A 72089-nucleotide genomic window follows, 5' to 3' on the forward strand; every position below is an offset into this window, starting at 1 on the left:
ACTTTACAAGCTTGGGGTCATCAACAGTTGCACAGCACAGCGGCCCTGGATCGGGGAATGTTTGCTTGTGTTATGAAATGTGGTGGAGGCAGAATGCACACCGGGGATTAGTTCATTTTAGCAAACTTGGCAGAACCTCCCTGTGACCTAAATAGAATACCTTGCTCTACATAAAGCATGCATCAGGGTATTTCCTGATTTATTCATGAAAGGTTTGCTTTACAAAGGCATTTGGAGCAGTGTAATCTCAAAGTACATGATACATAGAGCTGGTTCTCAGGTGGGGTTGGCACACTCTGCTGTGATGTATGGACTCTTTACGGCTTGAGCCATTCAAATACCAGATGTCAAGGGTTACCTAGTTTAGGAGAAGAAATGAGCCTGAATCCTTAGAGCCTTTGGCAATGGCAGAGAGACACTGTGTCCCTCTGAGGTGAATAATTGATAAAGGAATGGAAAGGGAAGCCTGCTGAATGAATTAAATCCTCATACATTAAAGGGTTTCGTGGATTCTTTGTGGGTCCTCCTAGAGAAATCTACCTGACAGCAACTAGGGGGTCTGGGCTCTCTGTTGCCCCTTTCTCTGAAAGAAGGGGAAATGCACTCATTCCACTCTGATGGAAGCAAGGGAATGGAACAGTGACCAGCATGCAATGCCTCTCATTATGTGTTTATCTAATGCTTTATGTGCATTTCATGTTGGGGTATTTTTAACAACAGAGCAGATGGGGCTGGTTGTTTGCAAAGAAGTTTTATTTTGGAGCTTTGGGAAGAGATTGGGGTTAATTTACAATAAAATGAAAGTGACATTTGTAAAGATGGTCAGAGTGGAATGCCAGGATCCATTACACTGATAACCTCACAAGTACCCAGGCTTTCTACACTGGTGAGTTAATGTTCAAATCCCATCAACATCACTCGCTGGATGGATTGCCACTTTATGGCAACTTCCCAGGGGTTTCAGCATGCCAAGTATCTTCTAATAAGTAGGGCAAGGAGAGATGGCATAAAAACTTTGCTTTGTTGCCTAGAAGTTTGAGAAAAGCAAGCACTGATCCATCTCTACATTTTTGTAACTGGCGATGCTCATTGTTTGTGACTTAACTGAAAGTCCAAGTTGGGATTCTTCATGTATTTTAAGTTAAAGCCACAGAGAAAAATCATCAGAGAAAGCAATTGGGATTGGAATAGCCTATTCAATGAATGACTAAGCTATAATGGGACAGTTGTTTCTTCTTAGTTTCTAAAGTCTATCAGGATTGTTTTTCAAACTTTTTGGAAAACTCAGCAGGTTCTATGAGAAGAGGTCACCAAGATAGAAGAACAGAAGAAATTCTTGGAATGACTTTCCACCAGGATAGTGCCTCACTCATCTGGTCACCTCCATGTGCCAAGATAGGGGAAAACCTAGAGGGTTCTTTCATGGGCCCCAGTTTGGAAAACCTTTGATGAGGATTGGGGATGGGGGAACTAGATTGAATAGTTAATTCCAGAATGGTCTTAAATTAACTTTTAGTCAGTTAGAACTTCCTTAGTCTTCCCAGAACTTAATCCTTTATGGATCTGCAATCTAAGCAGTGACTAGAGGTCAGAAAGGTCTTTAAGAGACTGTTTCTTGAAGAGAGGGAGAAAAGGAATGAGGAAGGAAGGAATTCCTCCTAGAATAGATACATTCTTATCCCAAAGCCAGTTCCTTATGAAGCAGCCTTGAAATACTTTCTGAAGGTAGTGATCCTGAAACTAACCATTTTGATTTCAGAAGAGCTAGAACAAATGTTCAGCACCATGAAGGTAGACTGAATATTTCTATGGAGTTTGATCACAGATCTGGCTCCCATGACAGTGCTATTCTACTATACCAAAATACCTAAAGAGAAGGACTTCAAAGTGCTGATTTTTGAGCTTCCTTCTACCTGAAAATCCTTTGATTTTACAATATGCCCAGCAGAGCATGAAAAACCCATGTAGCCATTGGAAATCCCGTACCCATGGTGATCTTAAGTTTCTATCCCTACTCATTTTCTCCTGTGGAACTGAAACCTCAAGAGGTTAGTACTGTCTCATGGCATTCTAGGAAAGGAAAGATTGAAGGCAAGTTAACAATATCCCTCCCACCAACCCCTCTATTTTCCAGGGTAAAAATCTCGAGTTTCTTCCATTGACCCTTATTGAACATAGTTATTCATCCCCTTGTGGTACTTTCATCTTTCTCTGAAATTCCTCTAGCTCAAAATTGTTCTATTTAAAACATAACATCGGGAAGACAATAATTTGGATGTGGTCTGACCATGGTGGAGTACAATGTGTCTGTAACCTCCCTCATTCTGGATGCTGTGCTGGTATCAATACAAGATCTTATTAGTTTTTTTGGCTTTCATATTCCACGTTTGAATCATATTGAACTGAATTCACTAAAATCCAAGTTTCTTTTCATATAAATTGTTGCTTAGTCATTTCTCCTCCATCATACATGTTCCATGTTTGGGATATTTTATTTATTCTGTTGAATTTCTTTTTAATAGGTTCAGTCCATTATTCCGGCCTGTTGAAATTTTTTTGAATGATGATTTTCTGATCTAACATATGAGCTATCACTTCAGTTATCCATAACTAGATAACTATACCTTATTTACTTTCATTAAAATCATTGAGAAAAATAACTGAACAGGACAGAGCCCTGAGGCACTCCAATTGAGAACTTCCAGTAAGTTGTTTGAATCTGATCATTCAACAAATTCCTAACATATAAACTTAACAAAGCTATCATTTAATCCGTATTTCTCTGACTTGAACTTTGTCAAATATCTCACAAATATTCAGTTCTTACAGTGTATCTTTCATCTGCCAAGCTAGCAATGATATTCTCCCTTAAAAAGCAGAGGTGAGTCTGACATGACACATTCTTGAAGAACTCATGGTGGCAACTAGTGATCACCATATAATTCTCTGGGTTTTGAAAAAGCTATCCCATTAATGATGCATCTAAGCCCACAAGAATTATATTTGCCCACCTTTCCAAGTACTGTCTACTATGAATTTCTCTGTCTCATATTACTATTCTTCTGTCCATGTCTCTGGCATGTTTTAAATAGATGTAATTTGCATTCTCTTTTTTTTTCTCATTTTTAGACTAACACTTGATTCTTCTGCTATCAGATCTTCATCAGTGTGACCCAAGGAACATTCTAATTTCTGGAGGAATTACAATCATAGGCAACAGAATGTATATTTCTTAAACAATGACATTTGACCTCCCTATGGTTATTTTGATATCTGTAAAATGAGAATGGTGGGATGATAAGGACCCTACCAGTCCTATGACCTCTTTCCTATGGTTTTCCTTTTTTTGGGGAAGGGAGTCCTAACATAAAAAAGTGACAGTATTCAGTCCTAAGGAGTGATTTTCTAGGTTACTCCCATAAAGAAATATACAAAATTCCTTAAACTCTTTGATGTTTTGAGGGGCTGGGGAAACCTGTAGACCTTTCCTCAGAATGTTTTTAAATTCATAAAATATAATACATAGGATTACAAAGGGACATTGGAGTACATATTCTATGTTAAGAAAACTTGAAGAATGTAAAACTCAAATCCATCTCAAACTCAGGTTAGGGGATAATAAGGGAGATTTGATACAAATTAAAGTGTGTCTTCCTCCAAAACAACAGTTTTATATTGATAAAATCAAGTTAAAAATCAATATCAAGGAAAGTCTCTAAGGGACAAAGCAATGAAAATAAGAGGGGACTGGGGAGGGGGGAGATTCCAAGTGGCAATTCCAAACATATGACTTGGTGATGACATAAGGAAAATGTTTTAGGACATTAGAACTGGAAGGATCTTAGAGATTATCTCTTCCAAAGTCCCCCTTTTATAAAATGGACTAAATGTATGTGGGTTAATAAACTTCAGGTTTTTATTAGTACCATCTGACAGAGCCAACACCTTCTCCTTGCCTCCCTTCTCTCTCCCAGTCACTGCCCAGGAGGCTAGTGGCTGCAATGCTGGAGGGCCTCAATTCATGGGACCCAAGGGATGGCTCTAGTTTCATATGGAGGGTGTCTTAGACCATTATGTGGAATCTCACCATTAGTTCAGCCTGCACCATTCATGCCTTTATCATTAACCACCCCCATGACAACTTCCTTCAGCACATGGGGCAGCTGGGACAGTGTCTAACTGTCTGAGAAGGCCAGTTTTCTTCCCCTGAAAAGGATTTTCCCCTTGGCCTTTCTCTCAAACTTGGGCAGTCAAGAGTTAACCACACCCCTGCTAAGAGCAGGAGAACATGAGGTTTCCATTAACCAGTGGTATGTGGACAAGTGGTATAAGCATGGATTATGTGGTAATAAAAACATACTGGGCAGTATTTATGTCAGAGGCCTCACTTCACTCCTTCCCTGCCTCCCCAACACATAGGAATCAGGATCTAATGACTCTCTAGGTTGTGATTGCTGAAGCAGCTTAGGCTAGACTTTCCTCCCCAAATTTGCTCATCCAACCATGCTATCCTCATTTCATATAATAAACCCCCCCACCAAAGCATTCTTCATAAAAGACTATATCTAGCAATGTTTCTGGACATTTTGAACAGCCTAGTCCTTCCGTTTGGACTAGCTCCAGAGAAGACCAGCTTAGAGTTTGATAGCAGAGAGGACCAGCTTAGAAAGACAATGCATGGAGATAAGCAAGGAATGGACTCTGGAGGAGGAGAAATTCAGTTAGGGAATGGGGAAGAGTAGAGTGAAGTATTTTTGAATGCCTTCTATTGAAAGTCTCATAGATGTACCATTAGGAGAGACTTGGTTTGAATTATGAATTTTTTATTTATTAATTGGTTCCTCTGAACTTCATTTTCTTCATCTGAGAAATGGAGATGTTAGTATTTGTGCAAGTTGTAAGAAAAATATTTCATAAAACTGAAAGAAACAGTTACTGGAACTGTGATTTTATTGATATAGGAACTCCAAGGAAAGAAAAATTCCTCTATCAAGACAAACTTGTATCTTCTCTACACTTTATAATCATAGAGAGTTACTTAGTTACTTTGATGATTCTGAAGGTAGATCTGTGTCCGGGAACCCTACAGTTGGAACTCTATGCATCTTAAAGCACAATTATAAATGTGATCTATTGTAAACCCTTCTAACAAACTGGGATGGAAGGAGAAGAGATACCACCATATTCTCTTCACTGTGCTCCTTCCAGTATAGCTCAGAACACCTCTCTAGTGCCCAAAGTCAAACTACACAAAAGGACACATGGACCTCTGGCCAAGAACCATCAGGTTAATTCATTCTTTTCAGTTGCAAGCTAGACAGGAGAGAGGTTGTTGATTATTGACCTCTGCCTTCAAACCATTTCCCCAGTAATGTAACATGAGGAGTGTCCTGCAAACTCAGCCTGAAGCATCTCACCTTTCAGAAGCTCTTCCCAGGGATGCAGCATCCTAGGAATGTGGATAGCTTTTTGAACAGAAGTAGTCCAACTCCAGGGAGACACTAATTTAAAAGGGAAGGTCACAGAGGCCCTTCTTCTCCAATCTGTCAATCAGACTATGACCTGGGACAATGGTGGAACTCTGAAGGTGGAGCCTTGGGCAAAATTACATGGTTTGGATTTTCTTACTCAACTAAGCCTTACCTCCAGTCTTTTGTCGGTCTGTTCAGCTCTAATGTTTATGCCCATTACTAGAAAATAATGGACTGAATGAAGGTGAAACCCTTTCCTTTATTCATTCTCTGGGATCCATTAGGATCATAGATATAATCTTGGTGGTTGTTCCTCATACAGTGGAAAGAGCTTTGGTTGAGCTCCTCTCAGAATCAGTTTCCAGAGAACTAGCAGAGATGGTTAATTCTCCCATAAGTTTGAAAGAGATGGAACATAGTAAAAATTGAGTTTTAAGAGACTTGATCAAGCATACCCTTACTCTTGCCTCCAATCTATTGAATCATAAGGCTCTAGGTAAGAATTCTGGCTCTTATCTATGGTTAATGTCAGTCCTGTTATATAGCTATAGCAATCAGAAAACATGGAGGTTGGGAAAAATCCAGAGTGACTTGCATCCTTGAGGTCTCCAAATCCTAGAATGTTCCCACTGGAAGGGAGCTCAGTGTCCTCCCATCAAATCCAACCTCCGTATTTGAGTAATGGAAGGAGAAACTGAGGCTTTGAGAAGAGAAAGAATGTGTAGAGCTCCTGAAAAAACTGCAGCAGGTCAAGAGTTTCCCAAACATCAGCTGAAAGGGAGCACTCCAACTTGCTGTAACTCTATCTACTGAGTGCACAAGAGACTTCTTTGTATGGCAGAGCACTCTGCCTGAAAACAGAGGCCTCCACAAGGCAGGGGAAGCAGGTGCTGCCCTGACGTCCTCTCCCTGGAATCTGATTACCAGTTGGGTTACTTTTTCTTCTGTCTATTTGATATGGCTGTCCAGGAAGACAGTGCTGATGATGCATTCTTAAGCCAAGCACTGACAGAAATCAGGTGTCCTCACTTCATAAAAGAAACATTAACCCATCAAATGGGAGTTGGCTGCAGTAACGCTGACAAAGATGTAGCTAGCAAGCATTCCACAGGGCCCCAATATGGGCAGTGTTTTTCCTGATTTAAGGGCTTTTCCGGGCTTTCAGATCTTAGAGATAGGAGTTAAAGAGGCAGGAGCTGAAGAAGACTGGGAGGTGGGAGGGCCTATGGTGGGGGGGGGGGTGGAATGAGAAAGGGAGCGGGGATGAAAAGAAAGGGATTTGAGAAGGAAAGATCATCCAAAATGGAGGGGAGGGGTGAGTGAAGAAAAGGGGATGGGAACATAGATAAAGAAGGACTGGAAGAATAGATGGGTTAAAAAGATGCAGAGAAAATCAGTATGCACAAAAGTCCACCAAACAGCCCAGGACTCTGAGGATAATTAAAACTTAAATTAATATCTGAGGACAAGTAAAACCTAAAGCCAAAGGAACCCATTTTGCCAATGATGCTTCTTTTGAACTAAAAAAGGGGTTTGGGGAAGCCACAAATTCCTCCCTCTTCACAACAAAGCTTTCAGAGCCTTAGGTTTATGTGGCCCACATGCCTGCAGGCAAAAGCAGAATGGAGAGTCTAAACCCATCTCAAAAGCTGTTGCCCTGTGAGTGAAGGAGGTCAGAGTTTGACCTTAGAATAGTGCTTTAATGACCCTTTTGTCACACTCAAGAGACCATTGTAGTTTGTTCTTTATAAAACTTTTGGGGATGTTGACAGGCTACTAGCCTACCTAGGAATGAAAGGCCCAGGATTTACTCCTTGAACCTTGAAGTGGCCAAGTGCATTGCACATTCCTCGCCACCACTCTGCTCATCTAATAATATCTAATGTAGGTAGAAGAGAAAGAGTCCTAAAGATTGGAAGTCAGAGAACTTGCATTCAAGTTCTGGATCTGCAATTTACTAGGTGGCCTTGAATAAATCACTTAACACCTGCTTCCTCCTCTCTAAAAGTAGTTCTGGATGTCCTGGACAAGACAGTATTTACTGCTCTTTTCTAGTTGAATCTACCATCCTTTAATCTTTAATTCCAGTCCATTTACTCCAAGAAATCATCCCCAATAGTCTCAGCCGACAATGAGCTGTTCCTCTGAACATCTGAAAGGATTTGTTTAGGTTCCTTGAATTATTTACCTTTTTTATGTATCTGTTTTGGCTCCCAGTTGGATAGTAAGCTAGTTGAGGGGAGAAAGAGTTATAAGATACATACAGACAAACAACCATATAAGCATACATGCATTCATATATATATATATATATATATGAATATATGTATATGTGTATGTGCATATATATATATATGTATATATATATATATATATATATATATATATATATATATATATATATATATATATATAATATGTGCATGATGTGCATGTGTGTGTGCACATACAGGTACAATGGAACCAAACTGTTTTTCCAAACCGCATAGATGACAAATGAGATCACAGGTTAGTGAAGAAATTGAGGTAGTGTTCTGGGGAACATAGACATAGATAAGATAAAGGAGTTTTGAAAACAGAGAATGTCATATGGACCCTGGGCGCTAAAAAGACAAGTGAGAGGAAAAGAAAGTTGGAAAGAGATAAAAATAAAAAAAAAAACAACAGGGAAGAATATTCATTGAACCATAGAGTCACAGTATTCTAATGTACCTTGAAGGTCATTTAACCTAATGATCATCCATCTGTTACACCTTGAACACCTTTAGTGGTAGGGGATTCTTTATGATGTGATAGCTTATTCCATTATGGGACAGTTATAATTGCTAGGAAATTCTTTCTTTTATTAAGTCAAAATAGGTTTCCTTCTAACACCCTATCAACTCATCCTAGGTCTGCCCTCTAAAATCAAAAAAATAAATTCAATCCTTCATTCCAATGATAATTCTTCAAACTTAACGTTATAGTTTTGCTTGGATGATGATGATAGCATTTATGTAGAACTTTAAGGTTTCAGCCCATTCCTTAACTTAAGGGTGAGCCCCTGAATAGGGGGATACAGCTTTTTATATATTAAAAACAATCAAATAAGACCAATTATCTAAAAAGAAACAATATAGTAATGTCAGGCAATATGGTTTCTAATCAGAGGAAAGATTAGGGACTTTCCAAGTTGGAAGGGGGAAAATAGATACAATTCCCTGAAATCAGAAAAAGGAAGTGTCTAAATCCCCCCATTATCTATAATTCTGATTATGTATATAGGAAAATCCTAAAGATTTGACTTAGATAATTGATCCATGGTAGAGAGTGGTCTGCCCACTCTCCCACAAATCAGAAAGGAGACATTGAGAAAACTGAAGGAATTGTGATAGCAAGTGATTAATTGTGTGAACCACATTGACTTCATCTTTGATTCAGTTCTGGAGTTCACTCAGTTCCCTTTCTATTCAATTATGGATCTAGTTCAACTTCTATAAGAAAAGTTTATTCAGTTGTGTAAATTAGGAAAAAAGTTTATTGTATTATTTGAATCTGTTCCTCGGTGGCTGGGAAGATGGATCACCTCTACATGGTGGTTAGAGACCTTTATCTAAGACCTAGGTAATGCTCATCAGAAACTCAGATCCAAAAGATTGATGCAAGGAGTCAAGCAACCCCAAGAAACCAAGATATGTATTATCTGAAAATTAGCCACATACTCAACAGTTATTGTTTCCATGTTCCTTTGATTGTATACAGACATGTGGGAGGAGTAGGACACCTCTCTTTTTTCCTGATTTCAGGGAATTATATCTGTTTGTTTCCCCCTCCCAACTTGGAAAGTCCTTAATCTTTCCTTCAAATAGAAAACGTACGACTTAATGTTGTATTGTTTCCTTTTAATTATTGGACTTTTCTGATTAATTATTTTTAAAGTATAAAAATATTTTCCTGTTTGGAATCCAACCCCAGTTGAGGAAGTGGTCTTGAAATTACCTTGTTAATAACTGGTATGCACTGCTTAATAAATTGAAATTCTGGGAAACCTGAACCTCTGTTTCCTCAGTTGTTTCCTCTTTTACACATCACACCATTGAGAGAGAGAGAGAGAGAGAGAGAGAGAGAGAGAGAGAGAGAGAGAGAGAGAGAGAAAATAAGAAAATGAGAGAGGGTGAGAGGGGGGAAAGAGAAAGAGAGAGAGAGAGAGAGAGAGAGAGAGAGAGAGAGAGAGAGAGAGAGAGAGAGAGAGATCAAGAAGTAGGAAATTAGACTGCATTTCGAGTCAGAAAACCTGGGTTCAAGTTCTAACCCAAACATGTATTAGATTGCATCTTTTAGTGATTCAGTTTCCTTATCCATAAAGATAACAAAAATTTAATACCAACATCAGAAATTATATGAATGTGGATTTTTTTATTGTATTAGAATCAGGTCATCCTCAAGTCTCTTGAGTGAATATTCTACCATACCTGACTGCTTCCTGAAATATTTTCTATACTGCCATTGAAAGTGCCAATTCTCAAATGTTCCCCCTCATCAGCTCAGCCTACTGATGTCTCTAACTTCTAAGTCCCAACTAAAATTCTTAGCCCTGCTCCCTATTCATTATTTCCTATCTAATGTATATATAAACACGTGTGTGTATATGTATGTGTGTGCTTGCATGATAATCTACCATTAGTTTTATAAGCTTTTTGAAGGCAAGGACTGTCTTTTGCCCCTTTTTGTTTCCCCAGCCTTGGCACAAATGGAGGTTGATTGTTTGCCAAAGTATGAGATGGGAGAGAAGATTTTTACAGAAAGATATGAACTTCAGCTTATCCTAAGTGAATCCAGTCTCTCCATCCAGATAGACGGATCTCTTCCAATCCAATTTGTGCAGGGCAGCTGAGTCTTTTTCAGTTTAGCTCTTCTTTATTCTCTAAGAAGGAAAAAGAATGAGGAAGGAAAAAGAAAAAGAAAGTATATGGTCTAAAAGTCTTTTGCTTGAAGAACATAGATTTAAACTCCTGCTTTTGGACCTTCTCCCTATATTAACTTCTCTAGTCATCAATAGTTGATGGAACTTTAAAATTATCAATGTGGGTCTTCTTGCTATTGGTACAGATCACATCAACCTCACATCCTTTTTCAGTGCTTAGCATTTCCTTGCACAAATCCTCAATTGAGGACTGACCAAATGCTCTGGAGGTCTTTAACTCATTCTTTTGAATATTTCATGAAAGCTAGTACAGCTTCCAAACATTTGGCACATCTGTTATCCCTTAATTCTCCCCTAAATGACGGTTCCTATTTTTCCTTTCATGAACACCCCTGATGATGTCTTTTACACTGGCCTTCATGTGTAAGCTTGAAGTTGCAGCCTATTGGCACCTACCAAATGTCTCTCTGTTGGGTCATGTGTAATTTTGATCCCTCTGACCTCATGTTGTTCCATGCTGTGTAGTCATCTACCATTATACAGGGAATATTGTGTTAATAATGTGGGCTTTTGGTAGCAAGTTGTCTCAGACATCCTGAGAAGCCCACATATTCTCCATCTTTATTTAGTGTGGCACAGTGGAAAGAATGCTGGAGAGGGATAAGGGAGAAACTGGCTTTCAGATACTCAATTTATTTTGTGACCTTAGGAAGGTTATCATATTTCTCTAGACATTAGTTTTCTCATCTATTAAATGAAGCAATTGGATTAATGATCTCTTTCTGGATTCGATGATTGGGATAAGAGGTATCAAACGTGCAGCCCCTCTCCTGCCCCCCACCCCCAAGTGCTAACAGAACTGGATTAAAATGCAACTGGGAAATAGTTAACAAAATAAATAAAAATGCAAAAAATCATAGATTATGTTAATATGTGTTTTTATAATCCTCATCTTTATAATTTAGTCCTGGTGGTACGGATAGTGATGGTTAGATGCAAAATTTAAGGGGAGGAGGGAATAATGGAAACTACTCCATACAAATAAGGAAGAGAGAACAGAATGTGGAAATCTAACAACTTCTTCAGTGTTGGAGGAGTTAAGTCGAGGGAATGTCCATCTTTGGAGGAATATGGGAAGGAAATAGGAAGAAGTTAATAGAATGTTTAAAGTGTGTGCAGCTGCAGTGGGGCCTAGAGACAATGAGCTCTCTGCAAAGAAAATTCAGCTTGCATCTCATGCTGAAGGAAAAAATAAAACAACTTGATTTGGCACCACTGTTGATAGCAAAGATGCAGTTCAAGCACAGTCCCTTTCATTTGCAGGTGAGGAGAAGACAACTATAACAATCTAGTTGGCATTACAATCTTTTCTATACCTGCTTGGTCTTATTTTACAAAACTCTATTTATTGCATTGCTGCAGTGGCTTTGATTATTAACCAAAGAAATTTAACCAGTTCAGAAGATATGGAGCTGCTTAAGAGGCCACACAGATAAGGCTCCAAAACAAACAAATAAATACATAAAGGTTGAACCCTCCAGCCCTCCAAATTTAACCATCTCCTCCTTTCTCTTTGGGCAAGAATAAAGATGGATCTGAAAGGTAGTAGGACATTTAGAATTTTGCATTCCGTTCGAATGCCACCCACAGCTTCTAGTGGAAGGTCTCTTACTTAAAGTCATGCTCTTTTTTGTTTTCAAGGGATTGGGGATTGGTGGAAGCAGTACTTTTTAATTAACTCCTAGGTCAGCCAATCCAGAGGTCTCAAGCTCTTGAGATAATTTCAAACAGGTCAAACCTTTGACTTAATTCCAAAAGCATTTAAATTATCTTACCTAGGTTGGTTTTATTCCCTCAATTGTTCTCAGTGCACAATTGACCTTGGGCTGGCCTTCTCCTCAAAATAGATCAAACAAATGTGTCTCATTCAACCATAATACCTGGTTCTTTTTAAAATAGGTTTTTGCTGGAACAAGGCTGGTGGGTTCTTGTGACACTGATATTTTATTAACATACTCTGAGGCCATTGAAAATTGCATATATGAAAGGGGGAATCTGACTAAATTTTAGTAAGATTTGTCATCTTAAAGGGAGGCCTGCTGAATTGCACATCAGTTCATATGTAGGTTAACTATAGATAAGACATTATGAATTGTTTCATATATCAGATTTTTACGGGCCATTGAGCAGATTCTTCCTTGAAATTCTTGGTCTTGACAAGATTGTTGGTATCAAGGAGATCATTCAAAGTCTCTGCCACCAAACAGTCAAAAGACAGTTTCAGGGATAGACTTTTATGCAGGGATCTGTTCCTAAGAAATAAGGAAGCACATCATATCAGCAGGGATTGCTATTTATGTATGGTTGTTCAATATAGGACTTCTCAAACTGAGGAAACCTTTTTTTTTTTTAGTGAGCATATTTTCATGGATCTTGTCTTTAGTCTAAGAAAGGGAAAGAGATGAGGATGATGAGATGACTCAAAACCATAGGCATGAGGGATCAGTTGAGAGAATCAGGGAAGAAAAGATTTGGGAGAGGCTTGATTGTCATCTACATATGACTTTCAGCTATATATATATATATATATATATATATTATATGTAATATATAATATATATATATATATATATATATATATATGTACAGTGTATTCTTTATGGCCCCAGAGGGTAGAATTAGGAACAATGGTCAGGATAGAAGGGAAGTGGAAGAAGTGGAAGAATAATCAACTCAGTGAAGGAAGTACTTAGTGCTTAGCAACTTCCCAAAATAAATGGGTTACTTTGGGAGGAGTGAGTTTCCCTTCATGGGAAGTGTTCAAGCAAAGATTGAATGACCACTTTGCTGGGATGTAACAGGGAGATTCATGCTTCAGCAGGGGGTTGCATTAGAAACACTATAATCCTAGGTTTCTTTGATATTCTGGGTCCTGCTTATTTCCAACCCCCTGCCTTCACTGTTGGACAAAACCAATTCTTGTTGGCTAAGGCAAAATATATGTGCTGATATGACTCAAATGATAAGGTCTTGTCACTTAAACTACAGCCAAAGTCTTCAGAAGAAGGAAGTCAAATGGGGATTGCCGGAGTCAAATGAACTCGACTTTTCTTTGGCATTCATTGCTTCCTCTTTTTTTTCCCCTCACCAAGCTTAAAAGAAAGAACAAAACACCCTCCAACCAAATGGAAGGAGAAAAATGCAACTCCTATGGAAGGATAGTGCTTAGACATAGAGGATGGCTTGTGATTGCTCAAGGTGCCAAAAAGAGGATTTTTGATTCATAATGTATCCAAATAACTCCTGAAATGCATAGCAGCTGTTTGAATTAGCTCAGCTGTGAAAAGTATTCCCAGACACAGGAGCCTCAAGTCCAATTTCTAGTGTCTAGTTCCTAGTTGTTGTTTTTTTGCTCAGTTTTCTGGCTAGTATAAATTTTGAGAAAACTGGAAAGTATTCATTTCAAATAAATGTAACTCAAAAAGCCTAGAATGTACAAGGAACATACTCAAAATAGAGCAGTCCCTGACCTCAAGATGCTTCAAGCATTTATTCATGATTCCAAAGTATGTTGGTTCTGGGGATTATCCTGGAATGGATAGGAGAATATAAAATTTTTTGAAAGAGATCAGGGCACTTAAGGACAAGGGAGCAAAGCTAGTTTAGGCCAACACAACACATGCTACAGATAATGAGAAATTATACTTCTATAGCAGTTTACCATATTTGTAACCCAAATCACCATTAAATCTTCATTTCAGTCCCATTTCCACTGCCATTCAGTCAATTATTAAATCTTGGCTTTTTAGACTTTACTGAAATATTTCTCTCTCCCCCATGAACTCTAGCCAAATTGTCTACCTTAAAGCTCCTTATGCATGGAATCTCATCTCTTTTCTCTGTGCCTTTTCATAGATTGAACCTTATTACCTAGAAAGTACTTTTTCCTTTCTTCTGCCTCTTAGAATCCTCAATGAGAAGGAGAAGGCAAGGGAATTAAAATTATTAAGCAACTACTTCATGCTGGATACTGGGTTAAGAATTTTTAAAATATCTTTCTTTGAAATTCCCTTCACATTATAGCTCAGATCCTACCTCCTATTTAAGGTCTTTGCTGACTTTCTGTACTTTTATTAGGACCTCTTCCCCTTGAAATTATTTTGTATTTTCTCTCAGCATTCTATTTTTCTCTCTCTGACAATAGATGAAAGATAGATAGATAGATAGATAGATAGATAGATAGATAGAAAGATAGATAGATAGACAGATGATGGTGGATGGATAGATGGATGAAGTATGGGTGGATGAATGGATGAATGCATAGATGGAGAGATTGTTGGATAAATAGCTACTGGCATAATATATTATATATGTATATATAAAATACATCTCTGTATGTATACACACACACACACATTTATTTATATGTATATATTGTTCTTTCTAGGAAAATATGTTCCTTAGAAGCCAAGAATCCTTTCCTATTTTTGTCTTTGTATCGCAATTCCTAGAACAGTGCTTCATACATAACAGTTCCTTTATACAAGATTGTTGGTTGTTTAATTGATAACTCATTTGATCCACACAACAATCCAATTAGATAGGAAAGTAAGGTAGTAGGACCATCCATTTTCATATTGATCGTAAATAAGGGAAAGCACAACCCAAACCTAAATCTTTTGTCAGGGAGTACAGAAATTCTTCCAGGACATACAGGGGTGCAATGGGCTCAATTTATTTTTATTTTTAATTTATTTTTAATCATTCTAATCATGTGCTCTTAGATGATTATATTTGTGATATTTCTTTAAATTGTGAAGTGTCCCTGAGAAGAATAAACTTTTAGCCTATTATCAGACCAGGCTTTGGTAGAATCCAATGTAATTCACTCAATACTTATTAAACACCAGCTATATTTTAGCCTTGTTGGTGATGTTTGTCTTTCATTCTCATAGAAGACCATGACATCAGGGAGGTGACATTGTGACAAACACATGAATTGGAATTTGAGTGGGGGGGTGCTATGCTCAGTCACCAACCTCAATTTCTCCTGCAGGGCCATCTGGGTCCAGTAGCCAGATATGAATCAGGAGAAGTAGAGATACCCAGGAGGGGAGGCAATCAGGATTAAGTGACTTGCCCAAGGTCACATAGCTAGTAAGTATCAGTTGTTTGAGGCTGGATTCAAAATCCCATCCTCCTGACTCCAAGGTCAGTGTTCCATTCACTGTACCACTTAGCTGCCCTATAAGGCTTTATATAAATGCTAGTGATACCAAAAATTTTTTAAAAGAAATAGTTCCTGTCTTCTTGGAGTTTAAATTCTACCAAAAGGAAGAAGAAACAACATTTCCATAAATAATTACATAGCATCTTAAGTAATCCAAAGTTATTTCAAGAAAAAAATAACAGTTCATAACTGTGTGGGGGCATAGTTCAGGAAAGAGAAAAGCTCTCAAACAACCCCAAAATGTTGAGTAGGCATAGTAAGGACTGAGTGGGGGGAAACAGTTGACTAGAAGTGAGAAATATACATTTCTGAGGATGATGGAAAGATGGAAATAAGAGAAGGAAAGGTACCAAGGCAAAATCTCATTCATTTATTTTCCTAAAGGGTGGGACACAGGTGGGTGAAGAGGGGGAGATTCTAGTCTAGATGGATTATTCAAGTGTCAATGCAGGTTCTTCCTGGGAGCATCTTATTGCACAATGAGATAAGTTGTGATAGGATCTTCACAATATGATAAGAAGACACTCAGAAATATGTAAATAAGTAACTTTTAAATCATAGAATTTTCAGGAAGGAAATGACCTTAACCATCACCTAGCAGGATGCTCTAAATTTCCAAATGATAAAACTGAAAGGGAAGTGACTTGGCCAAAATCAAGCTATGAGTCAGTGTCAGCATCAGGATTCAAACATAATTTCCTCATTTGTAAAAGGAAGGAGGTTCATCTAGATGGTTCTAAGACACTTTTCAACAATAAAAGTCTATAACCTAGGGAGGCAAACTGATTATTCCAGGGTCATGCAGTCAATTAGTGCCAAACCCAGGAACTTCTACCTAGATTTCTGAATTTTCAGACCACAGCTCTCCTTGTTTCCATTGACATTACAAAATGAAAATGATATAGATCCCAAGGTGATTTTACAATCTAGAGCACAGCTTTTGTTCCAGATAATAGATATTTTGTTAGCAGAAAATAGATACTCAGAGGGGAAACAATTCTCAGGAGATAAGAAGTAAATTGAGAATATGAATTTACTTGGAGGTAGCTGATATATTATAAAATACTCTGACCTAGGAGCAAAGAGCCTTGGATTCAAATCTCACTTCTGTCACTAAAAGTTGGAAGACTTCTCTGTCTCTGACTCTTAGAATCTCTGTTTCTGTCTCTCTCTCTCCATCTTTTTTTTCTCTTCCTACACACACACACACACACACACACACACACACACACAAACACAAAACACAAACACACACACAGACAAACCCCCACCCCACCCATGACCACCATTTCCTCACTTTTTCAAGTTTTTTTTTTTAATTTATTTAAGGCAATGGGATTAAATGACTTGCCCGAGATCACACAGCTAGGCAATTATTAAGTGTCTGAGGCTGGTATTTCCTCATTTTTGAGGAAACTGTGGTCTGGTCCCACTTGTATGGTCTTGGGCAAGCCCTTTTCCCTCTTCTAGACTCAATTTTCTCCTCTGTAAAATAAGATCAGAACTGCCGCTATGTTCCCACTAGTTTAAGTTTTGACAAGAGTTGACCTGAATTTAATCAGTTTTAAAATAGTAGGAAATAGAATCATGCCAATTCCAACCTCCCATAAAGTAAACTAACATTGCTCTTCTAGTATACTATTTAGGAAATTTATGCTTCTAATAAGCAGGATGGCCCTTGAAAACACTCAGCAGGAAAAAAAAGTAAGAGTTATTATAAGAATTATCGCACAGAAATATTGAAACTTACAAGGTAGGAGCTGAACCTTTTGAGATGATCTCTTCCAATAACTTCATTTTACAGATGAGAAAACTGAGACCCAGGCAAAGGAAGTGACTTGTTCAAGGATATACAGCTAATTGTGACAGAAAGGAACAGCACCTAGGCCTCCTGTCTCCCTATGTAAATAAATTTTATACTATATCAAAATACCAATTCTCATTTTAGAACAACTCTATCAATGTCACTTGTGAAACTTATTTAATTGCAGATGACAGGAACTCATTCAAACTTTGGTCCTAGGCATAGCCGAGAAGTTGGTACAAATTGTCTATAAACTGTAAAGAGATGGTAACTGTACAACCACAGCTGGCAATTCCACACATCAAACCCCTACAGCTTACCTTCTCCAAATATTCCTACTTTCCTTGAAGGGATCTCTCATTCAGATTCTCAAACTTTCTCCTCAACTGTTCCTGTTCTTTCAGTTCCCATAGCCCTTCATTTGTCAAATATTATTAATTCTACTTCCACATCAGTCCCTTTTATCACACTCTTAAGGCTACCTCTTGGTTCAGCCATAACCACATGTGACCTAAACTATGGCATCATTCTCCTAAGTAATTGGCCTTTGTGACTAGTATTCTCTTCCCTCTCCAATTTATATTGCCCAAATTGTTATTACTGCTTTTTTCTATAGTAGAGGTCTGATAAATCATTCTTTCTAACTCAAGACCTGTTGGTGGTTCAATGCCTACAGAGATAACACACAAATTCTTCATTTTGAAATTCAAAGCACTTCCCAATGTAGCTCCAGCATGCCTCAGTAGAATCTATAATCTTTAAATACAGGAGTTATAAAACAAAACAAAAAAAAAAACTTTCTTTGTATACTCAGTTCCTAGCAGAGTCCCTTGAGTACACTAGTTGCCACTTCTGTGACTGTTGACAATTTCTTGTTCAATTGAATTTAATTGGAACACAACAAATACATATTAAGCAGCTACTTATTATATACAAAACCCTATGTTGGGTACTGGGAATGTAAAGATACACATCTCTCTAGAAAGTTAGAATCTAACAAGGAGATACATGTACACAAGTAAATATGGAACCAAGGAGTAAAAAGGAGAAGTCCGGATAAAGAGTAAAGAGAAATTTAAAGGAAGAGAAATTATTTTGCCCTAAAGGAAGAGGAGGAAGAATCAGGGGAGCTTCCTGGAAAAGACAGTGACCTTTGAAAGAAGACCTAGACTTCACTGTGGAGAAAGTCCAAAGTGGAATCCATTTCAAGACTTGGGAAGAATGGGAAGGAAAGGCATCAGTGCCACTAACCTAGCCCAGTTCAGTCATAATGTGCAATTTATTCAATACTAAGACACATCACACCCCACATAACTAATGAGGTTCCTCTGAGGGCCCAAACAAGAACAGGCTTTGCAAACTACGGCCATAGCTTCTTACCAAAGGATGGGCATACACATAAGTTAAGTGGTTCTGTTTATCACTGCATCACATAGTAATGTTGCTACCAAATACAAAGAATATGTTTTATAGATACATATGCAAACATGTGTGTCACATGCCATATATGTCATCTGCATGATGTGTGATTCATGCCAAATCTACATATATAGATATATACAAATGTGCCTATACTCATGTATGTATGGAGGAGGGGGAAACAACTAATGGCAGAGAGGATAAAAGAATGCCAGACATACAGTCAGTTCCTGAATTCAAATCTGACTTCTTATACTTACTAGCTATATGACTCTGAACAAGTTATTTATCCATTTGCCTTGGTTTCCTTATCTGTAAAATGAACTGGAAAAAGAAATGACAAACCACTTCAGTATCTTTTCCAGGAAAACCCAAATATAGTCACAGAGAATTAGAAACAACTAAAACAACTAAATAATAAAAATGTATATGAACAAATGAATACACACTTATACATGCACACATAAACAAGGTGTTCTAAAAGTAATAGTAATTTTAGAACTTTAAAGCTTAAAACTGTAGTAAGACTTTGGGTAAATTGTGTGTATGTGCATATGAACACACCAATAAATACCCACACAGACCCTCTTTTCATATGAATAAGAACACAAAGGTCTAAAAATATCTGATGTGGTTTTATGAGGTCAGCGATCTAGAAACATTTCATCTGGTTTCACAAACCATGAGTCTTTAGGTAAAGGCCCAAAGCTCTGAGGCTAGTTAAAAAAAAGAGGAAGGAACCCAAATATATAATCCAGTGTATGGTCAAGACAGGACTTTTAAAAGCTTAAAGAATTTTAATATTAGTACATGAGATTTAAGAGAGGAAGGAGAACATTTACAAGTCTATCAAAATAGCAGGAAAGGGATTTCCTGCATAAATGAGGGGAGGAAAAAAATGACAATTTGAAAGACTCTTTCCTTTATAAGAAAAGTGAGGAGAAAATAGTCTTATGGGGGGAAAATGATATGGAACAAATCTTGCTAATGTTGGTCTATCTATGGTTTCCAAAGCACAACTAAAATAGAACCAGTCTAAGGATATAAAATCAAAGAATCCTAAAAAGACTCAGGTCATGTCAACCAACTACCATTGGAAGCATCTATTTGATGGGCCATGAAGGAACAAAAAGATTCTTTGGGACTTAAAGAGTCTAATAAAAGTCAATTGTGAACCAGGAAGCAAATATGCCTACCAAGGTAGAAAACAAAATAAATGGAGAAAGGGAGAATATTTTCAGAGGACAGGAGAATAAGTACACATGCTTTAAGGACCACTGAACAATACTTGAGAAAACCCAAACTGAATGAAGAATATACATAACCCAGGTTCTAACTTTCTATCAGAAAGACCTGGTTTCAAGGCCCACTGGACCAGTCTCTCAGTGATCAAGGAAACTAAGATTTTCGACTTTAGAGAAGAGTCTAATTGCATTGACAGAAAGAGTTTCCTCAATGGGAGCTCCTTATTGCATTGAAATCATGAGCATACTCCCTCTCATCTCTAAGGGACCTTGGAGAAGCAACCTGGAGAGAGTCAATCTGGGAGTCAGATAAGCTTCCCTTTCAGATATGAAAACAGTGGCATGGAAAAAATATTGACTTTGGAATCATAGAACCATGGAACCAGAGAGTACTTTGGAGATCACCTCATCTGGACATCATTTAATCTGATTTCTATATTTTGTAAATGAAGAAACTGAAGCCCAGCAAGAACAAATGTATGGGTGACTTAAAATGGGAGACTGATATCCTCATATATGTTTTTACAAAATTGGACTATATTAGGGATTCTTAAATTGAGGTCCTGTGAGGAAGAGATTTCTTTTATAATGCAGTATATTTTATTTCATGCATATAAAAACATTATTCTAAAAATGGGTTCCTAAACTTTTCTAGATTTCCAGAGGGGTTAATGACTCAAGAATATTAAGAATCCCCAGATGAGATGTTTCCTAAGGTTCTTTCTAGTCTTAGAGAGTTTTTGCTAGTCTTAGAGAGAGCTGATGCACCTTGTCCAAGATCAAAAAGGAAATAAACTGCATGACCAGGATTTGAGGACAAGTCTTCTCACTCCATATCCAGCACTTTTCCCATTACAGCACAGTATCAGAATACCTAAATGAAAATCACCTTGTAGTTGATGCCTGACTTCTCTGTTTCCTTTTTCTACAAAATGAGGCAGCACTTGGACTAGGTGACTTTTTAAAGCACTTTCAAGTTCCAAAGATCTTATGATATCCATGAAGATCATCATGGAATAAAAGAAGATAAATATTATTAGTTGAGTATTATTGGATTTGCTAGGACAAGTTGAGAGAAGGATGTCAATAGACTGAATATGTCTTATGATATTTGTAAGTACCCCATTTGAATTTCAGAATCATTGAGTTTGGGGATTTTAGGATTAAAGTATTTTGTAGAGATGGAAGAGAACTTTAAACTCAACCCTTCATTTTTATGAGGAAATTGAGATGGGGAGAGGGAAAATGATGGACACATAATATGCACACAATATGTGATTGTTGGAGAACTGATTCATCACAAACACTACAAAGATAAATAAGAGTGGTTCAAGTTGGAAAAGGGCAAGCTGAGAAGAAGAAAAAGAGAATTATCAGCATCATAAGTGGAATGATCTAACAGATGTTTCTAAGCCATAAGGATGTTTGGTGGCAGCAGATCAGATAGAAGTTCAATTTGAAAGCAAAAAAAAATTAGTCCAATATGGAATGGACTGTATACTGGTCACTGAGGGAGGAATTGAATTTCTTGCCCCTTCAGGGAACATAAAGCTCTTAATAGAGGTTGGTTACCTTATTCTCTGAAAAATGTGAATCAATTAAAAAGACTTTAGAGAAAGATGATTAAATTTCAGAACTATAACAAGGACTGGTCTGATGGGGCTATGTCCTAGGGTAGAAAATGTAGAAGGTATCCCCTAAACCTTAATAGTTAATAATGACAATAATATGTAATGTTTGTATAGTACACTAAAGATTGCATAGCACTCTAAAGACTTTTCATATATCATTTGAGTTGTACATACCTATAAGTTAGGTGTTATTACTATCTTCATTTTATAGATAAGAACAGTAAGACTAAAAGAGGTAAAAATGACTTGTCTAGGGTCACATAGTAAACATCTGAAGAAAGGTCTTCCCAAATTCAAGTTTATCCCCCTTTCCACTTTGCTTTTTAACTGCATCTCTGCCTCCAAGGGTTACTTCCTTCTTTGTCTATAAGCCTTGTCTCTGGGGCCACTTCCTCCCACTTCAGTAAACTTGAAACTACCTTGAGGCACCTTTCTGACACCTCATGCGAACTGACTCCCCCTCCTATGTTCTACCACTTGCCCCAAGAGCAGAAACTGCTAAGTATGGTTTTGTTAAAGTGGTCAAAATAACAAGAGAATGAATACCAGGAAAGAGAGGAAACTAGATGGTACAGTGTCTAAGACCATTGACTTGGAGTGAAGAAAATCTAAATCTCACCTCAGATGCTTACGAAGTTTGTGACCCTAGGCAAATCACTTAACCTCTGACAGCTGTGATCTCCTCTTCTGTAAAATGGGGTAATAATAATAACATCTACCTCACAGAAATATTATTACAATCAAATGAGAGAATAAATGAATAGTGCTTTGCAAACCTTACAAACACTAACATGCAGAAAGTAGTGGTAGAAATAGTGGTAGTGGTAGTCATAGTGGTAGTGGTAGTAGGGGCATTATTATTTATCTAATTTCATAAGAAAATGTATTCCTAGGTCTAAGAGTGACTTATAGATGACACCTAATCAGTCTCACATATACAAGTGTTCTAGGATCCTAGAATCCTATGGATGGGTTGAGTCAGTTCCTTCTGTTTATCTCTACTCCATTTTTCCTCTCCTTATAAAACAGGGTGAGCCATTGATAATGGGAGAATCCATAACAGTCATAGTATCTATTACTGGTATATAATAACAGTATCTTACATTTAGATAATATCTTCTTCATTCAAGTTGTTTTTTTGTTACAACAATCAGTCACCACCAGTTATATCACTCTAAGGCACAATTTAGAGCTGTTTGAAATTAAGAGAAAAACTTGGGATTATAAACAGATCAATCATCATCGTCAACACCATCATCATCATTGTTGGCAGCAGCAGCAGCAACAGCAGCCACAACATCTTCTCCACTGCTCCTTCTTCCCAAGGGCACTGACTATTCTAAGTACTATTCAGGCACCTCCCCAAATTCCAATGTAGCAGCTCTCCTAGAGGATACATAATTTTGGAAGTTTTCCAGAAGAAATGATAGAAACCCTCTGCATTCTTAATGCAGAGGGAACCAGTAATTACTTGTTGTATATAGGGCACTGACTTGACAAAGATAGTGGAACAGCTCAACAGAACACCAGGTTCTTTTCTGCCCTCCCTCCTAAACACTATATTGGGCATCCAATACCTGCAGTGTGCTTGATGTGTTAATTGATTCCACCATTATAGAATTTATACAGAAGATACCATTTTTTATTAATGAGTGCAATTTTGATGGGTGGGGAAAGAAGGCAGAATAATAGACTTGAAATGATAAGATTCAAAGAATCACAGAATCATCAGATTTCAGCTTTGGGGGGGATCTCAGTGGCATCTAAAACAATCTTGAAGTGACAAAGCTCCAACTGTAGATTACCCAATAAATGGTGATCCAGGATTTATCTAAAGATCTTCTAAGAGGAAAATGCACCACTTCCCAAAGGAGTCATTCTATTTTCAATCAGCTCTGATTTTTAAGGATTTTTTAAACTTAAACTAACCTAAATTTGCCCCTTTGCTTCTTCTACTACTGCCCTAATGCTGGCCTTCCAGAACTGGGCTTGTACTACCACATAGTATCTCTCTGAATAAAAGGGCAAATTATATAATAGCTTAAAACAGTGCTAAGATTTGTGGGATATCTTGTATTATAAAAAAGAATGAATCCACAACCCTAAAAAGGAAAAGATCTTGGCATGCCTCATGAAATCCAGGTAAGTAGAGGGAGAATTTCTGTCAGGGAATATTGTTCTTTTTTACATTCTCATAGTATGCCATATTCACAAAATTATTTTTTAAAATTTATTGAACACTCACTACCAAAACAAGCATAGGTAAACAAAACAGCATTTGCGGGAGTAAAATAGTTCAGCGGGAAGAGATTGGCCTTGGAGTCAAAGGATTAAGGGTTAAATCTTGACTCTGCCTATTTCTTGGTGACCTTTGCTAGTTGTTCAGTCAATAAGCATTTATTTAGCATTGATTCTGTTCCAAGAGGCAGCTGGTGACTCAGTGGATAGAGTACTAGGTCTAGAGTTAGGAAGACCTAAGTTTAAATGCAGTCTCAGACACTTCTTAGCTGAGTGACCCTAGGCAAGTCATTTAACTGGATTTGCCTAATAAAATGGGTCCACTGGAAAAGAAATTAGTGAACCACTCCAGCATCTTTGGCAACATAGCCCCAAATGGAGCCATTGAAGGGTCAGACATGACTGAAACAAATGAACAACATTCCAAGAATTGTGCAGAGCTGAATATACTATGGTTCCTGCCCTCAAAAAGCTGAGATTCTAATGGGATTGCAAACAACCATGTATATACAAGTCATTTAACTTCTCTGGGTCTCAGTTTTCTTACTTGAAAAAATGAATGATTTGTAGTCAATGTTGATCACAATAGAGAGGAAATTTGGTGGTATGCTATATAAGATGCTGACACTGAAGTTAGAAGTCATGAGTTCTAATCCGGGGCTAGAAATGTTCTAATTATGTGAAGCTGGACAAATCATTTAAACCTTGTCTATTTTAGCTTCCTCAATTGTAAAGTGGAAAATAGAATATTAGCACCTACTTCCTAGGGTTTTGGGGGTTCAAATAAAATGATATTCACAAAGTGCTTACCAGAGTACTAAGCATTTAACAAATGCTAATTTCCTTTCTTCCATCTCATAATATTTTTCCCACTTTACATAGGGCAAATTACCATTGAAATTGTCACTTATCTGGAAGAGTTAAGATTGGTGATGATGAAGAGGAGAAGAATGATAAAAGTAGCTCACATTTCTATAACACTTTAAGGTTTACAAAGTGCTATTTTGTAAAACAGGTCTGTAAGGGAAATTATCATCATTTACTATAACATTAGGCCTGGAGAAATCATGGTGATTGAAGTCACAGTATACAGTCAAGCATCAGATACTTGCATCAGATTAGGCATCAAATACACCAAAGAGGAGAATAACAAAACATTTTGACAAAAAAAAGAGGGCAGAGTGGTATGTCAACCAATTTGTCAACCAATATTCTTATTTTGCATACATCTTTAAGTGTAAAGTTTCTGCCCTATCATATATTGGCTGATGTTGTTCAAAAAGTGTTTCTGAGCCCAATAGGACATGAAGAGCTCACCTCCCTGTAGACTGCTGCCTAGCAGTGGCTGTTCAGACAACAGCGAAGTTCATTCCTGTGCGGGGAATGTATGGTTCATGTAAGAACCTAAATTTCTATGGTCACTCATGAATCTATTCTTTTGTCATTCCACCATCATAGATCACAATCTTCCCATATCTTAGTACACAGGCTCTGAGAGCTGTGATGGTTGAAAAATCTATTATTCTGTCACCAAACTGGTAATGAGCCTCTCAGGGCTAAACCAGGTGGTTCTCTAATGACTCATAGACAGTCCATCACCAGACCTGTACTTAGTATCTTTTTAGGTTGGCAGGACCTGTTAGAGTTTACATTCCACTGTAATAACCTTCTCAAAGTCAGGGTAAGCAATAGTGAATAAAAGTAGAGTAGCACAGTGAAGTAAGCATTGTCTTTGGAGTGAGAGAATTTGGATCTAATTCTCATATCTGCTACTGAAAACTCATAGGAACTCAAATGAATTGCTTCTTCTTTTGGGGTCTTAGTTTTCTTTTCTGGAAAATGAGAGGATGGGGTCATATGATCCTAAAGGGACTCTTAAATGTTTTATTGATGCTACTTTTTTGCGTCATTATCTGTCATTTGCCAACACCAATCCACAATAAAATCTTTTCTTATAATAAAGAAGTACAACTAAGCAACATACAAACACAGACATACATACACACAAGCACACCACATGGATTATGTCTAATGATCTATGCTTTATTCTGTGTCTATATAGTATACCACTTCTCTGTCAAGGAAGATGCATTTCACTATAAGTCCTATAGCATCATTTCTCCAATCAGAGTTCTGATCTTCAAAAGTCCCTTCTAGCTTTAAAGCTAATGAAGCCACAAATCTGCTTGTCACTTTGTGACACTGGAGAAAGATGTCAATGAAGCTCATCTATCATAACAAATAAGAACTATAAATGTCTAAAAGGAAAGCCTAGAGAGCAGCCTTAAAGATGGAAGGGAAGAGCTGTCTACTTTGGTTTCCTCAACTGTAAAATGGGAATAATAACAGTGATTGCTTCCAAATGTGACAATCAAATTCATTAATAATTGCAAAGCACTTTTATCATAGTAGCAAGCATTATATGATTATCAGTTGTCATTATTACTGTCGTATCACTATCTTCATAATCAATATCATCATCATCATTATTACTGGAAGAATTAAGGCAGTCCACAGGAGACCAAGTTTCCTGGCTCTACTATTATTCTCTTATGAGAACTTGGGTAGAGCACTGCCCTTTTCTCGGTCTCAGTTTCATCACCTGTACAATGAAGGTTTGGTCTTAATAAATCTTTTAGATGCTTTTCAATTCTAACATTCTGATTCTATAGTCCTATATATCTTAAACATGTCAGTAATCCTTTTCATAGTTACAAGTAGTTCTAAAGGCTGGTTAGAGAAAAACAAGACAGAGAACTTCTTGCCACACTCGCCCTCTCATCCACAGTCCTCTTTGCTAAGTGACTGGTTGGATATAAAGAAACCTCTCCAAAGAACTTGTCCTTCATCTTTCAGTATTTTCTAAAGCTCCACTACATGTACTGAATTTTCATCAACAGCCAAGAACAAAAAGTTCTGTTTTCATTTCTGGCCAGTTCTGATTTACATCAGCAAAATGAATTTGACTCGATCCTTAAGGTCACCTCTGCTTTCTTCTTCCTTTCCCAAAATGTAGTGTGAGACTGAGTAATGGAAGGAGTCTTTTTTCTTGATTTGTATCATCACCATGGGGAACTCCTGGTGTGGAAACTTCTTCCACTTCTGAAGTTGAACAATTCATTGCTAACCTCTACTCTTAAATAGTTTCCTGAGGGCCCTGAAAAGCAGATCTTGATCCTGGTCACAAAGCTAATATTTGCCAGAGGCAGAACTTGAATTCATATCTTACTGAATTCAAAGTGGCCCTCTAATTTACCATACCATTCTTCCCATTATATTGAAAAAAGTATTATCATATGTACGTATAGATATATAGATATACAGATATAGATATATAATCACACAATCTTTGCCCATTCCAATTCTAAAGATAGAGCACTCCATGATTGCACTTCTGTATAATCTTTTGTCCTTTACACTTAGCTTTACCTGTTACCCCAAACTACCAGACTTCCTTATAGCCCAGCCCCACCCCCCAATTCTATCATTGAGGGAGCAATTATCAGGAAAAGAGATCCAATTTCCTTACTAGTCCAAAAAACCAGTGCCCAAGTCAATTAACTAGTAAATAGTCATATAAGCATGAGAGGAATAAGAGTGGCAGCACCCCCCCCCCCAACCAGAAGACCTCCAGTCCTGTTTCTAACTCAGCCCTCACAGCTATCATCCAGGGAAACAACTCCTATGGAGAAATGGCTAACTGTCCCCACCCACTACCAATCAACTGCAACCCACCAGGCAGGCAAAACAGCCTATCTGAAATAGCAAGACATCCTGTGGCTAAGCCAGGAAGTAATGTGCATCAGGTAAAGATGACAGAGATAGATAGATAAATAGATATATACATAGATAGATAGATAGACAGATGAGTAAATGAGTAGGTAAATTAAAGAATGGATAAATAAATGAATATATAAATATGAAATGAAAATTAATTTTTGATATTTATATAATGATGATTATATATGCCAGATGTTATGCTAAACATTTAAAAATAACTATTTCATTTGATCCTCACAATAACCCACTTTACAGATGAAGAAACTGAGGCAAAGGTGATTTGCCAAGGGCAAAGTAGCTAGTAATATCTAAGACCAAATTTGAATTTAAATCTTCCTAATTTTAAGTCTAGTGTTCTATTCACTGCATCACTTAGCACCTTTAAGTCAAATCAAACCACCACCGCCACCTCAAAATTTGACAACATCTCCCCTCATAATTTGATAGAGATAGTCCAAAACCCTGCACCCAAGAACTTTGGAAATTGTAATTTGTTGTTTGTTGTTTAGTGATAACAATTGTATATGACTTTTCATGACTCCATTTTGGGATTTTATTGGCAAAGATATTGAAGTAGTTTACCATTTCCTTTTCAATTTACAGATCAGAAAATTATGCCATACAGGATTAAATGACTGGCCCAGTATTACAGAGCTAATAAATTTCTTGGACCAGATTACAACTCAAGATGTATTCTTGATCCTAAATCCACTACTTTATCCTAGATGTACCTTTATCCTGGGAAGTAATCCCTGGGGAGGAGCAATCTAGGAATTGCTGGTAGAATTCCTAAAGTGGCAGCTATTAAAAACCCAGAAAAGAAAGATCTAATCAATTCTATCTAAAATTAAGGAAGAGGGGCGGCTAGGTGGCACAGTGGATAAAGCACCGTCTCTGAAGTCAGGAGTACCTGGGTTCAAATCTGGTCTCAGACACTTAATAATTACCTAGCTGTGTGGCCTTGGGCAAGCTACTTAACCCTATTTGCCTTGCAAAAAAAACCCTAAAAAAATAAAAAAAATAAAATTAAGGAAGAAACATTACCATCTGTTTTGCAACTGTGTCTAAAGGATCATAGGATCTTTCCATCTGAATTGCCACTGCAACCTTCCATATGTGTTGTCTCAACAATTGAAATCTGAGCTCCTGGTCGGTGGAACCAATATGGTGGAGTGGAGGTAGGAATTCTCAAAAGCTCTTCCCCAGACCACTCCAAATGCCTTAAAATTATGATTCTAACCTAACTCTAGAGTGGTAACACTCACAGAAAGAGTGAGTTAAATAATTTTTTAACTCAAGTCAACTTAGAAGATCTGCCAGAAGGGTCTATTCCACTGGGGTTGGAAAGGGCCACAATGCAGCCCAGACAGTACTGGAAGGGAGTAGCTCCAGCCTTCCAAAAACATCCCATGAGGCATTTGGACCCCTGGGGGATCCTGGGGAGCTTGGATTAATGGCAATGGGGATGGTTTCTAGACCTTCAGGAACTGCCAAGAACAACTTGGAAGGTTAGCAGGAAAACTCTTCCACACCAGAATGAGGGTGGAGCTCAGGCTAGCACAGACCTCAGTACAGTCCTGCCCTGGGAACCTGTGGAGCCAACCTGAAACTGCTTCTAGAACATACAGCCCATAGATGATAAAGGGGTCAAGTGAGACTGCAGAGTTCTCATCACTATCCCTGGGACAGGACTCTGTTTCTGTGCCCATACTCAGATCCAGGTCACAGTCTGGGGGCCCCATACTACCTTGGCAGAGCAGGGATTCTGGTCACTGTTCCAGGGCTGAGGGGAGTGCTTATGATCATCCACAGACCAGAGTACAGGCCAGAAGAACAGTCAGAACCACTTATAAGACCTTGATGGAATTGAGATCTCTGGGGAATATCCCAAAAACCGTCAAAAATTTGGGAAAGTACATCCTACACCCTGGAAGCAAAGCCCTTCCTTAACAAAGAGTTAAAATCAGGTCATAGGCTGGGGGAAATGAGCAAACAGCAGAAGAAAAAGAATCTGACCATAGACAACTTCTTTGGTCCCATGGAGGACAAAAATACACACTCAGGAGATCAAAAAGTCAAAGCTTCTATATCCAAACCCTCCTAGACAAATAGTAATTAGTCTCAGGTTGTGGAAGAGTTCAAAAAAGATTTTGAAAAACTTACAATTAAAGGGGTAGAGGAAAAATTGGGAAGAGAAATGAGGGTGATGCTTGGTGAAGGAGATACAACAAAGTACCAAAGAATATAATATCCTAAAAACCAGTTTAGGTTAAATGGAAAAAGCAGTCCAAAAGGTCAATGAGGAGAGGAATACCTTAAAAAGCAAAACTGGTCAGATGGGAAAGGAAATAAAATGTTCTCTGAAGAAAATAATTTGTTCAAACATAGAATGTAGCTAAGGGAAGCTGATGACTTTATGAGGAATCAAGAAACAATAAAACAAAAACAAAAGAAATTGAGAATTATCTCACTGAAAAAAACAACTGACCTGGAAAACAGATTCAGAAGACATAATTTAAAAATCACTGGGTTACCTGAAATTCAAGACCAGGAAAAGAGTCTAGAGTTCATTTTAAAAGAAATTCTCCAGAAAAATTTCCCTGATATCCTGGAAGCAGAGGATAAAATAGAAATCATTTCCTGAAAGAGAGCCCAAAATAAAAACTCCTAAGAAATATTATAGTCAAATTCCAGAACTCCCAATTGAAAAAGAAAATATTACAAACGGTCAGAAAGACACAATTCAAATACCATGGAGCTACAATTAGGATTATACAGGATGTATACATTAAGGGCTCAAAGGACTTGGAATGTGATAATTTAGAAGGCAAAAGAGCTTGAATTTCAACCAAGAATCAACGGCCCAGGAAAACCAAACATCAAATTTTCCTGTTGAAATGAATAGAACAAAAAGTTTGATCTTCAAGTATAGGATGCAGGTGAAGCATAGAGAGGCGGGATGGGAAGGGCAAATTTTGAAGGATTTAATGAAGTTGATCTGCTTGTATTCTTCCATAGGGAAGATGATACTGATAACTTATATGAACCTTCTCGTTTATTAGGGCAGTTAGGAGGAGCATAAATAGACAAGACACAGGGGGGAACTGAAAATGAAGGTATAATACATTATAAAGATGAAGCCAATGGGCAAGTAAGGAATGTACTGAGAGAAAGGGAAAGGAGAGGTAAAATGGGATAGTATATTTCATATAAAAGAGACATGATAAAGCTTTTATAATGGAATAGAAGGAGGGTGAAGATGAGGGGCGAATGAGTGAGCCTTCATTCTCATTAGAAATGACTCAGAGAGGAAATTACATGCACATTCAATAAGGTATAGAAATCTATTTCATCCTAGATAAAAAAGGAAAGGAAAGGGATGGGAAAAGGGGGGACAGAAGGAGGGGTGGAGGGAATGTAGGTGATGGAAGAAAGATCAGATAGAATGCATTTTTGAGAAAGGACAGGGTGAAAATAAAGAGAGAATAGAATATATATGGAAGTAGAGAGGAATAGGATGGAGGGAAATACAGGTAGCAATAGCAACTGTGAAGAAAATATTGAAGTAATTTCTCTGATGGGCTTATGGTAAATAATGCGATTCATCTCAGAGGCGGAGTCAATGGTATCTGAACACAGACTGAAGTACACTTTTTTTCTCTCACTCCATTTTTCTTTAAGTTTCTTTATTTTTGTGGAGGAAAGGGGATTATGTTTACTTTTACAACAAGACTATTGAGGTAATGTGAAAATTAATTAATTAATTAAATGGAATCTGAGCTCCTTGAGTATTAGTATTATCTTACTTTTCAATTTTTATCTCCAAAGTACTTTGTACATTTCTTTGCTTGTGACTAGTAAGTGTTTAATGAATCCTTTTTTTAATTTATTCTTTCTTTCAAAATGTTTGTGCCATTTTATGCTATGATATGGCTATATTATCCTCCTTATATAATATCTGAAATTATGTCAATCTTAAGGTTTTCAAAGGTTTTTATAGAAATTATTTCATTTGAATTTCACAATCTTGATAAGGAGTAAACTCAGCAAATATTTCTCAAGTATAGGTGCAGAAACTGAGAGTCAGTGAGGTTCACTGAGTTTCCCTAAATCACAGAGTTGATTGGTGATATGGGTAAGACTAGGAGTCAAGTCTCCTGACCAGATTTTCTAGTTTGATGTCTAGTACTCCTTCTAGTTTGATATCCTGATCCTTAAAGATTGAGTGATTGACAGTATAACTTTGGTTCAACTTCCAAGTTTGACATTCTAACACTTGACATCTGTGCCAGCCCCCCACCCTGATCTCTGTAAATTGATTATCATCTTTACTGCCCATCTGTGAGGATTACCAAAATAATCACCCTACTTATTCTTCCATATATGAGGTACTTTTCACCCTCTATTTCATTATCTCTTCTTTCAGTAGTTGACTTTCTAAAATAGACAACATTCTAAAAGGATAAAATCTTTGAAAATCCCTGATTATGACTACACATCCACTATGGATGAGAGACTCATAAAGGTTAAGTGAAGCTATGGAGGCTTAGCAAAAACCCTTAAACTTTTTGAACAACCTTTTGAAGCTGAGATTAGTAGTAGACGATTACTCATTCTACCATGACATTCTTCTTGGTATGGCCATGAACTGGATGTATCCAGTATCCGTTGTTTGACCCAGTAGCATCTCATGTCTCTTAATGAATATGGATGATATATCATAATATATTATATATAAAATACCATAAAACATAGCACTTTATATATTATTTATCAGGAAATTATAAGCATTATATAGTACATAGCTATATAGAGATCTATATACATATATAGAAAGATACAAAATTATACAGATATATTATATATATATATATATATATATATATATATAATATTTAATGACAATAGCTACCATTTCATTCCTCTAAGCATCTCACAAATATTATTTCATTATTGAGGGACTCATCCAGGGTCACACAGCTAGTGTCTGAGGCCAGTTTTAAGTTCAGATCTTTTTGGCTTGGGGTTCAGCATTCAGTGAGTTGAAACTTAAAGTATTATATCATACATAGGCATATGTGTGACTTGGCCTTATGACTTCACTGGAATAGGGAGCTTCCTCTCTCAGGACAACTACAGTATTAGAGGTTTTCCAGAGTCATTGAACTGTCAAATATTTTGTCCATGGTCACACAGTTTGGATGTGTCGGGGGCAGGCCATGAACTCATATTTTCTTGAATCAAAAGATACTCTTCCACTTCTAACTAGTGTATGAGGGGAATCAGGGAAGTATTTATGGAACAGGAAAGCTGAGATGATTCTTGATGGAAAACAAGGACAATGAGAAGCAAAGACATAGAAGGGAGGAATGCATTATAGGCCTAATTGTGTCTGAATAAAGGCTTGGAAGCAAGGGCTGAGTATCAGATTCTGGAGATGTTTAGGACTCTAGTTTTTCTGGAACATAGAGTTTATTAAAGGAATTCATACAAAATAAGTTGGAATGATAAATGGGAACCATATTGTTGAGTACCTTAAAAGCTGTACTAAAGGAGGCTAAGTGGTCCAAAGGACAGCCCTTCAGTGAGGAGGATCTGAGTTCAAATCTGGCCCCAGAAATCAACACTTACTAGCTGTGTGACATTGACAAAATCACTTAACCCTGATTGTCTCACATCCAGGATCATCTCCAGTTGTCCTGATTTATATCTGACCACTGGACCCAGATGGCTCCAGAGAAGAAAGTAAGGCTGGTGATTTAGCATAGCACTCCCCTCACTTAAATCTAATTGATGTGCAAGTCATGGAATCACTACCCTGATATCATGGTTTTCTTCAAGGATAAGGGACAAACATTATCATCAAGGAGGCTGTATTTTATTTAGGCAATGGGAACTATGGAGATCTTGAAAGAGCAGTGCCATGGTCAGAATTGTACCTTAGAAAATGTGTTTTGGTTGCTATAATGTGAATGGATTGAAAAGAAAAAATAGAATCACTCAGATCAAATGGGTGACTATTCCTATAGTTCAGATAAGAAGTGAGGAAGGTAAAAACAAAGGTGCTACCTTTGCAAGAGAGAAAGGATTAAGTACAAAAGATGTTGTAGAAGCAAAGTCCAAAAGACTTGGAAAATGATTAGATAAGGGAAATCAAAGACAGGAAGCCTAGGTCTAGAATACTGAAAAAATGGGTTCTAGTCCTGACCCATTTATTACCTATGTTACCTTTGGAAGACCATCAAAAATCACTTTCTGAAAACTGGTGCTCTATTGGATTGACTCCTATCTTCCTTTTTTTTGCAAGGCAAATGGGGTTAAGTGGCTTGCCCTAGGCCACAGGGCTAGGTAATTATTAAGTGTCTGAGACTGAATTTGAACCCAGGTACTCCTGACTCCAAAGCCGGTGCTTTATCCACTATGCACCTAGCCGCCCCTCTATCTTCCTTTTTGATAAATATTTTAACTGCAGCAACTTCCCTGTAGACATTGAACATTCCCTTTCTTACAGGTGGTTCTTACAGTATTGTGACTTTTGCATTCTTTGGAGTCTCAAGATAAACCTGGATGACCACTTATAAGAAGATTTCATAAAAGACTTTCTCAAGCAATTTTGTACTGGACTACATAACCTGCAAAGTTTCTTCTAGTTCTAATCCCTGAGGGTCTTTGAAATCAGATTAACCTATTCTATTCTTCATATTCTTCCATGTTTGAAAGTTTGAACAGAATACTAGAGGTAAGTAAGTAATGGGTCTAAATAACCACTTTTTGCAAAATGGTGAAAGAGTTTTAAGTTGGAAGTAAGTAGGGCAGACATATTGGATAGAACTGGGCTCCTGACTCATTCCAAATTCTCCTTCAATAAGGTTTTCTGGGAAACATTTGTTCAATGCCAGTTGTTCATGTTCATGCCAGTTACATTAATATTTTGGGGGGATGACCATGAACTTTTGACCGCACTCCATGAACCAACATGTCTCCCTCACTTCTGAAATGCTTGAGGCAACTGAGTGAGAAGTGTGTGAGTGAGAAGACTCTGCTTATATGGGTTGTAAACAAGGATTTTTGTGATAGAAATCAGGTAGAAGCAGATGGGAAGAAGAATGTTTTAGGAGCTAGTACATCCATTCAATTTACATGCCATTTCCCTGTTGAATTTTATTATGTGTCAAGGCTCATCTATATGTTAAAAAGGGGCTTTGATATAGAAACTATCTTTGAAAGAAAATATCTATAAATAAAGGGGGGGAGAGGGAGAAACAGAGCTCACTTTGCTATTCATTTTCTTTGTCCTCTGAGCTCTTTCTAAAAATATTTAGACAAACTTCCACCAAAGTCCTATTCTGATGTTTTGTGATGGTACTGATAGGACTCTAGGTCCTCAATAGCAATGCCAGCTGAGCTTGAACTCTAATAAGTGCTACAGAGCTTGTAAGGTTGCAAGATGGGACCTTGGAAAAGCTAACTGACTGACTCTTACTAGCAAATAACCATAAAAGAAGTACAGAAAGGTCCATTGCCAATAGGTTAGATATCTGGTGATGAATGTTTTCCGCCATGCAATTCGTGAGAACCATCTATTATGGTGTGGAGTGGCTATGACCTGTATCAGGGAAGGGAGCACCCACACTAATGAAGTCATGGATCCTTGAAGGATTTACATGGAGCATTTTCCTCCTAATAACCTGGGATTTTCTCCCATTTATTCCCCAAATAATGTCCTAAATCCATGTATTCTGGACATTATAGTCAGCTCCAGAAATTATTGTGATGTCACGTGTCATTATTTTTTTCTTATAGGACACTGACAGAGGGGAAGAAAAGCCAAGAAAGGCATAAAGTATTAGTTGAGTTTTATGTGTGTACATATATACATATATATATATATATATATATATATATATATACACATATATATATGTATATATATATATGTGTGTGTGTGTGTGTGTGTGTGTGTGTGTGTGTGTATATATATATATATATATATATATATATACTTTTTGATAATGAGGAATAGGGAAAAATAAATCATGATGGGAGAATATGGTACTCTATGTGAAATAAATTTATAAACCCTCATGTATTTAAGAATCATCCTTCCACCATCGACTGAAAGTTTCTCACTGTGATCTCTGTGGAGCCAGTATGCTTTGTATCTTACCTTCAAAGGGAAAGAGATAAAGATCTTTTACGAAAAGAGCAACTAGGAGTCCAGATTTTTTAAAGACATTGCTGGCTGCCATTCTTTGCTTATATGCACAGCAAAATAAAAGGGAAGATTTATAATCTGGGAGTTAGAGATAAAGAACTAGGGAGAGAAATGAGGCATGAGACTACATTAGAGAAGAGCGAAAATACCCCTCAAATGAAATTGGAATGTTTTCTTCATACTTTTAAAAAAATTCCTTCCTTCTCTCTTCCCCTCCCATTATTCCTTCTTCATAGTCTACTTGGACTTTATTTTCATTCTATCATCCTCATCATTTCTGAAGTTCTTTTCTCATACATCTTTATCTTTTTTAAGAGTGATATTTTTGTATCTTTTTTCCTCTGCTTTCTTTCCTAGTACCATTTTGTTTGTTTGTTTGTTTCTTTTTTGCAAGGCAGTGAGTGGTGTTGTGATTTGCCCAAGATCACACAGCTAGGTAATTATTAAGTGTCTAAGGTCGGATCTGAACTCAGGCCCTTCTTACTCTAAGGTCAGTGCTCTATCCACTCATGGCCTAGCTTGCCCTTTACCATAAATTTTTGCAGGAGGGCTCCTCTTTATCCCTCAGTTTCCTTTTAACACTTTTATGCTTCTCTCATCCTTCAAAATGAGACAAAAGTCAGGCCTCTTCTTTATGATTCATATTTTCATTTCCTTCTTTAAAAGTATTTCAAGCTTTTTTTTTTAATCCTGGGACAGTCTTCCTTTTTTAAAGCTGTAATTTCATTTTATGTAAGTTGAATTCTGGTGTCCAGGTGCCTATCTTTGAGCCACACTTGGGTCAACTGAGAGTAACCCTGTTCACTGATGAGAGAAAACTCCAAAACCATTCTGAAAAGCAATAGAACAGACCAGGATGCCATCCTAGTCATCCTTGCTGGGTGGCCTTAGCACCTCCTGGGCTTCCTCCTCTTCTGTTAGTATTGTTGGCAGTGCCGTGGGAATGGTGTCTGACTCAGAATGATTGCCGAAGGGGATGGCAGGATACGCCCCTTCACAAGGGATGATCTATCAGACTCCAGCTGCTGGATTACTCTAACGAACAGAATCCTTTTGTTAGAAAAGTGGAAGGATTAGCTTTCTGCTGCAGCCGTTGGCTCCTAAAAGTAAAGATAAAGTCCCCAGTGCAATTTCTCTTCTGGAGCAGATCTCGCCTTGACCACAGGAAGTCCCTCAAAGAGCTGCACTGCCATATTATTACAGAGTGGGGGAGTGGGGGACTGTCTATTTTTTGACTCACTTAAACTGATGAGAGGAGCAATAGTGTGAGATGAGGGGATCAGGAGGGGGAGGGAGTTTGATAATGCTTTTATCTCTTAAGCATAGTTTATTGGTTAAGTCTAACTAGTCTAGCTAGAGATGATGAAAGCTTTAGAGACAATGTGAATGCCCCTTCCACACAGAAGAAGAGAGAACCCATCTTTCTCCTCTTTCTCTTTTGTCCATCTAATTTCTCCTCAAAATGTACTTATTGTTTCCCTCCCACTGCCCCTTCTAAGCCTTTCCCTTAACCTTTATTTCCACCCTTTCTCTTGTTGCCATTATCTGAGAGATTATATTCCATTTTGTCTTTTTCATTTCACCTCAGTCCCTAAGGAAGGACAGACAACATAACTTAGAGATAATGAGATAAAGGATTCAGAGTTGGAAAAGCCCTCAGAGATCATTTAAACCAACTCATTTTTACAGAATACTGAGGTCCCCTCAACTCAGAAAATAACCTGTCCCAGGTCTTGCAGGGACTAAAAGACAGAGGTCAAACACGAAAACAATTACTCTGACTCTCCCATTGATTTGGTCAAATTTCAGGTTTGATCACTGACACGTTTTAACTAGTGACTATGAACATTTACCATTAAGTTACAGATGACTATCAGATTTGTATTAGTTGAGTTCCCACAATGAAAGTTCTCTATGAAACCATAATTCAGAACAAACAATAATGTGTGGGTATGTGAAAGAGAGAGACAGAGACAGAGACAAAGACAAAGAAAGTGCCAGAAAAAGAGGGACCTTTCAGAAGTATTTCCCCATCTCCCACTCATATTGGTAGTCAGAGTACCCAGAGGGAAGTTATTACTACTTACAGAATTTCAGAACTCTAGAGAAAAACTTGAGGGCAGTAGAATTTTTCTAATACTCCTGCTTATAAGTTACTTCCCATATATTCTCCAGTTCATTAATCATTTGGCATCTTCCCAATTGATATAAATTAGGTTATTGGCTGATAAATATTTGCAAAAACATCCTCCCAAGACTGGGTGATATATGTGCCTCTCTTCACACACCAGATCCCTTCAAAGAGTGGGTTCAATACTGAAGCACAAAAGTAGTAAAATATACATGTATGGCTTTGAAGTCTTTTTACATCTTCAAGGAACCTCTCTTTTGCTTGTAGGACAAGGATGTATTACATATATGTATATATATATGTGTATATGTATTTGTACATATATATTTCCATTTATTTTATATCTATTCTGCCATATAGCCTAGATGAGTTATTGTTGAGCTAGATCTAGCAGATTTTCATCAGATTTGGCTTTTTGGGGGTACTAATAAAATCTTTTTTCTTTCTCTAGTTTCTGGACATCTAATGGCTTGATTGTAACTTGGTCCATTTTGTCTCTAGTTACTCACCTAAACAGGAAAGAATAAATGCCAGAGACAAAAGAAATAGTGACTTTGTACTCCAAAACACAGGATAGCAAGGTAAGAAATAGAACTCAATACTCCTCCTACATCTTGCCTCAAACTTCTCATAGGAAGAAATCTAGAGATCATTGACCTGGACCTTTTGCATGCATACTTGGTTTTCTCTCTGCAGCAAATTAAAAGGATTTTTATCACCATGTAGTAAACCAGCAGGAAACAGAAGATGCATCTACATACTCTGAAATGGGAGGAAGGGCTCCATTACAGATGAACAGAAATAAACTCATCAAATCTCCATAGTAGTTGAAACTAGACAAAGCATATTGCACATAATCTAAACATGGACACCTACTCATTACATATGTGTAGGTAGTTCACACACATACACATACACACATATTGTATTCATATATACACATATTTGCTGGATAACAAATATATCTTTTTCCTCTAAGGAGACATGTTGATGTAGTTGAAAATATATATCGTACAAAAACTTAGGAGACATAGGTTCTGTTAGATAATGACCTCCCCAAGGGAAAAGACCAAATCTCATTAATCTTCTTATCTCCTCTAGCAACAAATACAGAGTTCTGTACATAATAAACCTTAAAAAAGAAAAGACTTGTTAAATTTGTGATTCTAGTCCCAACTCTTTCCTCCATCTCTGTTGTTTTCTGCAAGTTACTTCACATCTCTTAGCCTACAAACTTGAACTATAAAGTATTTGTAAATATTAATTATTATTATTATTATATGAATTGTTTTTAATCTCTGATCATTGACACAATGGATAGTAAATAAAGTCCTGAACTTGTAGTCAAGAATGCCTGACTTCAAATCTTTCCTCTTATATTTACTTATTATGTGACCCTGAGCTCAACATTTAAACTCTTAGCAGATATACAATAAGGTTTGACTGATATCACCTTGCTTTCCTTCTCAATGTTTGGAGAAGGGATTTGAAAGAAGAAAAGAATATGAAACTAAAAGAAAATGAATATTCAAAAATAAATAAATAAATCTAAAAGAAATATATATATATATATATATATATATATATATATATATATAGAGAGAGAGAGAGAGAGAGAGAATATAAAGAAAAGAAACAAATCAAACTCAGTGCACAAAAACATTTTTTGAGTTTTAAGAGGTTCCATTAGCCATTTAATCCAAACCACACTCCATAGATAGTTCCACTTTAATATATCTAACAAGTGCTTACCCAGACTCAATTTACAGAATTCTATGAAAGAGTTATATTTAGTCTGGAGGTATTTCATTCCATTTTGAGATAGCCCTAACTAATTGTTAGAAAGTTTTTCCCAAATTCAAGCATGAATTTACTTTTGATCTTGTCTACTTGGGCCATTCATAACAAGTCTACCCTCTTTTCTATATGGCAGTCCTTTAATTAGTTGAAAATGGTTATGCTCTCCCTGAGTTTACTCTTCTCCAAATCATATGCAATCAGTCCTTTCAATTCATACTTATATTCTATGGAATAATGAGTTTCTTCACCCTAATTGCATCCTCTGGATAATTTCCAGATTATCCATGTCCTCCTTAAACCAAAATTAAACATAATATTCAAGATTAAATATGATCAGGATTATGCATAGAATGAGTCTCATTTGTTTATTCCTGGAATTATGCCTCTCATAACATTTCCTAGAATTGCAATATCTTTTTTGGTAGCCAAATTTCTGCCTTATTCATTGACTTTGCAGTACACCAAAACCTCCTGATCTTCTCTCTCTAAAAAACTACTGTCTATTTGTTCTTCCTCATCCCTTACTTGAGAGGCTTATTTTGGTTAATCCAAACTTAAAATTTTGCATTTAGTACTAACAAATTTCATATGATTAGATTAGATCCAATGCTCTTCTATCAGAAATTTTTTGGATTCCAAAAATTCTCTTTTTCAGTGTGCTAGCTATCCCTACTAACTTTAAGGCATCTGAAAATTTGAGCAGCATCCCATCTATATGTTTATTAAAATCCTTAATGAAAATGATAAACTACATAGGGCAAACTACAGATCCTTGGAACACTCTTGCCAAATTGACACAAAACCATGATATGATTACTCCTTCAGTCTAGTCATTCAATCAGTTCTAAATCCATCTGATGTTTCGTTTAGGTCATCTCTGCCTTTCTGACAAGAATGACATGAAATTCTTTATCAAAGTTTCTGCTAAAATCAAGATAAACTATATCACAGTTTTCCTTTGAACCTATCTGTGGAAAAAAGCATCAAAATGATATATTATTTGATGAAGTTATGTTGACTCTTTGAAATTACAATTTCCTTTTCTAGATCCCTATTAAAAATAACATGTTCACAGAAAGGGAAGTTAAAATCACTAACCTGCATTCAGTATCACTGAAGACTTCTTAGAATCTATGTACTAAGTTCTAGAAAAAAATTACATAATGAGGAAATTGCAGATTTCCTATATTTGAGTATCTACAATTCACTGTAAGATGCTTCATTTAATGTTTGGAAATAATCTTTGCATGTTTTGTTTGTTTTTAATTCATTCTATCCCTTTTCATCAAAGTCTTACTCCAGTCTTTGTGGCAAGGAGTTTGCCTGAAAACCATGCCAGTAGAGTGTCACTTCTGGCAGGTTCAAGGAAGCTGAAGAGTCTGAGAATAGGCCCAATAGGAACAAAACTTTTACAAATTCCTTTGAGAAAGGCATCATGTCTCAAGGGAACTGAGTTAAATTTATTAAAAATAGAAATCATTCCCTAAATAGATAAATGGTCAAAAGATATAAACAAGCAGTTTTCAGAAGAAGAAATTAAAACTTTATATTCATAAGAAAAATTGTTCTAAATAGTATTGATTAGAGAAAGAAAATTTAAAATTATTTTGAGCTATCTCCTCATCCCTATCAGAAATGACAAATTCTGGAGGGAATGAAAGAAAATGGGTACAGTAAAGAATTATTGGTGGAATAACCTAAATATCCAACCATTCTGAAGAACAATATGGAATTATGTTCAAAGGACTTTGCACATCCATTGATCCAATAATACCTGTACCCCAAAGAAATCAAATAATAAGGGGGCCTATACACCAAAAAATGACTATAGCAGCTCCTTTGGTGGAGATAAAGAATTGGAAATTGAGGAAATATACATCAGTTGACAAATAGTTGAACAAGTTGCGGCATATGATTGGGATAGAGAACCACATGCTATAAAAATGATAAGGAAAAATAATATGGTTAGAAAAAATATGGCAATACATGAATTGATGCAAAGTGAAATGAAAAGGACTGAGAGATCTTGGGTATAGGAACAGCAATGTTGTAATTATGATCAACTGTAAAAAATTTGGCTACTCTGATCAATATAATGATATAAGACAATTCTAAATTACTGATGATGAAAAAATGTCATCCACCTCCAGAGGGAACTGATGAATTATGAGTACAAATTGAAGTATAATTTTCTTGCCTTCTTTTTTTGTTTTCTGTGAGATGGCTAATATGGAAATATGTCTTTCATGATTTCACATGTATGATTAATATAATGTTATTTGCTTTTTCAATCAGTTGGGCAGTGTGGGGAAGGAGAGAGAATCTTAAATTCAAAATATAGAAAGAAAAGACTGTTAACAATAGTTAAATTTCAAAGGATGCTTGCAGAAAGTATTGTGGTAAAACAGTATTGAAGTTAGAGTCAAAAGCTCTGAGTTCAGGTTTCAGCTTCTGTATTTACTAAACACATGACCCTGAACATTACATTTCAGCTTATTGAGTCTCAGTTTCCTCATCCATAACATGAAAAATATACATATATGTGTGTCCTCTGATGTAGTGAGGATCAAATAAAAATTGCGTGTAGAAAATACTTTACAAGCCTTAGATATAAGAGACTTATTCATACTAACCAACAGGACGTTGATTATTGGGAGCAGGTGTAGGAGGGGTGCATGAGAATTAGGATTGTCAAATTTCCAGGATACAGCAGGAAAAAAGAGTAAAACAACTTGAGAGAAACTAGGCAAGATGCTATGAGAAACTGCAAAATTATATGGATCGGGGGCAGCTAGGTGGCGTAGTGGATAGAGCACTGGCCCTGGATTCAGGAGTACCTGAGTTCAAATCCGACCTCTGACACTTAATAATTACCTAGCTGTGTGGCCTTGGGCAAGCCACTTAACCCCATTGCCTAGCAAAAACCTATAAAAAAATTTATATGGATCAGTTGATAAAGAACCAGGATATAAATAAACTTGAAACCAGAAAGTAAGAAAGATGCAGAAGTACAAGAACTCAGATTTCATGATGAAAACAAATTGAGTGAAAAGAAACTTCTATCTTCTCCTTCAGATTTTTAATGAATACTCACATCTCAGAAAATGGAGACATAGAAGATGATTAACTGATGTCAAACAATGAGTCAACAGCAGGACTGGGAATAGAATTGGGGAGGCCTGAGACTGAACCTGAGACTAAAGTGACTTCTCTGGTTTACACAGCTATTAAAGAAGGGGAACTAGAACTTTAGGACTCATATTCAAGTGCTCTTTCTACTACACTTTTCATTTGACTTAATGTTTCCCACACTCCTTCATCTACTTCCTTATTAGTCAGTGATCCCATCTCTCTTTGGAAAAATATAATACTAAAGGGATGATTTGAAAACATTTAAAATGGGAAGTGATGATCATCCAGCATACCTTCATCAGAAGCAGATTATACCAACCCACCTTATTTCCTTTTTTCCCAAAGGTTACTTGACTGACAACCAAGGGCAACATTGATTTAGAATACTGTAGAAATTAATTTGCAAACATTAAAAATGCACTGGACTAAGAAATAGGGCATTTGACTTCTAGTCTCAGAAAGTCTGACTTTGAGTAGGTTTCTTTAACTCTCTAGACTTCAGGTTCTTTATTTTTGAAATGGGATCAAGGGTAGACTCTGATATATTCTAAATTTTCTAGGTATGAAAAACAAATTCTAGTATGATATACTTCCAGGCATGTCTAAATTCCTACTTCTAATTTGATTCTATTGAATGCTGCTAGAAATAGATGTATCTATCATTTCCTAGAGAGGAAGAAGTAAAGCAAACCTATTGAGGATGGTAGAAGAATATGAGTAATATTGTTTCATAAAACAAGAAGTAGAGAGGAAATTGATATTGCAGAAAACTTGTAATGAGACAAATTAAGTCAGATCATTTTGAGAGCATTTGGAATGCAAACCTGAAGGAGGATGATGAACAAATTAAAAAAATGCAAAGATCTATTAAAATATCAATAATGAAAAACTATCATATCTGTTTTCTATTGACTTATATCCCAGTGTGCTAAACAAAGAATTGAAAATAGAAAGGAACTAGAAGGAACAAGGGAAAAAGACAAAGATGAGAAGAAGAGATACATCAGAAGTATAATGAGAAAAATCTATAATAGTAACAGCACAGTTTTGAAAGCATTGAGATTGTGACTCCAGATATCTGAAAGGAAAAACAATTGAAACATCATCAATAACTTCCACAATGTGTTCATTTTATTATCTATTTAAAATCTTTATTAGAATTGTATCTGTATCTATATATACATATTATATATATATAGAAAATTTCATTAATTAAAATATAAAAAGGGCAAAGGCAGACTCTCTGATACTAGTCTTGATCTTTATAGAATCAGTAACATGTTGTAGATAAAATGATGTGATTAAAATCACCAAGATCTGGAATTGAGCACTCCTCAAATACTAGCTCCCCTGAACTTCTCTCTGAGTCCTAGTTTCCTTCTATAAGTAAAATGGGGATAATAATAGGACTTACCTCATAGGACTATTGTGAAGATTTAGTGAAATATGCATAAAGCACTTTGCAAAGCTTAAAGTTCTATGCAAATGTCATTAACATGACACTCATACAAGTGGTTCAAGAAGAGGACAAAGATTCTTTTCTGTTGTTTGTAGACTCCAAAAGGCCCTTGAGTTCATAAAGCAAAATAGAGTTTTTAAATGTCCCTATTCCAAGTAGGTGATTCTTATGCATATGTGAAGAATATAGAAGAATACAATATATGCAACTTTGTTCCATGATCCTCTGATCAATTGTATCCAGAAAAGGTAAAAGGAGAGAAAGAGAAATGAAAAATAACAAAAGATAATCCCTACTGTCTTGAAGGATGCCTAGAGAAGCATTCAAATGGAGTAAGATTTCTTTATTGAAGGTAAGGTCTTCCAGATGATCCTGTTCATATACAGGTATTGTGCTAATTACTCCAAATCCTGAAAAATTGCAGAGCCTTTTAAATAAGATTCATATCCACTCAAAAGAGTTTGACCTGGGGCAGGTGGTTGGAACAGTAGATAGAGCACAGGTCCTGGAGTCAGGAGGACCTGAGTTCAAATTCGCCCTCATACATTTAATTTCCTAGCTGTGTGACCTTAGGTAAGTCACTTAATCCCATTGCCTTCCAAAAACTGAGAGAGAGAGAGAGAGAGAGAGAGAGAGAGAGAGAGAGAGAGAGTTTAGCCTAATGATTCACATAGAAAAAACAAAGTTAATGAATAATTCATAGTCTAAGGAATATTATGTTGTTGGATGGACAAAAATATGGACAGGACCTAAATAAAGTAGCATTAATTAAGCTGCTACTTAAGAAGTGTGCTAAGTCCTTAGACAAAAATTCTTTATTCTCTAAGAGTTCCCACTCAAATAAGGGAGACAACATTTAAGCAGTTATTTGTAAATAAGATACATACAAGATGAATGGGGGGGGGTCACAGAACATTAAAGGAGATCAGAAAAGTGGTTTTTTTAATAGAAGGCAAGATTTTTGTTGAAAGCCAGAGAAACCAAGAGATAGAAATGAGTAAGGAAAGAACTTCAAACATTTAAAACAGTAAAAATGGGCAGAATTGAGAGATGAATGTGTAAGATGAGGAGGCCAGTTTCACTGAGTGACAGAGTGATATGGAGAAGAATAAGGTACAATAAGACCTGAAAGGGAGTATAAGACCAGATTACGAAGATTAAAAGACAAATAAGAATTTTTATATTTGATCCAGGAAGCAATAATGGACTAAATGGAATTTATTGATGGAGGCAGTAGGGGAGGGGAGGGGGGCAGTCTATGGTGAATAAATTGGACCTGTGATTCAGAAAAATCAATTTGACAGCTGGGTGGAAGATGGATTAGAGAAGGGAGAGATCTGAAGAAGAGAGACAAAGCAGAAGATTCTCAGAACCTATAAATCAGATGATGAGGTTCTAACACCAGAGCAGTGGCAGTATCAGGAGAGGGGTGGAGTTGTATCCCAAAGAGGTGAGAATAGAATCAACAGAATTTAGCTTCTGATTAGATATGAAGTTCAGAGAAAGAGAAAGTCAGGATTTAAGAATACCTAGGTGAAGGAAGAATGGTGGTGCCCTTGACCTTGAAAAGATGAAAACTATTCAGATCTAATAAAATTACTAGAAAAAGTGAGAGATAGAAAGAATTCATATATCACCTCATGAAAGAAACATGCAAATGCAAATTTTTAAGAATTTTTAAGGATGTCATAGGCAACATCCAGAGGTCTCACATCAAAGAAAAACAGAAATCCAAATGCTAAGAAATCCAGTCAGAATTACATAAGGTCTACTAAATGCTACTGTAAATGAAACCTAACTTTGGAAAAAATATTTCTATTTATTTATTTTTTTACCGTTCTTTTTTAAATTTTGAGTTAGATTCTATTTCTCTCCATACATTATTTACATATAACCATGCAACTATATTTTTATATTAGCTATATCACAAAATAGAAAAATGAGAAAATTATACTTCAATTTGCACTCAGAGGAATTCTCTCTTTGGAGGTGGATTACATTTTTTCATCATCAGTATTTTGGAATTGTCTTGGATCATTATAGTCAAGTCTTTCACAGTTGATCATTATGATAACATTGCTGTTCCTATGTATAATGTTCTCCTAGACTTAGACATTTTCACTTCATTTTCATCAATTTAAATGTCTTCCTATGATTTTTTTTTCTGAAATCAACCCCATTCATCATTTCTTATAGCTCAATAGCACTCCATCACAACTTCTTCAACTATTTCTCAATTGATGTATATTCCCTCAATTCTCTTAATTCCCCAATTCTTTATCCACCAAAATTGCTGCTCTAACTTTTCCTCTTTGATATCTTTGGGGTATTAGTAGTGATATTACTGGATGAAAATGTTTTACAGTCCCTTGAGCATAGTTCCATATTGTTCTCCAGAATGTTCTCCAGAATTGGACCCATTGGCTACTCTACCAACAATTGTATTACTGTTTCTATTTTCCCTTATTCCCTCCAACATCTGTCATTTTTGATAGGGGGTAAGATGAGACCTTAAAGTTGTTTTTTAAAAAATTTACCTTTCACTAAACTATAATGATTTAAAGAAATTTTTGATGTGACTATAGATAGCTTTGATTTCTTCTTCTTCTGAAAACTACCTGTTTATACACATTGATCACTTATCAACCAGAGAATGACAGTTTATAATTTAACTCAAAATTCTCTGAATATTTGAAACTGTCTGTAATTTTTTGGATATTATTTCATTGTCTACAGGAAGTTTTGTCAAAATACAGTTTTCCTGGGTGGCTAGATTCACAGTGGGTAGAGCACCAGCCCTGGAGTCAGGAGTACCTGAGTTCAAATCCAGCCTCAGACATTTAATAATTACCTAACTGTGTGGCCTTGGGTGAGCTACTTTAACTCCTTTGCCTTGCAAAAAGAAAAGAAAAAGAAAAAAGAAAAAAATACAGTTCTCCTAATTTTTTTCTTTTAATTAGATCTATTTTTGCTTTTTTCTTGATATAAAATCATAATTGCCATTCTGCCCTCTTCACTTCAGGTGAAGAGTAATAGACTGTTCCACCTCTTCATTTCAATTCTGTGTGTGTTTTTCTCTTTCAAGTATGTCTCTTGTACACAATCTATTGCCATATTCTAGTTTCTAATCCTTTCTACTATTTCCATTTAAAGAGTTAGCATATCTTGCAGATTCTCAGTTATGACTATTTTTCTATTACATATGACATATCTCTCATATGACTAAATAACTATAACTCTATTTTCCTTATCCCATTTTTCTTCTATTTTCCCTTCTTTCTCCCTCTCTTATTTTGACCCTCCTCAAAAATTTATTTTGCTTCTGACCACAAAACTCCCTTAATCCACCCTCCTTTTTATCATCCCAATTCCATATCTCATCTAACTCTCTATTGGGTAATGTCAATTTTTATCCCCAGCTGAGTGTGTAAATATAGTCTTCCCCTTTGAAACAATTCTGATGAGTGAAGTTCAAGCATTGCCGGCCACCATTCCTTCATTTCCCTCCACTATTCTAAAAGTTCTATCTTATATGCCTATTATAAGAAAAATTTCCCCATTCTATATTTCCTTTTCTCCCACCACATCCCTCTTTCTCATTCCTTCATTTTTTGAGATCATCCCCACATAAATGACTCCCTCCCATGATGTTCATGTATAGATACTTTTTAATTACTCAAATAATGATAAAGTTGTTAGGGATAAAAATGGTTATCTTCCTCTAAAAATGTAAACAGTTCAATTTTATTGAGTGACTTATGATTTTCCTTTCATGTTTACATTTTCCTGGTTCTCTTGAGTTTTCTGTTTGAATGTCAAACTTTCAGTTCTGATCTTTTCATCAAGAAGGTTTGAAAATCTTCTATTTCATTAATTATCCATTTTCCCCAAAAGATTTTGGTCTATTCTGTAGAGTAGGTTATTCTTGATTGTAATTCTAGCTTCTTTGCTTTTCAGGTATTCCAAGTCCTCTGCTCCCTTAATGTGGAAGATGTTTAATCTTTTATAATCCTGACCATGCCTCCATGATATTTGAACTGTTTCTTTCTGGATGCTGGAAACATTTTCTCCTTGACATAAGAACTTTGGAATTTGACTATAATATTCTTTGGAGTTTTCATTTTGTAATCTTTCAGGAGGAAGTTGGTGGAGTCTCTGTTTCTATTTAATCTTCTGAATCTAAGATATCAACCAGGTTTTTAAATACATTTTAAATATAATATCTAGACTCTTTTATGGTGATTTTTCAATAATTTTCAAACAAGCACTCTCTGATCTATTTTCCAGATCAGTTGTTTTATATGAGATATTTTGTTTTATTTTTTCTTGAAGCGTCAAGGAATCATTAGCTTATATTTGGTCAGGGTCAATTTTTAAGGAATTTTTGTCTTCAGTGAGTTTTCATACCCCTTCTCCCTTAGACCTGTTTCACTCCACTTTTAAAAAAGGATTTTTTTCCTTCAGTGAGTTTTTGTGCCTCTTTTACAATTAGTTCTATTCTGTTTTTTAAGGAGCTATATATACTTTAGGCTTTTTGTGCTTCTTTTATGAAGCTGTTAATTCTCTCTTAATCATTCATTTCTCAATTTTTCCTCTACCACTCTTGATTCTTCTTTAACATTTTCAGCAATTCTTTTTGGGGTTTTTTTTGCTTCCAACAATTCTTAATGGTCTTTGATCCAATTATCATTCTTTGAGCCTTTGCTCACAATTGTTTTCACATTGTGGTCTTTCAAGTTTTGTCTAGGTCTTCCTTGTCACTGTAGCAATTTTTGAATGGTCAATTTTTGTTTTGTTTTTGTTGCTTTCTCATTTTTCCAGGCTATTTCCTCCCCTTGAACTTCACAATTGGGCTTTGCTCATCTAGGGGTGAGGAGACACTGTGTCCAACTCCAGGTTTTTTCCTATTATACTCAGAGGTAGTTCTAGGAGGTATGCAGAATTTAATGCTTCCAAGGTAGTGTTCTCTTGGCAAGGTTGTAGTCACTGCTCCTCTGATCTGTACTATGGCTTACTCACCCCCACCCCACTTTCACCCCCATCTTGCTGTGAATGTTCTCTGACCATAGGCTGACAGGGTTCTGGTCTTTTTTAATTTCTTGTCCCCTCTTTCAAGTACAACTGCTCCTTTTGGCTAAGGAACAATGGGTAGGACTCTTGACCCCTTGTGATTGATCCAAATGCTCCTTTCCATCCGGGAACTGCAGCCTAGAACTATTTAAAGGAAATAGGGTTGCCAATCAATTTCAACTGCACCCGGTGCCAGCAAAGGGGTCCCCATTTGTAATCTCTTTCTTATCAGTCAGCCACCCCCCATCTCTGTGGTGAGAGCTCCTTAAGTTGCTGATGCTGCTGTCCCAGCAGCCTCCAAGGTCCATAGCCGTTGCTCACGCTGAACTTCAGGCTTGTACCCACTCTAGTGTTACAAGACTTTCCTGTTGTACTCCTTTTATCTTAGATTGGAAATTATGGCTCCCTTTGATGGGGAATGATGGGACAGTTATGCTGGGACCTGAGCTATACTCCAACATCTTGACTCATCTCATGGGAATACAATATTACAAACAAACAAAAATGAATAACTTACTCTACAAAGAAAGGCATAATTCTATAAGAAGGTAGGGAATAGATCTTGAATGGAATAGAAGACTTTGAAGCATTTATGATTTTGAAAAATCCTATCATTAAGTGGTTTGAAAGACAAATATGAGTCAAAAGAAAGCTCAACTTGTTGAAGCAATTAGAGGGCTTATTATTTAATTTTAAAATTTCATAAGAGGGGAAGGAAATTGGTGTACCATCAGAACCTTCAAAGGACATTGAGGGAATTGATTGATCATCTTTTGAGGATATAAAAAAGTAAAAGGATAGGGAAGAATAAGGAGGAATTTAATAGTATAGAAAAAAGGAAAAAGGGACTGTACCTGCTATCTCTCAAAATCAGTGTGAAAAGAATATATATAAACATTGAAAAAAAAGTCTAGGAAGTAGTATTATATAAAACTTACCCTTGCCTGAAACAGAGAAAGAAGAATTATAGACACATACATACATATACCCAGACACACAGAGTTTGGTGCAAAAATATAAAATAAAAAGACTCATAGGGAAATAAAGGAGAATGGGTAAGTTATTTTAAAATGAAAGCTAAAATTTTTAGATCTAAGTTAAAATTTTAAAAGACAAAACAATCTTGAACATAGGAAAAAAAGGGAAAGATCCAGAATCTAAGGGAATGCTCACAAACTGGAAGGGGGATAGTTTAAATATACAATATATAATATATATATATATATATATATATATGCTGTAGAAATGTAATAGAATAATATTGTATTGTGATAAATAACAAAAGAGAAAATGGTAAAGAATCCTGAGTAGCACTATCTGATATGGATTGCTATGAGCAGAACCAAGAGAAAAATGTAAACAAGAATAACATTCTAAAGACATGGGTTTGGGAAAAAAAAGACATAAACATTCTAATAAAACTAAAGATCAGCATATATTCAGAGGACTATGATTAAACATGTTAGCTATCTCCTAAAAGAGAGTAGATGAACTCAAAGCATGGAAGGAATCATATTATGACATGGCCACTGTGTGGATTTGTTTTGCATGACTATGCTAATTTATTCAGAGCTAGTTTTATCCCTTTATTTTTCATCTTTTAAAAAAATAGAGAGAAACTAGGGGAGAGAGAGAGTTAGTGTACTAGTGATGGAAAAAATAAAAAAGAGGGGCATTTAGAGTTTTTAAAAAATCTGAAGAAGGGATCAAAAGGAAGTTGACAAGAAAGAACCAAAAAAAGGATAATTTTAAAAGTAATATGGGGAATATATTTTATGACATTTTTAAACAAGTGACATAGGATGGAGATTCATATTTTCACATACAATTCTAATTTTGTGTTCTGCTATGTATATAGAAATGTTCTTTTTATTAAGATAAAAATTTTAACATTAAATTAATCCTTAAAAAATGAGTGATGAATCCAAGTCTTGCTCTTGCCCAAATCAACTTCTATCTGCTCTTCAGAGACTTCTCTGACTTTCTATACCCAGTATTCCAATTTACAGTACTGTCATATCACTTTAAATAATACTGAATTGTAAAAGCATTGAACTGGCAATCAGGAAGACCTAGGTTCATGATTCTATCATGTCATCATTGTGTCTCTTGTCCTTAATAAATTTACCTCATTCATCTTCTATTAAATACTTAGAGTGTAGGTCTTCTTTTCCTTTTCTTCTTAGTGGTCTGTTTCAGCTTTCTTCCTATCAAGGGCAATTGCAAGACTCTGTTTCAGTGCTGACACCCCAGGCCATATGCCAGCTCCCCCACACTGTACACAGTGCTCCAAATATGGTCTGACCAAGGTGGAATACAGTCCAACTATTACCTCCTTGTTCTTGGAAAATCTGCCTCCTAATGAAGCCCAAAGGTAGACTAGATAATCTCTCTCTAAGGTCTCTTCGAGGTTTAACATCCTGTGATCCTGTGATTCAGTAAATGTTTATTTATAATGATAACGATAATGAACAGCTGCCACTTCTCTAAGTAACATTCACAGATCTCATCTGTCCTCCTATGACCTTCTTTCTTAGTCTGTTTCTAAATTATTGAAATAGTTCCTACTGTTGTCTTTAAAATCCAAAAACATAAAAAAGGAAAATAAACCCATGGCAGACATCCATATTTACATGAAATGTCATAAGAGGAAAGAGGTTACAAAAGATCATTTTCTACCTAGGTTGCCCATTTTTCTTCATCTTTGTGTGCCCCCCCACCATAATATCTTTCCTTCTGCTCCACAGTGAAGAAATTCCTCTGTTCACAAAGATAAGATTCAGTCTTTGAAAAACTAGCCACAGGATTCACCCTTGTACTTTATCTACTCTCCCCCCCTTGGAATTCCCCAGTTTCCTTATTGCTCCATGTGAAGTTCTTGCATTTGGAAATGAATAGATGTGGGTCAGAGGAAAGCTGGCCTTGTCCCATAGGTCTACATGGCACAAGTTTGCTCCACTGTGAAGAGCTGCTTCCTCCTTCGTCCTGCTGAGAAGGAAGGAAACTTGGCCTCCTAAAGATAATTCCCCTTTTGCCTTTCAAGTGTCCTTTGAAACACCAAAACTGCCACGTAGCCAGCCTCTCTTGGCTGGTACTTGTTGAGCAGGTTCCTTGACCTATATCCTGCATGTCGATGAGAGAACAGTAGGCACCATGCCATTATAAATGTTTATTAGGGATGGAACAGGCTTATTTGGAAAACTAAGGATCCTGCTTTGATCCTATGAGTCAAAGATTGAAGAGGATGAGGATAAGAATACTATTCCATGTAAAGTCCTAGAAAGGAGTAAGTGAACCAGTAGGGAAATACCTCGATCCTCCACATAGGAAAACAAGAAATGTAGAGATTGAATTGACCAAATTTCAGGATGTCAAGAAATTGAGATTTTTCAGTGAATTTTCCCATTGATTCCCATTGATAAGGCATACTGAATCTGAATCTACCACTTATGAAAACTGTGCTTCTATCAAACAAAAGCCAGATGTGGAATGAAAAATAGAAGCACAATGGCAGAGGGAGAACGAGAGTGATTTGTAATAGACACATTGTTCTATCTGTTCTTTGTTCATATTATAACCTGCTTTATATGTACCACCATACTTTGGTTGACCACAATCAAATGGAGGGGCTGTTGGATGGTATTGTAGAGTGATAGATTTGGAGTCAGGAAGACTCATCTTCCTGTGTTCAAATGTGACTTCAGACACTTACTAATTGGGTTACCCTGAGTGAGTCACTTAACCCTATTTGATTCAGTTTCCTCATCTGTAAAATGAGCTGGAGAAAGTGGCAAACCACTCCAATATCTTCCCCAAGAAAATTCCCAATAAGGTCACAAAGAGTGGGATATGACTGAAAAAATGACTAGACAAACAAATAAAATTCCAATGGAATAGCCATTTAAAGTTAGGATGCCACTTAACTCTGCTTCAATGGCAAATTGCTTAATGATACCATGACAGGGGGTATTTGTTTCACTTAACAGTCTCTCAACTTCTCTACATAGGCAATAAGATCAAACTCACTAGTTGCTTATGCTGATTCAGATAAAATCACTAGATTGTTTATATATCCTTTTGAATTAGACCTATAATTGTACCAGTGTAGAAAACCTCTGGTATAGAAAACTCCAATGATGGAGGTGGCTTACATATCCAATATTTTAGCTTTAGAAAGTTGTCTAGGTAGGTGGAGTCAAACTCAAGTGGAAATTGGGCCACTAAATCATACATAAAGATGCTACCTGGTTGCATATTGACTTAGAAAACCATATATTCATATATTGTTAAGCATTTTCCAATTATTATGTAATTTGATTTAGAGTCCTCTGCATGTGACCTAAAGGCCCAGTGTTTGATACCTCTATTTAGGGTTTTGAGAGAGTAAATGATTTCTTTTCTGTTCTGTTCCTAATATGTGGAAAAGTCAGGGTTTGAACTCAGATCTTTGTTATTCTGAGACCAGTCTTCATATCGTACCATTTTCATATCCATTATTTCATTTGATTCTTATAACAATATTGTAAGATAGATCAAGATATATTAATGCCTCCATTTTATAACTAAGATAAAATAGAGATTAACCAATTTAATGAAAATCATGTGGGTGGTAAATAATGAGTGGAAGGGAGGTCTAAAATTCAAGCTGATTCTCAGTGGACATCACATGTCTTTTTTATTTTTGTTTGTTTTTTTAGGTGCAGAGTGTTTGATTTTAGCATTTGGAAGATGAGTACATTTGGAAAAGGCATATGGCCACTGGAGCCCCTCATGAACATATACATAAATAATCATGGGTGTGTTTATAATAGAGCACAAGCAAAGGGAACACTTATAGAAAATGGGATGCGTCTCTGCAACAACAATCTCAAACAGGTCCACTTTCTCCAATGTTATTTATTTATGAAAATGATACTATTGCTTGCCATCATAGGACATAACTGTGAATCATTTTCCAGCAATGGCAATAGATTTAAACTGAACCACTCTTTCTTTGTCTCCCAGTTGCTCTTGTGATCAAAAGCTAAATTTGTGAGAGGGTGGAGTCTGTAGTCAATATGAACTAATCAAAATGAAACAAAAAAAATCTATGACTGGACTATTCTGGACAATGGAAGGAATATTTCTTGCTTCATTAAGACTCTGCATTAAGCAACCAAGGTAACCTATCTAGCTTGTAGTCAAGTTACTACCCTGTAGACATGAGTGTTATAATCAGACTTCAAACCACTCTTCTATGGATTCTAGAAGAAATAATTCCAACCAGATGAAGTTGAATGATCAGGGCAAGGAGTGTGTGTGTGTGTGTGTGTGTGTGTGTGTGTGTGTGTGTGTTTGTGTGTACATACATATATATATTCACACATGTTCACACAGTTGTTCATTTTTTCAGTCTCAAGAGTACAAATGACATCATAAAGGCGATCTTGATTTGTATGAGAACTGAATTTAAGAGAGTAGAGCTGACATGAACATGAATACATATATATATGTTTTATATAATAGCTAGTATTTATATAGCACATTGTAAATCTTATCTCACTTGATCCTTACAATAACATTGTGATAACTATTATTATTCCTATTTTACAGATAAGGAAAAGGGGGCTGAAGATTTGCTTAGGGTTATAACTAGTAAGCATCTGAAGCAAGATTTAAACTCAGTCTTTTGGATTCTAAATAAGCAAGTTAATGTTTTAAATGTCCAATTTGTGAGAAGTCAGACTGCTCTTAAATATAAATTAGGTGGGGTGGCTAGGTGGCGCAGTGGATAGAGCACCTGCCCTGGAGTCAGGAATACCTGAGATGAAATCCAGCCTCACACATTTAATAATTACCTAGCTGTGTGGCCTTGGGCAAGCTACTTAACCCTATTCCTTGCAAAAACCTAAAGAAAAGATAAAATTAAATTAAAACATTAAAAAATTTAAAAAATTAAAAAATATAAATTAGATATAGTCCAATTTTATTTAGACTTACATAGATTTTATAAAATAATAATTAACATGACATAACACAATATAATATCAACTATTTAAATTTTTTTTTAGTATTTACCTGTTATAGGTCAATGTATGGTGTTGTTTCCTGAAGTCAGTTATAGTGTTTTTTCCCTTTTTTTTGTCATTCATGAAAGACTTTATTTTGAGTTTGACAATTTTTCCCCTAATCTTGCTTTCCTCCCCCCACCCCCACAGAAGTCAGTCTGTAAGTCTTTACATTGTTTCCATGGTAGTCACTGATCTCAGTTGAATGTGAAGAGAGAGAAATTAGATCCTTAAGGAAGAAAAATAAAGTATAGGAGATAGAAAAATTACATAAAAAAGATAACTTTTGACTAAGTTAAAGGTAATAGTCTTTGGTTTTTATTTAAACTCCACAATTCTTTCTCTGGATACAGATGGTATTCTCCACCTCAGATACCCCAAATTTGTCCCTGATTGTTGCACTGATGAAATGAACAAGTCCATCAAGGTTGATCTTCGCCCCCATGTTGCTGTTAGGGTGTACAATGTTTTTCTAGTTCTGCTGTTCTCACTCAGCATCAGTTCATGAAAATCCTTCCAGGCTTCCCTGAATTCCTATCCTTCCTGGTTTCTAATAGAACAATATTGTTCCATGACAAACACAAGTTTGTTAAGCCATTCCACAATTGAAGAACATTTACTTAATTTCCAACTCTTTGCCACTACAAACAAGACTGCTGTGAATATGTGTGTACAAGTGATGTTTTTACCTTTTTCATCATCTCTTCAGGGTATAGACCCAGGAGTGGTATTGCTGTATCAAAGGGTATGTACAGTTTTTTGTTACCCTTTGGGCACAATTCCAAACTACTCTCTAGAAAAGTTGGATGAGTTCACAGCTCCACCAACAATGCATTAGTGTCCCAGATTTTCCACATCCCTTCCAACATTGATCATTGTCCTTTCTGGTCATATTGGCCAGTTTGAGAGATGTGAGGTGGTACCTCAAAGATGCTTTCATTTGCATTTCTTTAATAAGTAATTATTTAGAGCAATTTTTCCTATGACTATGGATCACTTCAATTCCTCATCTGTAAATTGTCTTTGCTTATCCTTTGACCATTTGTCAATTGCTATTGACTTTTTTTAATTTGACTCAGTTCTCTGTATATTTCAGAAATGAGTCCTTTGTCAGAAATACTAGCTGTAAAAATTGTTTCCCAATTTACTGCATTTCTTTTGATCTTGTTACAGTGGTTTTGTCTTTGCAAAAGCATTTTAATTTAATGTAATCAAAATTATCTAGTTTGTTTTTAATTATGTTCTCCATCTCTTCCTTGGTAATAAACTCCTTGCCTTTCCATATATCTGACAGGTAAACTACTCCTTGATCTTCTAGTTTGCTTATATTGTTTTTTTTATGTCTAGAACCTGTATCCATTTTGATCTTATCTTGGTGTAGGATGTGAGGTGTTGGTCTAATCTCAGTTCCTTCCATATTAACTTTCAATTTTCCCAACAGTTTTTTATCAAAGAGAGAGTTTTTATCCCAATAAATGGACTCTGGGTTTATCAAACAGCAGATTACTATAATCATTTCCTGCTATTGCACTTAGTCTATTTCACTGATCCACCACTCTATTTCTTAGCCAATACTACACAGTTTTGAAGACTGATGCTTTATATTATAATTTTAGATCTGGTAAAGCTAAGCCACCTCTTTAGCACATTTTTCATCAAATCCCTGGCAATTCTTGTCTTTTTATTTCTCCACATGAATTTACTTACAATATTTTCTAAGTCATTATAGTAATTTTTTGGAACTTTGATTGGTAGGCTAGTTTAATTAAACAAGTAGTTTAATATTGGTAGAATTGTCATTTTTATTATATTAGTTCAACCCATCCAAGAGCAGTTGATGTTTTCCCAGTTACTTAAATCTGATTTTATTTGTGTGAGAAGTGTTTTTGCAATTGTTTTCAAAAAGATTTTGAGTCTACCTTGGCAAATAGATTCCCAGGTATTTTATATTGTCTGAGATTACTTTGATTGGGATTTCTCTTTCTAACTCTTTCTGCTGTATCTTGCTAGTCATATATAGAAATGTCATGGATTTGTGAGGGTTTATTTTATATCCTGTGAGTTTACTAAAGTTGCTAATTATTTCTAGTAGTTTTTGGATGACGTTTTGGGATTCTCTAGGTATACCATCATGCCATCTGCAAAGATTGAGAGTTTTGTCTCTTCCTTCCCAATTCTAATTCCTTCAACTTCTTTTTCTTCTCTTATTGCTGAAGCTAAGTTTCTTTTTTTTTGTTTTGTTTTGTTTTGTTTTTGTTTTAGGTTTTTTGCAAGGCAATGGGGTTAAGTGCTTTGCCCAGGGCTACACAGCTAGGTAATTATTAAATGTCTGAGACTGGATTTGAACTCAGGTACTCCTGACTCCAGGGCTGGTGTTCTATCTACTGCGCCACCTAGCCACCCTGAAGCTAACATTTTTAAAACAATATTGAATAGTACTGGTGATAATAGGCATCCTTGTTTCATCCCTGATCTTATTGGGAATACCTCAAGCCTATCCCCATTGCATATAATGCTTCTTAATGTTTTCAGATAGCTACTGCTTATTATTCTAAGGAATAGTCCATTTATTCCTATACTCTCTAGTGTTTTTAGTAGGAATGGGTGCTGCATTTTGTCAAAATCCTTTTCAGCATTTATTGATATAATCATATGAGTTCTGATAGGTTTGTTATTGATATAAGTAATCATACTAACAGTTTTCCTAATATTGAACCAACCTTGCATTCCTGGGATAAATCTTCCCTGGTCATAGTGTATTATCCTAGTAATAACTTGTAATCATTTTGATGAGATTTCATTTAAGATTTTTGCATCTATTTTCATCAAGGAGCTAGGCCTATAATTTTCTTTTTTTCTGTTTTAACTCTTCCTGGTTTAGGTATCATCAGCATATTGGTGTCATAGAAAGAGTTAAGCAGAGTTCTGTCTTCACCTATTTTCCAAAGAGTTTATATAGAATTGGAACCAACTATTCCTTAAATGTTTGATAGAATTCACTTGTGAATCCATCTGGACCTGAAGAATTTTTATTACGGAATTAAATAATGGCTTGTTGAATTTCTTTTTTTCTGAGATAGGGCCATTTAAGGTATTGGGCAACTTATATTTTTGTAAATATTCATCTATTTCATTAAGATTGTCAGATTTATTGGCATAGAGTTGGGCAAAATAATTCCAAATTATTACTTTAATTCCCTCCTCATTGGTGGAGAGTTTACCTTTTTTTCATTTATGATACTAGCAATTGGGTTTTCATCTGTCTTTTTTTAAATCAAATTGACCAGAGGTTTATTAATTTTATTGATTTTTTTCATAAAACCAACCTGTTTATTAGTTCAATAGTTTTCTTGCTTTTGATTTTATTAACTTCTCCTTTAATTTTTAGAATTTGTAATTTGGTATTTAATTGGGGGTTTTTAATTTGTTCTTTCTCTAATCTTTTTAGTTGCATATTTAGTTCATTGATTTCCTCTTTCTCTAATTTATTCATGTAAGCATTTAAAAATATACTATATCCCCTGATAACTACCTTGAATGAATTCCATAAGTTTTAGATTTTATAGAAAACATACTTAGTTACTTCTATGGAATCTGTAATGTCATTGATGTCATTCCAGTTATGAAGATGGAAACCAAAATACCAGGACAGATGAGGAAGGAACTTCAGTAATAATCCCCATTATTACATATCCAAGGCCTAGAAAAGGTTCCCTAAAAATTTTCTGCTTATCCAGTCCTGATATGATTGCCCACTGCAGCCACGACATAAAAAATCTACAAAAATTTCTTCAAAGAAGATTCCACTCACCATCAGTGCATGGAATATGCACACACACTCATAGACAGCACAAGATCTAATACACTTAAAAGATAAACAGTTCTTGTTGAGAGAGAACTCAGCTGGTATAGTATGCAAATAGCAATGGATGTGAATGAAACAAGACTGGCAAATGAAGGCCAGCTTACTGAAGTCAGAACTGGATACATGTTTTTCTGGAGTGGTCACAGTGAAAGAGAACATAGTAAAGCTGGAGTAGGTTTTGCAATCAAAACTTATCTAATCAACTTTCTTGAAGTCTACCAAGACAAGTTAATGGCAGGCTCATGACAATGAGATTTCCAGTTCCCGGAAAATTTCAAGCCACCATCATCAGTGCCTACACTCCCACCATGACAAACACTGATAAAGTTAAAGAAAAATTTTATGAAGACCTGAAGACTTTTATCATATACAAAAGAGGACAATCTTATAATTTTGGGTGACTTTAATGCTCAGAATAGGCTCAGATCACCAGACAAGGAAGTCCTTGAGGTGAATGGTATTGGAAACAGCAACAGCAGTGGTCACCTACTGAAGACTTGTGCATCTCATGATCTTCTCTTCACAAATGCTGTCTTCCATTTATCTAAATGCAATAAATACAATAAAATAAATAAAATAAAATAAAATAAATTCAATAAAACTTCCTAATGCTTGTTAATGGTTTCAGATAGATACTAATACAGATAGATAACAAACATTGACATCTCTTAAACTAAGTGATTGTAAGGAGAAGAGAAGAGATAGACAAGATGTGAGAGTGACAAAGGCAATGTATGGTACAGAGTGCTGGACTGATCACAGACCCATCCTTTCTAAACTAAATATTTTTATTCCACCAAAGTGGTGACCCCAAGGTAAAATGAATACTAGAAGAATTAATGTCAAGAGATTAGAGTGTCTTTCTGAGGGGGGGAAAGCTTGTTCCTAACTTGGAGGGAAAACTGAGCCTACATACAGTTGACAACAATGGAGCAAAAAAAAAGAGTGGGAAGTTTTCAGAGATCTGGGGTACAGCATAGCATTTGCTCATTTGGGCCACAACACTCATAAACACCTAGACTGTTCCGATGAAAATGATGGGGGGGTAAAACAAAAGTTGCTAAATGAAAAACAAGAACTCCACAGGGTTTACCATTAGGATAGTTCATTTCTAAGAAGGCAGTATTTCATTCCTTTGAAAGTAAAGACCAAGTGAAGCTTAGAAAGATGCAGGACTCTTGGTTAAGTAAGAATGCATACGAAATTTAATTTTATGCAGACAGTAACAAACCAAAATTGCTTTTATGATGCCCTGAAGCTTATTTATGGGAGACTGACTACCAAATTGAAGGTCAACAGAGCCATTACTACAGAGAGTGCAACTGCAATGTGCTGGACAGGTTGTTAGAATGTCAGATGCACACTTGCCAAAAAAAACTATTTTATGGAAAATTCACACAAGGCAAGCATTCACAAAGGAGTCAGAAGAAATGATACCCAGACACCCTGAAGGTCTCATTGAAAAACTTTAGAACTGATTGTATGGGAGACACTGGCACAGGAGTGCCCAGGATGGTGTGCACTCATCAGTTAGATTGCTGTGTTCTATGAGGAAGGCAGAATTGAAGCAGCTCAAAGGAAACATGACATCCATAAGTTTAAAGAACACACCCCAGATGCTCACATGGATTATTTGTGCCCAACCTATGGTAGAGCATTCCAAGCTCATATTGGTCTGATCAGCCACAGTAGGACACACTGTAATTTGTCTCAAACATAGTGATCTTCTTTTGGTCTTCTAACCAACCAACCAACTAACCAACCAAGCAAAGAGAGTCCTCCAGTTTCTGTGTGAAGACCTCCAAGGAGAGAAGGCAACAGCCTCTGGAGGCAGCTCATACTACCCTTTTATGATTTCTCAAAACATATTTTTTTCCTGGGTGTCAAGCCTAATTCTGCCTCTTTGTTCTTGACTCTGCTCTGAAGGGTCAACCAATACAAGTCTGATCCCTATCCCAATAACAGTCAATCAAATACTTATGAAATGGAAATTTGACCAATGCTTAGACCATCTAAAATGGCATCAGCCATCTAGAAAGAGGAAACCCTTAGGTCTTCCCCTTTTATCATACAGTGCACAAGAGGAAGTCCTTCACTCATAGATGAGAATATGAAAGAAATCTCTGAGTTTGCTTAGTCAGGCAGGTTTAAAGCAAGAGACAACTCTGGTTATATATCTAATGGAAAAAAAAGACTTCTTGGTAAGCCATAATAGAATGGCCATGAATGCTCCTGTCCCACACTATTCTGGAAGTGAACTCCTTAGGAACTTTCACAGGAGCATCCATAACTGAACACAATAATCCAGTGAGGTATGATAAGAGCAGAGTATAGTACAACATCTCCTCAATAATACTAGAAACTGTCCCTCCTAATTCAGTTCAAGATGATATTACCTTTTTTGGCTCCCATATCATTCTGCTGACTCATAGTGGACTTGAAACCCACTACAACCTCCAGATCTTCTCTGGGGAAAATGGGGGCAATCTGTATGTGTTTTTGTATTTTTCCAAGATCAATAGTATAGAAGCCCTATACACACACACCCAATCCCATGATTCATCAGCATGGGAGATTTAGCCTGCTCCATTTCTAATGTGGACAAATTGGTCCAGTTTTAAATAACTTGGTGTCATCTCCCTGCTTCCAGAGGACCATCACATTAGTGCCAGACTTGAACTCCTTCTATAGATCTTTTTTCAAAAACAACTAAACAACTCTCTCTCTCTCTCTCTCTCTCTCTCTCTCTCTCTCTCTATATATATATATATATATATATATATATATATCACTTCCTTATCTATATAAGCACATATATGCTTATATACATATATCATCATCCTAATCATCTCAATCAAAAACCATATATAAATATATATATATATATGTATACACACATATGTATATATATATCCTTGTGAGGTTAACTTTTTTACTGAGTTTAAGACTACATTGTCCCTATTAAATTTTGTCTTATTATTTTCAAGCCAATAATCTAATCCAGGGGTCAGTGAACAACAACCTGAAGGCCAAATCCAGCTGGAATCTCTCTTTGTATGGTGGCTGAGCTAAAAATGACTACATTATTAAATAAAAGAAAGCATTATTTTAAAATGCAAAATCTATTCTTGGCTCAAACCTCTATGCCCTAAGGTCATAATTTCTCAACCCCTGATAGTTTATAAATATCTTTTTGGATTCTGACTATGTTGCTTAGTATGTAACCCAGCTACCCATCCTGCTTTGTGTCACCTGCAAATGTAATGGGCATACCATCCATGTTTTTATTCAAAATATTTAAAAATATTAATTAGTACAAGAAAAAGTACAGATTTTTGGGATACTCCTTCTGCTACACTGTCACTGAATTATTAACAACTATTCTTTAAGTCTAACCATCCAGCCAGTTCTGAATCTAGCATTATATTATAGACTAATCCATTTATTTCCATCTTCCCAAAAATCTTGGTGTGAGATTTTTTTCTCCAAAACTTTGCTAATCTTGAAATAAAGTGAATACATAACATTCCTCTCATCTACTAGTTTAGTAATTTTGTGAAAAGGAAATAGGTTTCTTAAAACCATGTTGGCTCTTTATGATCATTGTTTCTTTTCCTAAATGTTCACTATTCATTTCTTTAATGATTCTACAAGTTATTCCAGAACAAAAGTGAAGATCCCTGGTCTCCAGTTTGTTGATTCTCTTTCCTTCCTTCTTTGTGAAAATCAGGACAGTATTTGCCTTTCTCCAATGCTCTTACCCATTTTTCATGATCTTTCAAATAAGATGTTACAGTGACTGGTATACAGTTGATGCTTAATAAATATTTATTGACTGGTTGATATCACTGATATCATTGACGATTGATCAGAGATCACATTTGCCAGTTCTTTATTGGATTTCTTCAAAGCCAAGAGGCCATGAATTTGTCAAGATCAGCTAAGTGTTCTCCTACTTATCTCCTTGATTACAGTGGGCATCAACTCCTGTTAGTCATTTGTATTGGGTTATTTTCATCAAGAATGTCATTCTCCTCTGCAGAGAAAATAGAAACAAAACACAAGAATTGAACCACTCTTTTTAATCTCTGTTTTCAATTATCATACTAATCATCTCAATCAAAAACTCTATCCATTCTTTGATATTTTTTCTCCCAGAATGGCAATACACACACACACACACACACACACACACACACAACTACCACCACCACCACCTATGCTTTAGCTTAAACGCATTCTTCTCAATAGTATCACATCATTCTGTACTTTAGCCTTCCTCATTTTACAGAATTGTGCCTCACTTTTTCTATTTTTGTTTCCTTGACTTTGCTTTATGTAAATTTCTATTCTCTGTAAAAATAGGAAGAGGTATTCTCACAAAAGCTGTTTGTCATTTCTTATGGATTTATAAGAAGGGTCCAAACAGAGGGCAACTGGGTGGCAGTATGGGGGGACAGCTAGGTGGCACAGTGAATAGAGCACCAGCCGTGGAGTCAGGAGGACCTGAGTTCAAATACAGTCTCATACACTTAATAATTGCCTAGCTATGTGACCTTGGGCAAGTCACTTAACTCCCATTGCCTTAAATGAATCATTTTTTTAAAAAAGAACTGTCCAAACAGAAAGGATGGTGAATTCTTCCTTATATTCTGTTATTGTGCTTGATTTTGTGCTGACTTCATCAAACACTGAGACACTGCAGAACCTCCATAATGAAATCCATGATTATTCAAAAGAGTTTGATTTAACTACCTACATAGTTAAAAACAAAGAAACTGAAGATTGCCTATTGTCTAGTCTAGCATAGATAGCAAATATCATTGATCCATCAGTCTGCATAGCTTGGACAAACATTGTAAAGAAGTAGGAAGCCTGTTTAAATGGGACCAAAGGCCTTAAGACTTTTCCCAATCTAGTCCATGATAAATTCAGTTGTCAAATTGATCTTCCTCAAATGTTAGTCTGACCTATTCATTCAACTCCATTGCTTCCCTATTGTCTCCAGTATCAAATATAAAATTCTCTCTTGGCTTTGAAAGCCTTCCATAATCCATAAGTGTAGTTTCTCTCTCTATTTTTTTGCCCCTTTGATATTGGGATCATTATTTACTTTCATTTATTGGTTAGTCTTTGAGTATTTGATGTAATTCCTCTTCAATTTTCATGATCATTCAGATGTCACTGATTATAAGTGATTGTTTCTGCCATTCCTTTCTGGACCCAAAGATGAAGCTCGAAAAGAAAGAAAGAAAACAAATGAAAGGATAAAGAATGATATAGTAATGATTGGGGGATTCCAATTCTAGTCAGAAATCTGTTGGTGTTCTTTCTCTTGATAAAATTAGAGCATCCAATAGTTTCTTTACATGATAAATGTCTTTGAGCTGTTATGTGGAATAGGGATTATATTGGTTCTGTTTATCCCAAGATGAAAAGCGTAAGAGCAATGGATTATAAAGAAGCAAATGTTGCCTCTGTATAAGGAAGAACTTACTTAACAATTAGTAATTTTTCCTTCAAAATGTGAAAAAAAAAACATTGTGGAGGATTCTAATCCGGAGGAAAAAATATTGGTTGGATGACAATGAGAGGAGGCTTTGGGGTAGTGGGGAGGTACATGATCACTCTATATTAGAGTCTAGAATATAGTAGGAAAAGAATTCTGGGGATGAATCTTATCAGATTTTAAAATATGAGGGAAAAATGTTATTGGTCAAGAATCATCCATTAATGCAACATTTCTCTCTACTTAATCAAAAATTTTTTAAGCTTATAAAAACATTAAGTCCAGTGGAATCTTCTGTTCTTGAAATTGGACCTTTGTGGATGGTGAGGAAATGTGCTCTTTATCAAGAATAATACAGTGAAAAGCAGTATGATATAGTTAAATAAATGCTCGTATTAGAATCAGGAAAATCTTTCTTCAAACATCTTTGACACTTGCTGGTTAGTGTCCATGGGCAAGTCTCAGTGCCTCTCAGTGCCTCAAAAAACGCCCTAGAACTTGTCTACTAAGTCATAGATATTTATAATCTCTATTGGTGTGGACTATCCCCCTGATGGAATTTTGCCACAGTAACAAAATCTTAGATTTTTCAGGTTTTCAATAAACACTAAGATTTTTTATAGCCAAAAGTACCTTCTTTATCACCATCCCCTCTTTTCCTCTTCCATCTACCCTTGGTAAGTGAAAAAGAGGTGCTACATTTTCTACTTTAAAAACAAGGAAGCTAACTCAAGTTAAATGATAGCCAAAGATAATGAAGGATTATCAGATCCATTTTTATTATCTGAGATTTTATTTTAAATGTCCTGCCTGCTAGTCAGCCAATCAACAAGGATTTATTAAACCGTTACTATTTATTGTAAATGCTAGGGGAATAAAGAAAGGAAAAAATCCCTAACCTTAGGAATTTAAATTTTAATTGTGCTACTTGTTCTTCTCCATATTACAGACTGGGACAACTAGATGCCTCAGTGGCTAGGGCACAGGAAAACTCCTCCTCCTGAGTTCAAATCTGGTTTCAGACAGCTATTAACTGTGCAACCCTGGGCACTCATTTAACCCTGTTTGGCTCAGTTTATCATCTGTAAAATAATTGGAAAAGAAAATGGCAAACCATCCCAGTTTCTTTATCATGAAGAATCAGACAAGACTGAATAAAAACAATGAAACATTACCCTTGAGATATTTGTCCCTTCTGTGCCATCCATCTGGAATGCACCTCTCCTATAATTAATAAAATATTAGCAATCCTTTAAGAACCAACTTAACTGTAACTTCCTCCTTTAGACTTTCTCTGATTTCTCCCATATACCAGAAGGAAGTCATCAAAATATGATTAGAAGGCACATCTGAGACCATCTAGCCCAACCTCTAGCAACACTACCTCTATATCTTCTGCAACAAAATATCCTCTATACCTTCTGCAACTTCAAAACCTTCAGTGATGGGGAAATAGCTCCTGGAAAAGCCCTTTCCAGTTTAGAAAGTTCTAATTGTTAGTAAGTTCTTCCATATACAGAGGCAACATTTGCTTCTTTATAATCCATTGCTCTTAGGTATATCCTCTTGGGATAAACAGAACAAATATAATCCCCATTCCACATAACAGCTCAAAGACATTTATCATCTTCCTTTCTTCCTACTCTTCTCTGACTTCAAATATTCTCACATCCCATTTATTCACAGTTCTTTATTCTGCATATTTTCAAGCATCTTTGTCATCCTAATCAGTCTCCTCTGTACTCCAGCCATAGTATTTAAAGGTGAATGGGGCTTTAAAAATTAAACTATCTAATTCCTTCATTTATTTATGAGGAAATTTAGTACTGGAGTAGTTTAAGTGATTTGCTTGTGGACACAATAGGTATGAAGAAGAATTCCAGATTATTAATCTTTTTTCTTCCTAAAATGTGATATTCAGGAATATATATATATATATATATATATATATATATATATATATATATGTATATATATATATACATATATATATATATATATATATATATATATATATTACTCCAACCAGAGCAGAATGTCTTTATGTCTTTCATTTTTGATGCTATATTTGTATCCATGTACCTTAAGATAGCCATATCCTTTATGGCTGCCAAACCACATTGATATCAGACTTGTAGAGAAGCAAAACTTCTTTGTATTAAAAATCTTTATTACATTAATTGTGTAACCAAGCCTTCTATATCTGACACCTGTTCAATTGATTTTTTAATCCAAATGTATGACTTTTACTTATCACTATTGAGTTTCGCCTCAATAGTTTCTCTTCCCATTATCAATTAAAGCCTTTTTCAACTCTACCTTTTTCAGTTACCATATCAGCTATTCCTCCCAATATGGGGTTTTCCAGAGATATAACAATATGTCCTTGATAATTTCATCTAAAACAGTGATAAGAATGTTAATTAGATTGGATCAAAGATGGTACCTTTAAATGCTTCACTTGTAAATCCTGATCAAACTGATGCAGATCCATTTTTCTTGAGTTTAGTCACTTAACCAATTCTATACCAGTTCTATTGTATATCATCCAATTTGCATCTCTCCATCTCTTATGAAAGGCTTTGTCAAATTCTTTCCTGAAATCCAATTATAAAATGTCTATGACAGTTCCCTGATCAATCAGCTTAATATGCGTGACCAAAGAGGAAATCAAGCTACTCTTACATGTCTTATACTGAAGAAACCATGTTTCCTTGGGGTGACCACCACACTCTTCTTTATGTATCCTCACAAACTATATCTATAATAATCAATTCCTCAATTTTCCCAGAAAGTAACATGAAATTTAACAGACTAGATTTAGAGTAATCAAAGTTCTTCCCATTTTTTGAAAAGCAAGAAAACCTTTGCCTTCCTCCTTTCCTGTGTCCTGACTTATTTTCCTTCACAATTCCTCAAAGTCAGAGAATCAATAATCATATTTACACATTGTTTAAGTACCCTAGGAAATAATTTGACCAAACTAGATAACATGAGGGAATTTATGTGCATTTGAAATATCTCCCCACTCATCTTAGACTTCATATACTTCCAAATTATTTTGTTCTATACTTTCCTCTTTGAAAGTCTTTCACTCTTTCCTTGGAATCCCTATACCATTCATTCATTTGACAATTATGTGGCCACAGGGCAATTTGATATAGAAAACAATGGGTTGCCTTCAGAATCAGGAAGACCTGGGTTCAAATATTTTCCTGTTAGCTGTGTGATCTTGACCAAATTACTTATTTTCTCTGAATCTCAGTTTTCTCATTTGTAAAATGGGAATAATGATGCCCACAGAACCTAGTTCACAGGACTGGATTACAGCTGAAATGAAAAAAATGGAATGATATAAAGTGTTTTGCAAACTTTAAGGGCTGTGCAAATGTCAGCTAGTATCATCTCATACTACTTTGTATTATATTTATCTTTGTATCCATGTCTAATCTCCCACCATAAAGCATGCAAACTCCTTGGGGGAAGGGACCATGTTTCATATCTCTTTGTATCCTGCTCAATGCTTTAATCATTGCAGTTATTCAATAAATATTTGTTGAGTGGGTGCATGGATGGTTGGAGATAGATAGATAGAGAAACACTGTCTCCTTTGTGAAACATCTACTTGAAAATTATTCTTCAAAATAGCTTTAAAAATCCCTGTTTAAAACAACCCCCTAAAATGAAGCACAGTTCTAGTGAAGCTTGTAATTCTGTTTTGACATTAAGCCTGTTGTATATCACAAATACATTCAGTATCTTTATTTACAGTAGCACCTTAATTAAACAATTTAAATGAGTATAAATTGCCTTTAAATGCTTCTACAATTATTTAAATGCATATTTAAATTTTCCTGAATTGTGTGAAAGTAATTTGGAAGATTAATTTCAGAAGGTATCATGTAAAATTTGCATACACACACTCTAATTATTATTGATATTGGCATAGTTCTCCTGCATCATTTCCCTCCCCCTTTTTCATGCACTATTCCTTACTGCTGTATGACCAAAGAAATTATTGAAGAAGTTGCTGTCAGTACAATATGGATTCATCAATAAATGTTCAGTCTTACAGAAGAAAAACAAACTTCACTGCTCAGCTACAGAAGTGTGGTATTACATTTTATTTATTTATTTGGGATGGGATCTGCAAAGATAAATTCATACCCCCAAAATGTGGCAGTCTTTTGCAATAAAGAATAATGCCATAGAAAAGAACTGCTGAGATTCATAAGGAATTGAAAATTCTATTGAAAAGAATAGAAGGATAAAAGCAATCTTGGACCAGGGGTAGAAAATAAAGACAATCTATCTATATATCTATATATGTAAATATCTATATAGCTAGACCTATATCACACAAAGTCAAGAAGAGAATTAGTATCATAAATTTGGACTATGCAGCTAATAAATGTTTGTTGAATGAGTGAATGGACTGATTAAGTGTTCTAGAGCTCTGATGGTGGGGATAGGAGAAGATGCAAAAGAAATAAAAGTATGCCTCACCTTGTTTCATTATTGGTTCCATGTAATCATGATATTATATCACATGTTATAGGAAAGCAGATGTAGACTTCTATTTGAGGTGAGAGGGGTGTTAATACTACTAGGGCTATTTTGGAACATCACATCTTCGGCAGTAGAAACTGATCTGAGGGAGAGGCTTTGCCCAAGGGGTGGGATTTGGAGTTTTCACCACAATGAGAAAGGGGAGAATTTTAAGGGAGGAGGAGCATAGTGCATTCAATTGGGACTACAGTTGTCAGATCAATTCTGAGCCACCCTTTTACCTACTTCCAGACTAGATCAACTTGGTGGAAAAGAACCCTTGCAAAGCCTCAGCTCCCACTGATAAGGTTGTAATTGTGAGACAACCAGAAAAAAAAATTAAATTTGAAAGTAATATTTAATGAAACAGATTAATATCTAAAATAATTAAAAAGCTCCCCTCTGCTGGCACAATTGGAGTACCTTGTCTCAGAATTGCCCTGTTACTAGTTAGGGAACTGAACAAGGGAGTACATTTGACCAAACAATATGAATGGAAACATATTTAGAGAATAGGTGAGGTTCTACTTTAATAAGATATCACCCATTCATGTCTTAAGATTATGCTGATTTGTTTGAAAAATGTTACATAATGATAAAAATAATCTTAGTGGACCAAATGAGATACATACAAAGTGCTTTGTAAAACCTATATGACTGCATAAGTGCTAGCTATTATTATCATTGTTCAACATTATTATCCTATCATTATTAAGCAGGGTATTAAACAAGATATATAGGCTCAACAAAAAACATTGTCATAAAAGATAACCAGTACAAATTTCTAATAAAAGAAAAGTTTTCTGCAAATGCTGAGGTGCTCCTGAATGGGAAAGGGACTCTGCTTATTGCATCATTAATGTGATCCAGAACCTCTTTAAAGCATCCAGTCTAACTATCAGCACAGGGAAATCCAAATGAATGAAGAATGCCTATTCACCAGACTAAGATAGGTATTTCAATTGACTGCCCATTGATCTTTTCCATTACCACATTTAAATGTCAGACTAAGGAGCTTAAGGGTAGAATTCTGCAGGCAATAGGGAGCCCCCACATGATTCTGAATAGTGAAATCACTAGATGAGACTGAGAATTAAGAAGATCATTATGGTAGAAATTTGAAAAAAATGAATTACAGACAAGTGAAGCTAGAGGCAGAAAAGCTATTTAAGTAGTCCAGAGGAAAGGTGATAAGGGCCTGTGTAGGGTGGTGACAGTATGAGAAAGGAGCAAGGAGCAAATGCAAGCAATATTGTATAAATAGAAGTGACAGAACTTGGCAATGGGTTGGGCATGAGGGAATAGGGAAGAGATAAGAATCAAAGATGACTCTGAGGTTTTGAATCTGGGTATCTGGGAAGATGATGGTGGCATCAACAGAAATAAGTAAATCAAGAGTAGGGGCAGATTTAAAGAGAGTGAGATGATGAGTCAAACTTTATATATGCTGGCTTTAGAAGATCTTATTGAAGGTTACCAAAATCTTGGTGAAATGTGGACCTGGAACTCAGGAAGAAAAGTTGGAGTGGAAATAGGGATTTGGGAATTTTCTGTATAGAAATGATCATTAACGTCATTGGAATTAATGAACCAAAATAATCAGGCCTATTGGTACATGTCTCTAATCCCTTCTAATAAGGAGACTTGAGATTAACTTGAATACAAAAATTCTAAGCTGGCATAGAATGATATACCTGCATTAATCAGACAAAAATAGCTGAATCCCCGGGAGTGTAAAGTGGAACAAACTAGTTGTGCTCAGAAATTGAGCAGGTCAAAGTTTCTCTACTGGTCAGTGCTAGGATGGGTGATTGAGTGACTCTTGTACTTCCAACCTGGGTAAAATAGGGATACCAGTCAGATAACAGAGAGAAAGAGAAAGAGCAAGCCAGCCCTGGAGAGCAATAACACTTCAAGGGAAAGGGGAAGATATTTAACCAGTGAAGAAGACAAAGAAGCTTAAGTTAGATGAGTAGAAAGAGAAAATTTCCAGAGATCAGAGTCATTAGAGCTAATGGAAGAAATTGTATAAAGTAAGGAGTGGTCTTTAGTATCAAATACTGCAAGGTTCAAGGAGAATGATAACTAAAAAATATTTACAAATGAATTTAGAACAAATTGATCTTTAATATATTTATGGGAATATCTTTCACTAATGGTAGAGTCAGAAGACAGATTGTGGAATTAAGGAAAGTGTTGGTGACAAAGAAGTAGATGAAGAATACATAGACTATTTCTATGAAGAAAAATAGAAGGAAGAAAAGAAGAAAGAAAGAAGGGAGGGAGGGAGAGAAGGAAGGAAAAAGAAAGGGTTCATACAAATGAGTCAATGTTAGAACTTGGAAAACGAATTTTGCTGTACAGAGGAGATGAGTGCTGGGTTTGAATCAGAGAACTGAAATTCCAATCCTTGGGCAAGTCATAATCTTTCCTGGTTCTAGTTAACCCATCTATAAGATAAGGAAGATGAAGTGGATGATAGATAGCAACCTTCTAGCTCTAAACTATTGCTTGTAGGAGCCTAAGAACTAGGGCTGCACTCTGACCAACACTATGCTGCCTGAATCCTGTTAGAATATTCTCTGGAACTGGA

Source organism: Macrotis lagotis, chromosome 8, assembly GCF_037893015.1.
Source record: "Macrotis lagotis isolate mMagLag1 chromosome 8, bilby.v1.9.chrom.fasta, whole genome shotgun sequence".
Taxonomy (NCBI): domain Eukaryota; kingdom Metazoa; phylum Chordata; class Mammalia; order Peramelemorphia; family Peramelidae; genus Macrotis; species Macrotis lagotis.